Genomic DNA, 72089 nt, shown 5'->3' with positions numbered 1-72089 from the left:
AAATTCTGACTCCTAATGGACTAAACTCTACGTGTATATATGTAATGTTATGACCCTTTAAGCTGTGATCATAGCGTAGTATCTGTTAACTGTGGCAAGCGGGGTCAATGGTTAAAAACATTATTATTATTGTTATTGTATTCTTATTAACTGATTTGAGCAACGGATTGTCGCTGGATCAGTTATTATGATTAGAAGAATAAACAATTAAAAAGGGGAAGAAATGATTGACGTGTGAATCGCAAAAGGAATGTGAAAATAAAAAAATATATGTAAACATTATTTTGGGGTTTTGAATAAACAAATAGCTAGCTGTGGACATTAGGTTGGTCTGAGACACGTAATTAGGTGACGTAAGAGAACACGTGATGTAGTTAGTATTGGAGAGATTTAGAGTTGAGGGTTGACCACCAGAGCGGATAGACGTCTAGACAGGGGTGGACAGTTTTTTTTTTCTCTCCAGAACAGAAAGAGAACTAAACTTCTCCTCTTTCGCATGTGATATGATCGTCTTCCTGTACATCCTCGCCTAGAAATCCTGATGATGCTAAATAAAAACCTTTAAATTGACCAAAATGTTCCCAAAGGAAGAAATACCATTTTCCCCGAAGAACGTAGCAATACCGGACCATAAAAAGTACACAATGGACATGCTGCAGTCTGTTAAAAAATTCATAAAAAGGATTAGATGGAAGGTATACCATCACAACATGAGGTGCCAAAATGGGGAAAACAAAACAAACCAACAGGATCGCAACAGTAACACAAGAAATGAAGAAAACAATAGAGAACCAACAAAATTTGATAAAAAATATGGAATCAAAACGAGAAAAAGCCCACCAAACATCCCTGCTCTTGACAATTTCGAACTTGACATGCTAAACATGGTAAAAGGCTTAAAAAAGAAGAAAAAACAAAAATACATGAATCCCAGACTACAAAAAATAAATGAAACATTTAAAAAGATCAAAGTTGATGACATGCTGAAGGTACCTGCAGACAAAACTATGAATATTTACTCCATAGACTATAATAAATATAATGAATTGATCCTAACAGAACTGAGGAAAAAATATAGAATTGCAGAAAAAAGTGAGTTAGATAGCATAAACACATCCATTAAAGAAATATGTGAAGAAATAGGCATTAGCAATAAAATAGAGGTATTTACCCCATTAACCCCAAGATTTACTTTTAAAGACCACAAAGAAACCTTTAATATAAACCCTAGCATTAGGCTTATATCCCCATGTATATCTGACATAGGAAATATAAGTAAAAAAATTCTTGATAGCATTATACCTAACATTAAACAGAAAATAACAAACCACCTATGGATATCCTCAGATGAAGTAATAGATTGGTTCAAAAATATAAGTATTAGAAGTAACAGTATGTTAATTAGCTTCGATATAGACGCATATTATCCCTCCATAACACCACAACTTTTTAAAGATGCAATATCATTTGCAAAAACTCTCACTAGCATAACCAAAATAGAAACAGATATAGTTAACTTAGCGAGACGATCAATAATAAAATATGATAATAAACTTTGGACTAGGAATAACAGGGACCTAAACTTCGACATCACGATGGGATCGGCTGACTCAAGTCAGGCAACTGATGTAGTAGGCCTATACATATTGCAGAAACTAAGTGAAGAGATTCCAGAGCTAAAAGGTGGGCTATATCGTGATGATGCTCTGTTTTACATAAATGGTAGTATAAGAATAGTTAAGAACACCAAAACTAAGATAAAGAAAATATTTAATGATTTAGGGCTAACAATAACCTTCAATGAAAACTACAAAACCGTTAACTTTCTGGACCTTACCCTAGATATAATAAATAAAACATATGAACCTTACCACAAACCTAACCAGACATTGTACTACATTGATAATAGATCTAATCACCCACCATCCATGAAAGCTGCAATAATACCAAACATATCTAAAAGACTATCTAAAATATCAATTAATGAAGACAAATTTAACAAAAATAGGGAGTATTATAACGAAGCAATAAAAAAATCAGGTTACAATAAAAAAATACAGTACATAAAGAACCATAATGTTGAACACACTAACTTTAGGACAAATGTAAATATAATATCATATAATAGAGTAATGAATAGAAATAGAAATAAAATAGAAACAAATAACAGAACTGATAACAACATAAGTACCAGCACTCGTGAAAAAACAATAAGAATGGAGAACAACACTAACACAAATAGAAAGAATAGGAGGAAGCAACAAACATGGTTCAACATCCCATACTCTATACATATTAAAAATAATATTCCAAAAGAATTCTATGAAATAATAGATAATAACTTTCCACCAAGCAATAAATTAAGTAAAATCATAAACAAAAACACTGTAAAAATTTCTTACTCAACCTCACCAAATTTAATTAGAAATATAATAGGAACGAACAGAGCCAAAATAGAAAAAGCAAATAATAATAACTTAGAAAATAATAGGAATGAAAACCGTGGATGCAACTGCCGTGTAGCTATAGAATGCCCGTTAGAAGGAAATTGCCTCGTATCAGATGTTGTATATAAATGTGAAGTTAAAACTAATAGAGGTATAAAAGCATACATTGGTAGTACGAGCACTCAGTTTAAAACCCGGCTAAACAATCATATTTCATCATTTAACAAAAACAATAATAGTAGCAAAAATATAATAAATAACACAGCAAACACTAATAATACTAATAATAACCATAGTGGGAGGGAAACAAATAGAAAGAAAAATAATAATGACACTGCACTTGGGGAATGGATACGTGAGTTAAAAAGCAAAAACATAGAGTACACTTTGAAATGGTCCGTGATAGGTAGGGCAAAAAGTTATCATCCATCAAAATCAGGCAAATGTTCCTTATGTTTACTAGAATCCTACAAAATACTAACATCTGATAAAAGCTCATTGTTAAATCACCGTACAGACAACATACAAATATGTCTGCATAAAAATAAGTTCCTAATATCAAGATATAGATAATAAGTAAACAAATAGATAGACAAAAAACTGAACAAAAATATTTTCTTTTCACCAAAAAAACCGAGTTTTAAGATAAATGAATAAAAAATATTAGAATAGCAAATAAACTTATAAATAACAAACCTGAACACAACATAAATACACATGATCAATAAATAATAATATGATTAATAAAAAAATTAAAATTAGCAAAAATGACAAAGATTAATAACAAAAAATAAATAAGTTATTTCCCTTTGACTACTAAATTATAAGGTAAATGCACAAATTCTAAAAGATGTAAGTTAATGACTGAATAAATAAGAAACAAAGAATTGATAGAGTTAATTCCCTTTAATCGCAAAATCAGAAAAGACCGTAAACTTGACACTAAAAATTATAAATTGGAAACAACGAAAATAATTAACAAAAAACATAATATAAGAATAAGAAATAATAAATATGTACATAATGATAACCATTTTAGCCTAATAATAAAATAAATACGAAAAAAAAACAATAACAGGAAAAAATATGTATAGACGGCCAAAAAAATAAAATGAAACGTAAACACCCAAGAGATACGAAAAAAAAAAAAAAAAAAAAAAAAGAAAAATTACTAGCTTAAGAAGAAGTTAAAAAATTAATTAAATAATTTCGTAAATAATAAATCAAACGTAATTAAAAATAAGAAAAAATTACTAGCTTAAGAAGAAGTTAAAAAAATTAATTAAATAATTTCGTAAATAATAAATCAAACGTAATAAAAGAAGAAACAAAATAAGAATGCAGAATTAACATAATGGATATTAGATACATAAATTGGAAAGAAATTAAAAAACCAAAAAAATACGAAAATAAGGCTAACAAAAAGAAAATATAGATATATAAAAATCCCATGGAAAAATTTTTAAAGATGGCAACCTCGATAAAAAAATTCCATCCACATGTGAGTTTTTAAAAACAAATTTTGACTGTAATCAATTTGATTTTAATTGTCTCTGAAGAGAACGGTAAATAATGAAGATTCGGTATGCTATAATCAAAACAACCGTTTGTCTTTTTACCCTTCGAAACAGCTGTCAGACTAAGGAGGAAAAAAATATATAATAACATGTCTTAAAAAATAATAAAAACAAAAATTGTGTACTACTAAATAAAAGGTGTTGTTTTTCTGATTATATAAATTATATATATATATATATATATATATATATAGAACGCCACCTAAAACCACTAATCTAGTTCTAAAACAGATCCTTTGTTTGAGAAAGTACATGCCCATTGGCTGATAGGAAGGGGCGCGGTGAAGACTAGAAAGCTGATTGGCCAACTAGAAATCCTCAACATATATAAAAACAAGAAGCAACGACAGAATTCGCGCATAAGCCTGACGAATCCTATAGTTGGATGAAACGCAGAATATTCAGTGTAGCTTAATCGCCATATATATTTTATAAATTACTAACTAGCTCTACCTACGTATTGAGCACTTTTGAAGTAAATACTTAAAGTTTACGCATAAATCTATACTTTCGTACATTAAATTTATGTGAATAAATGAAGTAGTTATATATATATATATATATATATATATATATATATATAATATAAAGCTAAATGTGTGTGTGTGTGTGCGTGTGTATCTGGTCACGAATAGGCTCCTATATGGTTGACTATTTTAAAAAACTGATTACATATAATAATAGAAGATGTATCGAGACACAGAAATGGGTATGTTTGATCTGGCAGAAAGGTGGTTCATTAAAATTGTGGGGTCTGCGTTCGCACCTGGTCCACAAAGTATGGAAATAAAAAATTTAAAAATTAAAAAAGAAACGTTTACAAGTGTTTTTGATATAGATGTACATAAGAATACTTTGATAAGTATGTTTGAACTTAAATAGGGATGGTATAAGAAAATTGTAGGGTCTGCGTTTGCACCTGGCCTCCATAGAATGGAAATAGGCACAAACTTTAATAAAGACTTTTCATATCTATCTGCGTAAGTATACTTTGATAATTATGTTTCAGTTTGAAGAAATATGGTATGATAAAATTATGGGGTGTTCATTCGCACCTGACCTGCATAGAATGGAAATATGTCACAAAGTTTAACAAGGTTTTTTTTTTTATATAGATCCACAGAATATTGTGATAAGTGTTTCAGTGTGAACAGGTATGGTATAAAAAATTATGGGGTTTATCTATTTTATTTTTACTTTCATCATATTTTGCTTTGGTTTTGATACCCCCAAATTCGAAGCTATCTCATTACAACTCTGCCTTTTCATAACCTATCACCTACATATATAAAAGCGAAAATGTATGTATGTATGCATGTGTGTATGTTTGTGTGTCTGCTAAAAACTTTTGACAGACACGACGAAAATTCACAAACTCGGTATCATATCGAAGCCCCATCCTTCGCTCGAAAAATATCGAAAAATTGGCCAAAAACGTTCATTTTTTTCACCCCGAAATCGACAATTTTTGACAGGGGTGGTCTTCTCGTGACGACGAGCGGTTCTACGCATGCGCCAGATGACGTCATGACCTGATTTACTTTAAACAGTTGAAAAACTGAACAAATTTCATGTACGTCGCGTTAGGTCAGTTGATTAGCACGTTGGGTCATTATCTAAACGTTTGGGGTTCGAATCGTGGTGTGAGATGTCTTTTTTTTCGATTTTTTAAATTTAAATATTGAGCCAGTGTTATTTAAGCCATTTTTCACGTAACGTTCGTTTTTCTGTTTTTTTTTTACTTTGCTTATCCACCCCCGATCACACACCCCAAAACACCCGGGTACCACCGATTTTTTTAATTTTAATATCGAAACAGGCTTATTTAAGCCATTTTCACGTGTTCGTTTTTCTGTTTTCATCGTTTGTTTGTCTTACGTTAGTTTTTTTTGTGTTTTTTTTTCGATTTTTTGATTACCCCCCCCACTTCATTTTTTACGTCGCTTATACCAAAAAAAACCTACGTCGTCGTCGTCGTCGTAACGCTCGACGACTTCCGGGTGCGCACCTGTCAATTTGGTTCTTACTTAAATAAATTAAAACATCTTTGACTAACTCATTCTGGCTGGCCGATTTTATTTTCAAACTTCGCCTCAAGGCTTCGGGTTCGATCCTACCCTCCGGTTCTTTTTTTATTTAACACCACACACACCTCCAAACACCGGGCAACGCCGCGTACCCCCGCTAGTCCATTTTCTGTAGGCTGATTTTGAACCCAGTCAACGACGAGTACTTTTGCTACTATATATATATATATATATATATATATATATATATATATATATATATATATATAGCGAGTGTATATATATTCGTGTATCTATAATCATCTAGTGATATTCATTACGTTTATCTCGAGTTCGTTATAGGCGTATGCGGGAGGTTTTAGCTTCTCGATGTGTATATAACATGTACTTAACAAGGCATATAACAAACACGGACAATACAAAGAGACGGACAACGGTTCTGTGGGGTAATTTTACATCTGACCAATAGGGAAGCATACCTTATCCATCTTTGGGTCTTGTTTGGCGGATCCGCAAAAGCTACAATGAAGATTCATTCCAAGGAAACGACTAGAAGTATCGGGTTATATTTTCAGCAACTTTTATTCCCAAAATATTTTCCTACTTGGAGAGATGCACGCTTTTCTTTATTCTACATTTTTTTTACTATATCATACACCGAACACCTTTGCTGGCGTACAGAGTTCACAACCCCCAGGTCGCTAGCTGAATTCGCCTGTTCTTCTTTATCTCACCAATTCTGACTCCTAATCGACTAAACTCTACGTGTATATATGTAATGTTATGACCATTTAGGCTGTGATCATAGCGTAGTATCTGTTAACTGTGGCAAACGGGGTCAATGGTCAAAACATTATTATTATTGTTATTGTATTCTTATTAACTGATTTGAGCGACGGATGGTCGCTGGATCAGTTATTATGATTAGAAGAATAAACAATTAAATTGGGGAAGAAATGATTGACGTGTGAATCGCAAAAGGAATGTGAAAATAAAAAAAATATATGTAAACATTATTTTGGGGTTTTGAATAAACAAATAGCTAGCTGTGGACATTACAAGGTAAAGTCAGGGAAGAATGTTCGAAGTACCTGACAATAAACAGACATAAAGGACGTTTTAAACCTAATCGTCTTCCTATTGGATTGAAGGTAGCTCCAAGTCTATTCCAACAAATAATGGACACAATGTTGGCTGGTATGGAATATGTAATCGTATATTTGGACAATCTTTTGATTAAAAGTAAAAATAAAACTCAACACAAAGACCATATTAGAGCAGTATTTCAGAGATTTGAAGAATTCTGATTCAATCTGAATTCTGAAAAATACGAGTTCTTCTTAGAGAAGATAAAATATTTAGTGCGTATTCACTGACAATTAAGGAAGAAAACCAGTTCCAGAAAGGGCTGAAACTATGAAGAACATGCCCAGTTAAATAGTTTGGTAAAAAAAAGAGCACAAAATGGATATTGTCAGACGAATGTGAACTGGCTTTTAAAAAATAGCTGTTTATTAGCAGATGTATCATTAGCCCATTTCGACCCCGAGGAGAAAAAATCATTGTAGCAGCAGTTGCTAGCAATGAAGGGTTATTTCAAATGTTTTAAGATGCATCTAAAAAGCAAAAAGTTACTGCCTGCGAAACGAAATTACACTCAAATTGCAAAAGAGAGTTTATGAAAGTTTCACACCTTTTTTATACGGAAGAGAGTTTACTTTACAAATCGATCACACACCTCTGATAACAATTTTTTGTTCGAAAAATGTATACCAATTCACCTGGTAAATCGCCTACAACGTTTGGGTTGTACTTCTATTGAATTACAATAAAAAAAAACGAACATAAAATCCCATTTATGAGATAAAAAAGAAATAAAACATGCACTGGAGGGTTATACCAACAATTAAATTAAATTTCATTACAAAAATTTATAAAGTTTTTGAAGTTTGAATTCATGACTATAAAAACGTGAAATTCTAGCGGAACTCGCTACATCATGGACACATTTCTGCATATTCTGACTTTGAAATCGAGAATGTGTGGCTTATCGTCTTAACGTATAAAGAAACATACACAGCAAAAATCGCATTGAAACACCGGTTCTCGTGAAATCACTGAAGTTAAGCGATCTTGAATTTGGTCAGTACCAGATGGGTGACCATTTGGGAATACTAAGGCCGAATTTCATTTTTCTATGAGCGGGGACGCTTGTGAATTTCAAATCCCCTGTAAACTTCCTCCTTCGAGCTAATTCTGTATAAAAACATAAAGAAAAACGTATCTTTTTTTAAATGAACGACGCATGTTTATCTAACTTAAATTATTAAAACAAAACAATTCAATCTGTTAAACGACGAAATTACAGTATTTTTTTATGCCGGTCGCAGAGTATTTGTGAAGAGATGTTTGCCAATTAAGTGACTGACGTGGATCATTGTGTGAATAGATTATTTTGAAATTGTTCACGGGCTGAAACATTACGCGCATCTCTTGACTTTCGTTTTACGAGGTTTCACCAATTAACAAGGCCCAAAAGCCACTCGACGGGAAGGGGTGTGAAATAGTCGGTGAGATAACACTACGATCATTAATGTTGGAAATTTGTAGGATTTGGTTATTTAAGAAGGCAGCTCAATAAGAACTTATTTAAATTGAACTTGAAAGCGGCCATGTTATATTCAGATGCACGTAGTCCCGTGGTATTGCGTTCCACCGACGGACAGTTCTAAGAAAGGAACTTTGTCTATGAAACTCCGTTTAATTAAGGTACAGATAAAGGCAAAGCACAGTAAGGTAAATTAAAGTAAATATGAAGCAATTGAAATTATTGACGAGTGCTAGATAAAAGGTCTTACACCAAAGATTGAAGCTCAGTCGAGTACCTATGATGAAAGAAAAAATTGAGCAAAAAAGACTCGCAACTTTTCCTCTGTAAGGCGCATCAAGACATCGTCCACTAGATTTAGAAGCCAGTTTTCTACTCTGTTTAGACAGGCGATATGTACGGCATAATCACGTTTGACACACCGGTTCTCGCTGAATCACCGAAGTTAAGCAACGTTGAACCTGGTCAGTACTAAATGAGTGATCATTTGTGATTTCCAGGTGCTGTACGTGCTCTCCACTTATCTCGGCATTGTTTCCAGTCGTCCTGACCGAGGATGCAATCATCTACCTATATAAGAGTTTTAATCTATTATTGAACTGAGTTGGCCAGGCAGGATTCATACTGAGGTCAGACGATTACAAAAATAGCATCGATAAACATAGAGTTCAAAATCGATTAGTGAAAGGTTATTCCTGCTCTACAATCCTTTTATAACAGACATTTTCCATGGCAAAAGGGAAACCATTATCAGAGTTTGAGAGAGGAAGGATCTTTGAGCTTAATAGGGGTGGACTCTACCATAGATCCATTGCAAATGAAGTGAATCGTAGCAAAACGGTTATCAAAAATTTATTAAGAAATCCATATCAATATGGGCACAAAAAGAGTCCAGGTCGACCAAAAAAAAAAAAAAATAAATAAAAAAATAACCCCATCACTGGATCGCCGTATCAGAAGAAGTTAAAAAAAAACCCTCCAGTATCAGCTCAAGTCGATTGAAAAGCCAAACAGCAGCAGAATGTAGTCCTAAAACCATCAGAAGGCATCTGAAAATGAAGGGTTTCAATCATTTAAAGCGACTGCAGAAACCACGTATTCTTGAACAGCACAAACCTAACCGACTTAAATATGCCGCCAAATACCAGACTTGGGATGAAGAGAAGTGAGAAAATATAATTTTCTCCGATGAGAAAAAGTTTAATCTAGATGGTCCAGATGGATTTCAACACTATTGGCATGATAAAAATTTGCCCAAAGAGACTTTTTCAACTCGGCATAGTGGAGGAGGGTCTTTAATGATCTGGGGTGCTTTCTCGTCAGCTGAGACCCTGAAGTTGCAAGTTGTGAAAAGCCGGCAAACATCATTGAAGTACATTTCAATGCTTGAAAATGATTCTATCATGACTGAAGGTCCACGTCTCTGTGGAAGAAATTGGATTTTCCAGCAAGACAACGCTGCGATACACACTTCTCAACAAGCACGATAATACTTTTCTTCAAATAATATAGAATTGTTAGATCATCCAGGCTGTTCTCCGGGCCTCAATCCCATTGAAAATCTTTGGAGATGGATGGCAAAAGAAGTGTTCAAGGATGGAACCCAGTATGATTCGATAAAGGAACTTTCTGATTCAGTTTTCAGTACATGGGATAAAATTCCTTCGATACTGGTAAAAAAACTTAGTCGCAAGCATGCTGAAGAGAATTTTTGAAATAAGTCGCAATAATGGAGGCTATACTAAATACTGAGACCCTTTTTAGTAATTTATAATTGCCTTTTGTTAGATAAATTATCAGCGGTCTTATCATTTTGACCAGGTAAAAATGTTTGTTTTAAAAAAAAATAAGTATTAGATCAGGGTTAAGGTTTCGAATGAAGCAGATTTCATTTTTTTCCATCATATTTTCCCTTTTGACAATGGTTTCAGCCATTTGTTTGATTAAAAATTCGATAATATGCGTAAACGCTTACTTTCTCAAGTGATCTTATGACTTTGACCAGGACTGTATATGCATATGTATGTATGTATATATATATATATATATATATATATATATATATATATATACATATATATATATATATATGCATATATATGTATATGCATATATATATATGTATATGCATATATATATGTATATGCATATATATATATATGTATATGCATATATATATATGTATATGCATATATATATATGTATATGCACATATATATATATGTGCATATATATGCATATATATATGGATATATATATATATATATTTATATATATATATATATATATATATATATATATATATATATATATATATATATATATATATATGGATATACAGTCCTGGTCAAAGTCATAAGATCACTTAATATATATGTGCATGATTGATTTTTTTTTATTGTGCATTGTATAATAAATCCTCATCTAAAAAATCAGAAACCTTCCAGAGCTTTGTTCATCATTCAAGTGATGCTTTCAGATTAGGCTGTCTGAAGACAACCGCTTTCTGACCTAAAATGCATCCAATATTGATGTTATCGTTTTTCCTTTCTATGTACAAAAGCTCAATCATCTCCTGAAAAGTAAAAAAAAAAAACAAAACAAAACAATTTTCCTCTACAAAACTACCAAACCAAACGCCATGAATAAATATTTAAATATATAAAGAACTTAAAGCATAAAATCCCTTAACCAAAAAGAAAGAGTTCGATTATTAAAACCCGAAAAGGGTTGATATGCCTTAAAAACAACAACCAATCCACGAATATGTATATGTAGATATTAAACACTTGAACCGTATTTTTTTTTTTTTTACAAAAAATGATCAGATTCGGCATTAAATAATCCGGAAAACGTTTATATGCTGCAAAGCTAAACCAGCAAACCAAATCAAATCAAACTGACAATACCATTAATTTTTATTCACGATTGGCTTGTGTCCTTAGTATATGTTTTTTTTTGTTAGTATAAAAATATAGTAATTTTATTGTGATGATGCAGTCGAAAAGTAAATTCGTATATATCATGTTATTCACCTCACTATGACACCTCTAAATACTTTCCCTTACTCATCACATATTTGTATTAGGTTGGTGTAAAAATAATGTAACGTGAAAAAACGACATTATTTTTGCACCAACCTAATATAAATATAGTCTAAAATAATGCCACCTAATTACTGAAGCCATCTTTATTCGTTATCTGATTTACCCAACAGAAATGAGACAAACTTGATTTGTCTTTTCTGGTTAAGTAAGATTTGTTTACGTCATTCTGATGTCAATGTTTATGGCCAGATTTCCAATCATAGCTTTTCGGACAAAAAAATTCTCTTAGAACTACTGACGCCATAGACAAGAGAATGTTTGGTCATTTCTTTATAAACAATACTTTGTTTTCTTTTTCTTTTTATTCTAATCTTAAATCTCTTCCCTGATGACATTACAAAGCAATAAAACCTTTAACAATTGCAAAACAATAATAAGACAAACAAATATAATCCATTTTAAAAATATTTATTATACAAATGTACACAATTTGTTTGAAATAAAAGGCAGTAAATATTTATACAAATGTATATATATATAAGACATATGCACATGGAAAAATATACATATACATGTATACAAGTATATATATATATATATATACACATACAAACGTGTGTGTATGCACACAATATAAAGTATCTACATTTTCAATTAATTTTTTAATTGAATTTTTTTTTCACTTTTAGTTAAAATGACACAAGAAAATTGCTATATTTTTAGTTTTTTTTATGACGCAACAAAAATGACATTTTTGGGGGTTGATATTTGCAATGAAGCCTATAATGAAAACAATTGAACTTTTGAATCATGTGTGCTTAATATTAATAAGGTTAACTTAGTTTGGGGCACGATGCCTTTATAACCGAGTTGGTATTTAAGGGTTTGGAGTGTGTTTACAAAACCAACGGGGAACACGAAAAGATATATATAAAAAAGGAAAAAATTCTTATAAAATAAATTATAAATAAAAAATAATTGTTTTTTTTTTATGCAGGCAGTTGGCTTTTATTGTATCTACTTTCTATACTATATCTATATACGAGCTGAGATGCACATCCTGGGATGTGTTTGTAAGAGACAGTGGAACCCCTACAAAATCATGTCATTACGCATAGGTCAGACCTAAAATACTTTATGAAGTTTAAAATTTAACGGTTTAAAAGACCAAACAAGAACTAAATTTATTTTAATAAACATATCTATTTATTACAGGTTTTATTCATTTTTTAAAAAATTTCGAATAGTAAAATATAATTCGTCAGGAACTTCAGACACTTTCTTTTTCTTCTTTCGTGTCATGCTGCTGGTAAAACACGGCACATCCTCAGAGGTTTGAAATTGAGGTTAAATAAGGTTTAAATGTCCGATCACTGTGAATTATCGGTCGTACGCATGGGTCAAAGTAATTATAGGAAATCCACTGTTTAAGAAACATTTGATATTCAAAATTTAGCGGTTGAAAAATTTATTCTAATAAACATATCTATTCATTATTAATTTGAATAGACATGTTTCTATTTTGAAAATTAGTGAAATGTGTTAAGGTAAATTAAGATTTACATTATTTACTTTTATCTTAAATGAAAAATGTGAAAAAAAATCATTTTAAATTCTGATTATTTTAAGCAGTGGATTTCCTATTATACTTTTTGAAGTATTTTGAAATCTGACCTTAACGAAAGTTGCGCATGCGTATGTAATGAATTTGTGTAAATTTACTTTTTCCTTTTATTGAATAGAAATTCTTATAGAATTTATTTAAGTAAACAAAGTGATAAATAATTTATATATTATTTTGATATTGTTTGCATTTATTACGGAGATCTAATAATGGTTAATTGCAAAAAATGTCTATTACTAAATATGCTCCGTTTTTTCATTTTCTTAATGAGTAGGACACCGACTATGGGTGAATTAGCTCTTCTTGTTCACTCTACAATGTCACTTGTCAAAAAAGAAATGCCCACGAGGATTAAATATTAAAATGGATCGAGAAATACAAATGTTTGAGGACACAGACTGATATTTACCACAAATGACTGGCAAACACACTGTGTGTTAAAGTTATTAACCCTATATAAACAGTAAATAGACTGGCTCAACGTTATGTATAAGATTCGTAATAATCTATATCCAATAAATATTTATATGTTTTGTATAAATAAAGGAACAAAAAAAATTAAATGAATAAAACCGTCAGCAACTGGGTGTTCATTCATTACAAGTTTCATAAGAAATAAGTCATAAAAATAATGATAATAAAACCACATATATCGTTGGTTGCCTGCAAAGTTTATGTTAACTTAAAAAATACGTGAAATGTGTTTAGGTAAATTAAGCTTACATCATTTGCTTTTATCTTAAATGAAAGTAACGATATACCAGATCTCTTTTTAGATCCCTGTTATGGTGAGAACATTGTGAGTTCAATGGGTCATCAAGTTCGTTTAAAAATTGGAGTCGTTTTGTTGTGAAAAAAACAAACTATCACAGAAAAATCAATCAAGGGCGAATAACCTCGATTAAGGAAGTAAAGGGTCTTAAAAATTAAAGGTTATGAGTTTCTGTTTCTTTTTAAATTGTTTCCAGGCTTTAAATAAATGTACACACTTATCAAAACATAAAGTTTATATTTTAAATTTAAGGAAAAAGTGGGTCAGATTTTTTTTTATTGGAAGGAAATTAAAAAAAAAAAAAAATTGGAATGAATTAATGTGTCAGGAATTCACTGGTCAAAACAAATCCATGAACCAAATTACAAATAATTCCGTGATACAATGGACAAGCGAATAATTCCACGATATCAAAGAATGAACAGTTTTATAATGTCAATAGACAAGTAGTTCCATGTAACCAAAAAGTGAATGGTTCCACGATATGAATGAATGAATGATTCAACCATATATAAGAAAAAATGATTTCGTGATACCAAACACTGAATGGATCAACGATACCAAAGTACATATCAAGAAAGGAATGGTGTAACTTTCAATCATTTTTTTTTTTGTCAATTGAATATTTTCATAAATTGTAACATCAATATTTTGAAATTCTGCTGCCTATATCTAAAGCCACGAAATTTTGCTAATTGGATCTAAAGAAGCGGTTTGTTACTATCGCATCTTTTATTCTTGGTGAAACCTGAAATTTGATGATGAATCAACTTCAAATACGAATTCAAATAATGATGTCTATGAAATGCATAGGTATACATTTATCAAAAGATTATTTTTCTCGAGTATAAAAAGGAATTTAAAAAAAATTACCAAATTAAATTTCATTTAAGATGTAAAAAAAATTAACAAGCACCAATAAAAATTGGTAAAGAATAGTCAGAGAAGAAAAAAATATCGGATCATTTGTAGAAAAGCCTCGCCACTCTTTGAATAATGAACTTTTGCCAAAAAAAAAAAAAACGCTCGCCAATCATACACGATCCCACAATTTTGTAAAAAGTAATATCTCATGTTATGCAGGGTTACGGTTAGATTCCTGGTATATATCGATGAAACACTCATTTATTATTGTAAAAAAAAAAAAATGCAGATTAAACATCACCGTGAAACGTATCATGGAGTCTGTGAGTTTATGTGGAGGCAGAAATGTAACAGAAAAGATTTTTTACACTGATTCTCAATGAGATGAATTGATTCTATACCGTTGATTAAGTAATGAAACCTTTTTTTTTAAAACTATAACCCGCATAGATGGCAGGGATATTTTTTGTCGAGGGTATTTTACGTTGGGAGTATTTTTTAGCGGGGCTTCTCTGTGAAGGATCCAAAATAGTGTATGAATTTCGTAGTCTAACTAAAAGAAAGTGAGCAACTATAGTCAAAGACCTCATTTCTTTCCCATGAGTGAAAAAAATTTGGTCCTAGTAAATGAGCTGGTACTGATTTTTAAAAACTATTAAAGTATAAAATGCTAGATTGGCGAATACTTTATATCTAGTCTACATGAATCGGTGGGAATGCTCCTATAAAATGGCTGTAGAATATACAGATCTGCCGGCTGAAATCTTGCATATTTTATTTTTTATAAAAACTCTTTGGGAAACACTACATCAAATTAATGGATATAATAGTAGATAATAATTAGGTACATAAAAATATCTCGATGGATGACACATCCTGCTCTGCAGAAGTCTAAAAATCGTATAAAATCTGAAAAAATGGATTAACTTCGAGGTTTTCACAGTGTCCATTGCAATGGAATTCTTTTGAACCAACAACTACATAGTTGTTTTTGATTTTTGTTCGACATAAAAACTGTCCTTTTTCCAAAAAGGAAAAAAAAAAAAAAAAAAAAAAAGGTTGAATGCCGTTTTTTTTTTTTTTGAAAGGGTGTTTCGTTTTTTTTTTTTGTTTTTTTCGGAATGAATTTTTATAAAAAGTGGGGGCTGCGTGGGCAAGAGTAGTGGTTTACAAGAGATGGTGCATAATCTGCTCTTCCATTTGAGTTGAATAAACAAAACAAAGACAAAGGTGTTGAAAACGGTCAGATGAGCCATCTTAAAAGCGTAGAACCGGCAATAATGAACTTCGTTTCGTTCATAAAAAAATTCACTATTTCTTGATGAACTTCGTTTCATTCATAAAAAAATTCATTATTTCTTGTCTGGAATGAGAGAGAAAAAAATAAAGAAAATTTTTTAAATAAAATAAAAAATAAAAATTATTGTAAGATGTAAAAATTATGAACGTGAAAGAATGAGAGACAGCAAATTAATGAGAGAAAGAGGTAGTACATTTGCATAAATATATGATAGGAAAGTTAATGAGGGCAAATGACAGTGAAAGAGAAAGAGACAGAGAGAGAGAGAGAGAAAAGAGCGACAGAGAGAGAGAGAGATAGAGAGAGAGAGAGAGAGAGAGAGAGAGAGAGAAAGCGGGAAAGAAAGAGGCAGACAGACAAAACGTGTGAGAGATACAGAGTAAAAGAGACAGAAATAGAGATAGAGAAATACACAGACAGGGACGAATGCATGAGAGGGAGAGAAAGAGAGAGAGAGAGAGAGAGAGATAGACAGACATACAGACAGACAAACAGACAGAGGGGAGCATACATACGATAGAGGAGAAAATAAAGACAGGAGGAAAATGCAAGATAGATAAATAGATAGAGAAAAAGAAAGATCATGCGTGCGAAATTTGCAGGAGAGAGAGAGAGAGAGAGAGAGAGAGAGAGAGAGAGAGAGAGGGGGGGACATATATAAGCATACTTTTAGTAAAATCGAAAGACGACAATCTCCCTCACCTTAGAGCGACTTGTATCGTCTGGGTTGTATCTGAGCAAAACTGGGAATCTTTCGACGTTTTTCCAGACTATGAAAATTTATCGTTGGTTTCTGTTGTGACTGTTGTGGGTTGGAACCATTAAAAGCCATCATCTGACACACCACTTCTTTGACATTCTCTTCTGTTACGGCCTGAACACCAGCAGCTGAGAAATAAAACGAAAACGAAAAATTAAATATCTAACATGCTGATCCTAAGCATAAATACATCTGACAAATCGATACATAAACATAAATACATCTGATAAATCGATATTTGATTCTGATTAGCAATTTCTTTAAGTTTATCCACGTTCTTTACATTAAAAATTTAATTTGTTTCAGTTTCTTTCAGAAAATAATGATTCCGGATAAGAAGATTACAGTGAGCACAACTTTAAATAATAATCTACAATGCTCCAAATATAAGAAAGATAATATTAGACTTAGCTGAACACCTGAGTTGTCTACCTTTAATTTTGAATTTATTTCCGTATTTCCATACAATACAGAGTTATTTTTTTAATATTAAAAAATAAATAAATAAAATAAAATGACATTAATGAATCCCGGGCTACGTCAGGGATACAGTGCTAGTTATTCATCAAATTAATTGAAATAAGAGTTCCCATGAACATATATGGATTTAAAAAATGAAATATAGTTACAGTCTGAGGATAGGCAGAGGCTGAACTTTACTTTGTTTCCCAACTGAATTGTTTATCAATGTAAACTGCGTTCTTTTAACTGAATGTAATATCTATCTATCTATCTATCTATCTATCTATCTATCTATCTATCTATCTATCTATTATATAAAAAGGAATTTTGTCTGTGTGTGTCTGTGAGTTTGTTCCTCATGTACTCGAAAATGGCTGGACCGATTTTTATGAAATTTCACACGATGGTACTTTATGTGCCTGGCAGATAAAGAACAGGAGGGATAGAGAGCGATATATATATATATATATATATATATATATATATATATATATATATATACAGAGAGAGAGAGAGAGAGAGAGAGAGAGAGAGAGAGAGAGGGGGGGGGGAAAGAAAGATATAGAGATAGGTAGAGTTATATAGATAGAGATAGGTAAAAGGATAGAGAGAGATAAGTAGAGATAGATAGATAGATAGATAGATAGCGAGAGAGAGACCTCGATAGGTAGAGCAAACACATTTGTGTGTGTGAAGAGAGAGAGAGAGAGAGAGAGAGAGAGAGAGAGAGAGAGAGGGAGAAAGAAATAAAATGAGGGGAAGAGAGGGGGTAGTTGACATTCAGTGTACATGTTACACTAAACTACGAAACAATCGATTGGTCAAGAAAGAAAATATTTAATGAAAAGGGAAGTATTTTAACATGCCAGAGTTGTCGCGCACAATTGAATTTCCTTGTGATTTTTGACATTGGTGATATTGTGCACCCGGCCAATTCAACCAACGATAATCAGGTGGAAAAATCCGTGAGAGAATAAAAACATATAGACTTGCTTCTTTTCAAAAGGCAATGAAAAGAAAAGATTTCCCCACCTTTTTTCTCATGGATAAATTATACACACGATGAAGGTTGGATAATTGATTGGTCAAAAGGTTGTGGTTAACAAGAAAAAAAAAAAAAAAAAAAAAAGGTACAAGAAAAACATAAAATAAAAAAATAAAGGTATTCAATACTTGGGCAACATGTGGTCTTATATTCGGTTTTATCCAGATATAAAAATAATGTTCAAAAACAGCACCCCCCCCAAAAAAAAGCAAAAAAACAACAAAAAACAAAAAAACAATGAGTAAAGAATATACTAAGAAGAAAAGAAAAAAACTATTATATTTAAAAACTTTATTTGTGATAATGACAGAAAGACCACCTGAATCTCTTAAATAAAACACGTGTTAGGGAAGTTCTTAAAACAAACCCCCCACACACCTATCTATCTATCTATCTATCTATCTATCTATCTATCTATCTATCTATCTATTATAGAAAAGACACTATCTATCTATCTATCTATCTATCTATCTATCTATTATAGAAAAGACACTATCTATCTATCTATCTATCTATCTATTATAGAAAAGACACTTTGTGTGTGTGTGGGGAGAGGGGTCGTTCGCTATAGACTCGAAAACGGCTGGGCCGATTTTTACGAAATTTTACATGAAGGTACTTTATGTGCCTGGCAGCGTTCTTAGATAGGTTTCGTTTCGGAATGTTTTCGATAAGTATCGATAATCGAAACAATCTAATGAAAGAAGGAACAACCGATTTTGACCAAAGTTAACACCTTACACGGCCTAACATCACAAGTGCATTTGAGAAGTTTTATTATCACACAAGTCGAAAGGCCCGACATATAAGATCAACAGTAAGTTCTTTGATATGACAGAGGAATATTCGAATTGAGTGTTTCTGTTTAGATCACAATTGAAGCATGACACTTGATTTTTTTTTTCATTTTAAACTTAAATTCAAAGTATTATACATAAAAATAATTTTATAAACTCGACAGTAGGTTCTCTACAGTGCAATATAGACTACAATGCATTGTGAACTAAGTCACTGTGGTGAGATATGTGAAGCTTCAACCAATTTGATTCAAGAAAGGGCAATTTCTTTGATTTCAATGACAATAAAATATGAGTGTGAAACATTCGTTGATCCTCATTCAATCCCGGGTAACGTCGAGTTTCACTGCTAGTATATATATATATATATATATATATATATATGTATATATATATATATATATATATATATATATATATATATATATATATATATGTATAAGGAATGAAAAAATACCAGAGGTGGTTGACGTTATGTTTTAAGAAAAATAGAAAAACCGAATGAAATTAAATATATTATAGATGACAGAAGATATTTCTCAATGTAATCCGGGAAAATATGGTCTGATGTTTTAAAAGATTTAGGTATGCATGCAGGTATGACTTTTTCTTCAATACATTTTTCCAGAAAAATTCTCCTGTTGTGAGAATTTGCTGCGATTAAGATGCTCTTATATGTTCGCAGAGAAGATCGAGCACAGAAGAGATATAAGGAATGGTAACGCCCTAAATGCACTCTTTTGCCATTGATCATTTAATTTAGATCAAGCGAAAATTATGAAATACGTGATAGATAGAGCTAAAAGAAGACTTTTAGAATAATATTGAATACTAATACTATTACGCAAAGAAAAGGCTTCTACCATTTAACCCCTAGCATAGGGAAAATAATAATCAAAGAGCAAGGTATCAGGGTGGATCCTGGCTAGCCGTTTTTCCTTGAATGTTTCAGGAAAATGAGTAGTTTTGCAGAAGAAAAAAAAATGTACATATTTATTTTAATGCATTTTTAAAAGTGTATATATAGACATCGAACAACCCAACCTTCCCATACGTACACATATTTGTCCTTCCCGACATGGGTAGGATTCAAAAACTGTCTTTTTCGCACGATCTATGACTTTTTCTTTTCTTACATTTTTATTTCAATTATCCTGAAGATGTCCTCTGAAATAAGGAGGAAACGTTGATTTTTTAATAATTTCATTCGGTTTTTCTATTTTTCTTAATATATATATATATATATATATATATATATATATATATATATATATATATATATATATAAGAATATTCAGAATGTGAGAGAGGATATAATTATTTACATATTCAAGTCACATCGCAGTTCACACGAGCTATAAAAGCCGGAAATCCAAGACTCTAGTTTAGTCCTCATTTGGGTTTATCAGTTAAACACACCCGAACTCGGGATACGAAACCCGAATCTCTTGCTTTCGAGGCAAGTACTCTGCCAGTTGAGAAACTATGCTATACACAAGAAAGTCTATTAGCTAAAAAAAATAAAGCAAGCCGTTGCGAAATCCGACTATATATAATGTACCTAATTCGTCTACAATTACTCCCTAGTTTGACTCTCATATTGAGCATTGTTGAAATCAATACATTATATATCCTTCTAAAATTATATATATATATATATATATATATATATATATATATATATATATATATATATATATATATATATATATATATATATATATATATATATATATATATATATATATATATAGATTAATCACGTTTGACACACCGGTTCCCATCAGATCACCGAAGTTAAGCAACGATAAACTTGGCCAGAACCAGATGGGTGACAATTTGGGAGTTCCAGGTGCTTTCTGCTTATCTCGGCATTGTTTCCAGTCGTCTTAGACTTCTTGCCACTGGACTCAAGCAGTGCCGATTCAGTAGAGGTGTGGCTGGATATTGCATAATCTTTGCATCATAATTACACGCGCAGCTGCCCCTACAGGGGGTATCCTTTGTCTTTCAAAACTGAACGGAGGCATCGAGATTATATATATATATATATATATATATATATATATATATATATATATATATGTGTGTGTGTGTGTGTGTGTGTGTGTGTGTGTAATATAGCAAGTTACGAAAATATCGGTATTAAGCACGAAACACGTGGCATATGTCTATCTATCTTTGTATCTATCTCCATACCATTAAAGTTGATTTTTTTCGCTCGGACATGGAGATTAAAAGCCTTCCTTTCCTATTTAAAAATTATTCAAACAACTTTTATAATATACTCAGTCGTGGATATACAAGCGACTATATAAAGCTGAACTAATTTGCATATTCCTTTGAAAACACGAGCGTTTATTAATTTATTAATTTTTATGGTTTCTTATTAGACGATTTGCTTCATTTAACTATTACGTTTAATTTATTTTATGTATAGTTTCTACATCGTGCATTATTGCGTAAACTTTAGAATTAAAACGTTCTAACACGCTGATATCTTATATATATATATATATATATATATATATATATATATATATATATATATATATATATATATATATGAGCACGTCTGATTGAACACGACAGAGTTATACTTTTTTTCTGATTTTGTTTAGATATCTTTTCAATTCGCCGAGAGGCCTTTTTATTTTTTTTTACTTCAGCTGGCATGTTGTATATTATGGCACCAGCGCTTTCTATCTGATCGTTGTCAGAAGTGATTGTTGTTGTTGTCGTTTTCTTTTTCTTTTTCTTGGAGGCTTGGTGTATTTATAGCTTTTTTTTTGATATTGGTTATAAAGGTGGGTGCAGGATGGTTAGGGGCAAATTATTTATATTTTTAATTTCGATTTTCTTATTTTATATTTTATTTATTTAGTTTCTTGTTAGTTATTGAATACAGTTAGTATATTTGTCCCAGTATAAAATGAGATCTGGTTAAAAAAGGGACTGTATTTTTTATTTTTTTATTAGTATGGTTTCTTGTAATTTGAGTCGTCGTGTGCAATTGTTGAGGTATCGAATTTTAATATTGTTAGTTAAGATCTTTCTAATGTCGGACGACTGTAGGTTTTTATCATGGAATGTTAGGTGTTGTTTTATGGCGCTATTGTCAACTAAATGATAGGTTAGTCGTCGGGAGAGTGTTGTTGTAATGTGGCCTATGTAGATCATTCAACGCATATATATATATATATATATATATATAAAAAGGTATTCATTTATTATATATATCATATATAATCACTTCTAGCTAACAGCTTAATGAAGAGTGAATTCTGTACGTATAAAAATACAAACATATACACATGCTTCAATTTATATAAGTCAATATATTTAAATACAGAATAATCATGGGACCACGTGATTAGTGATGTAAATGAAACAGGACCAGTAAAGCAGCCCCATTGATTGGTGTAAATGGGGAGCGTGTAAAGGGCATTCATTTCTTTCTTTCGATCGTCCTTTTGTTACTAATGTAAAACGTTGACAGAAAGGATCAGTATAAACAGGGCAGGTGCTGACCCCTTTTTACTGCGCCAGTCACACAACAACCAGAGGGTCGCGGGGTTGGCGTGTATGCAGATGGTTCCGATAGTTATCTGGATGATGTAGACTAGGAAATCCACAAATCCAAGTTCAAATCTTGCTTTGTACACTTATACTCCGGGGATTTCTCACGGACCCCAAAGGTACTAGAGTCTAAACCATTATTGCGATGGCGTATTCTCAGTTGGCTAAATTATGAGTCTAGTCCTATCCCGTTCTGGGAAGTCAACCTTCCCAGGCTTTGCCTTCTGACCGTTTGAGAGAGGGATTAGTTTATAGCTAGTCGTCCGATGCGCCTTCACCGGGGGCTGCTCAGGCATTTTTGTGGGTCAGAGTGTCTTCTTCTAAAACGCTGGTTTCTCAAATCCTACTTTCCCGATCCTTGTGTCACATTATCCAGCAGTAGGAAGGAGATAAATAAACATGTATGCTATTGGGGGTTGAGGTATCATTTCCGCCCTCTCATATCTCCTGCGAAGGAAAAATATGATGCAATGTTGCTTTTAGTGGAGAGAGAGGAGACAGGCAGAAATAACCATTTATACCCCCCTCTTCACATGATTTGATCCAAGCGTTTAGTATTATTATTTTTTTTTACTATTAAGCTTACCACTTATCAACACCAAGATCCATTCGAGGATAAAGCTTAATAAAACAGAAATTAATGCCAATCGAATAATGATGAACACTATGGAGGTATTAACTTTAATCAGTTTTATGAACTGCATTTTATGACTTTTGAGTCCGTCTATGACAAAAGTTTGTTGTTATCGGATTTGAAGATGACCAAATTATAATCAGCAAGGAAGCAGTCCTGTGACAATGTCTTCCATACGTAGGGAGTTCTTACTGGGGTAATAGTGCTAGGACAACAGCATATTCTTTTCATTGTTTTGACTCTCGAGTGTGTATCCGTTGATATCTTATATGCTTTTACATAGAGTGATGTAGTTCTCGGTTTATTAACTGTGTCGGATATATACTCGAGAGTCAAAACAATGAAAAGAATACGCTGTTGTCATAGCCCTATTGATCACTCTAATGAGCTCTTAATGAGAAGTGACCAGTCCAAAAACGGTTCAGCATTTTTGGGGCTGGTGTGGAATAAAGTTGATGGTATGTCTACTGCCTAAAAATAAAAACAATCAGTTTTCAAAAATAGCCCAAACGTCATCCCTTCCAAATGAGAGCGCAGCATATATCCTGTGTGGAAGCGTACCTTATTATTTCTCCCTCCACCCAAATAAAATAGCGGTTTATCTGACATTAGAGAATAATTAAAACTTCAAAATTCGTCACATTTCTCCTTAAAACAAAGCAATAATTTATATAAAACGCATTAAAATTACATTTTCTACCGATTACACTTAAGTTTAACATGTGGAAACGATTTGTAAGAATTTTTACGGTAAATGTATAGAATAGACGATTCGAAATTGAAGTCTTTATTGTCAAGAAGACAAATTTTATTGAAAAATGCATGAAATAAAGAGGAAAGTTTTCGACTATAGTCGAGCGCGACCCGAAGGCTCCATTTTCATTAGTTGCTACACCAAGATGTAGGGAAGAGCGCCACTCCATTCCCAGGACTACTCCACCTGACCATGATCCTCTGCTGAGTGTTTAGCAAGAGACCATCAAGTACTATTTTTTAAGTTTTTTGTATGGTTCGAATTGAAACCCGGTTCACTGGCCCATTAGCAACCACTATTACCATTATGCCTAAGGGGATGGTATCAAATAAGACATGTTACAAATCGTTTCCACTTGTTAAAACTAGCCGTTGTTCCATAGAGAATTTCATTCTAATGCGTTTTATATAAATTACTTGCTGTTTTTTTTAGGAGGATGATTAAACTTCTTGAGTGTGAACAAGTGAACAATTCTGTACTTTTACCATCTCTTCTTCACTGTCAGAAGCCAAAAAGAAAAAAAAAAAATAGAAAAAGGAAGGAGCGGAACACGTCTAGTTTTAACGTTTGGAAACGATTTATAAGAATTTTTGAAACGGTAAAATATCTTACAAATCGTTTCCATATGCTAAAACTAGCCAGGTTCGGTAGAGAATTTCAAAGTTACATTAATTTGACAAACACATGCACACACGTTAAAGCTGTCTAATATATATATATATATATATATATATATATATATATATATATATATATATATATATATATTATTTCGTAACATGGCAACGTCTCAAAATGAGGGCATGGCCTCATCTCAGGAACTGCTAAGGGTACGTGCACTTTATGGTAGCGAATGGGTCGTCAACTTCCTTCCCGGCATACACTGCAACTCTAACCATAGTAACCTACGCATAATATTGCCCTGTCTGCTGGAGCTGTAGAATACACTGACTGCATCTTCGAAAGATCCCACCCCTCATCCTGTGGAGCCACCTGTTGGCTGCGGGTTGCAGTCCGTGATAGCTGTGGGCAGGAGCTTAGTGGCCAAACGGCTAATAATTGTAAAACTACAAAGCCGTTAGCTTTAACGCTACGCTTTTCCTTTACTTGGACTAGATGGGATGCTGGAAAGACAATATTCAATTAATTGGCCGGTTAGCTAAACCTCACGGACAAGTTCGCATGTAATGACTAGCAACGTGTTCGCCGGTGTACATGGGAGAATAAAGCTCTTTCGAGTTGGTAGAAATAAATGTTTTAATATCCACAGACATACGTTTCATCTTCACAAACCATCATCAGCGTGGATAATGTAATTGTACAATAGATATAGATAGATATTGTGACAAATATCGATACTTTTTTAAAATAAATATATTAGCTGTATCTACCCGACGTTATTTATCCAGAATGTGTAAAATACACACATACACACAATATCAAATAAATAAAACAATAGATGTATGTGTGTGTGTCCGTCTGTCTGTGTGTAAATATTTAACCGCTAAATTCTTAAACTACTGATCACATAACGCTAAAATAAACAGGAAATGGTAATCAGACCACAAAGAGTAAAATCTTTGTTTGGATGGATAGATTACGTATACAGAAATATATCGGCAAGTTGAAATGCAAACTGTTCATTTCAATTTGCCGATATAGTTTTACTACTTCTTTCTGCGCATGCCCAAATTCAATTCACTTCTTCTTTAAGTCGTTTAATATTAAATCTTTCTTATCTCTCGATAGCTACATCGATAAGAGACGCAGCTGGAGCGGTTTTAGTTTCGATTCTAGCTAATGGCACCCAAGTCATTTTTTTTTTTTTTAAACTTTTGAAATCACTACTATATATTGGTTACAATATAATATTTGATAGAAAATTGTCTTTGAAAAAATAAATATGAAATCTGCATGAATTAAAATATAAATGCATTTTACGACCTGACAAGGCTGAGCGACCCCGCTAACACACACACACACACACACACACACACACACACACACACACACACACACACACACACACACACACACACACACACAGACACCCCTAACGGGGATGAAACACGAAAAAAATCTGCGTATTTTAATTGTCATATACATATATATAAAGATTAATTGCCATATTTATACAGATAAACTTACGTTGAACACTTTGTAATCGCTCCACGAGAGCTTTGTGTAATGAATCAATGTATTTGATGGCTTCTTCTATCACGGTCACCTGAAAGAGGACGAAAGGAAGAATATTAATTTCTCATTACGGTTTCTAAAAAACAAAAAACAACAAAACAAAACAAAATAAACAAACAAACAAACAAAATATAAAAAAAAAAACGAAAATGAAACAAAAAATATGGCCCTTATTTAGAATTCAACCGAATAAAAAAACAAACTACAGAAACAACTTTTATGATGTGAGTACTAGTCACGGAAAAGAATTGTTATAATTCCAAAAATCACGTAAATTGGTCAGGTAGTTATACTTTTTTTTATAAATAAAGCCATTTTGAAACGCTATAAAGTGATCAATGTGAAATCGGTAGCACTACAAGGCTTATATCGCAAATTTGAATTATTGTAAACTCATCTACCCTTGTGTTTTTATAAAGAAAGCGATTTATTTACTCATAAAAATTTGATTTTATAAGTTAAAATTAAAACTACTTGCGTAATTTACGTGATTTATTTTTGAATATGCCTTTTCGTTTCGTACCTCTTACGTACATTAAAAAAATGTCTGCATTAAAAAAAAAAAAAATCAGATTGAATTCTAACTATAAAACAAAAATACATAAGCATTTTTATTGTCGTTGCATGTCCAAAAAATATCGGCACTTATTTATATTGCATGAAGGCAAATAAAATAAATAAACAATTCAAAATAAAACAGCCAAAACACATGTAAATAAACAATATAAATTAAAAACATGTCCCATCTTACCAAAAGAAAAAACATTTTAAATAAATAAATAATTCAGACCATTTATTCGATTTATAAAACAGACTCCAAACTACTGAAAAAAATAGTTAACCTCAAACTCAAACTTTGAAATAGGAAGTCAGTGAAGAAAATTGAGTCAAGTTAAAATAAATAAATAAATAAACAACGTCCCAATTCCGACTAAATTTATTACCCATCCCTATTTTAAAACATAAAAATAAGAAACAAACAAATAAATAAACAAACCAAGCCCTTTAAGTCAAATAAAACAGAGCCGAATTAAGACTGCAAAATAAAGGGCTTGATATCTTACTAGGTGGGCTCTATTACTGGACGCCCGAGGTGCCCTTAGAGAGTAATGCTGACGGATCCGTTGTCTTAGTTTTGTAACTTTTCAGAGTACCCCCTCCTATGTTAAACTGATTTAATGTCTAACCTTTCTATTCCAATATCAGCTAAAGGGAGTCAACTTTAAACAGTAGTTATTCCCCTTGATTTTTCTTTTCAAAATCTTTTTAAATTTTCATACTTGTGTTTAATTTTTTATATATATTTATTTAAAATGAAAAAAAAACAAACAAAAAAACAAAAAAAGAACAAAAAAAAAAAACTGATTATCCAATCATTATAGATTTTGGAACATAGTTTGTAGGCATAATGGGTCGTAATGTAGGCTATATTTAATTTAATATAATTTTATTCAAATGGAATAATGGAACAATGACGAGGTGAAAGACTTGTGGATTTCTGTGAAATTTTAACAATAGGTATTAAATTAATTAATCAATTAATACATATTCGCCAATTTTCAGATTCTTTTTAATTTTATTAGACACAAATTTAAGTAAGATATTGTGAATTTCATTTTCTTCTTAAGATCTCTTAAATTTCAAACATTTTCTAGAATCAAAAGTATGCAATTGATTATGATCAAAATTAGAATAAGGATTCTTGATGTAAGGTTAAGTATCTTTTATATCTGGATTTTAATATTTGTGAGAGGAGAAAAATTGTGTAAAACTGTTCTGTTTGGCGAATTAATTAACTTGTCCTCATACAAGTATCTCTCTTTTTCTCTCTCTCTCACACACACACTCTCTCTCTCACGCCTCATACTCTCTCTTTCTTTCTCTTTCTCTCTCTCTCTCTCTCTCTCTCTCACACACACACACACACACACACACACACACACACACACGATAAATATTAAATTCGTATCCACGTACGTATGTGTTTCATTCTTTTCCGGGAATCATCAGCATGGTGACCTATTACACGATTCGAAATTATCAGAGCAAAGTGAACATTTTAACTTTCGTCTGAACGCTTAGGGCCATGCGGCAAACCAACCAACCATTGCGAAAGGAAGTGGCTTAATATAAGTAGGCATATATTGAAAGTAATTAAAAAGTATTTAATATTAGCAGTCGTTTGGCCGGGACTAAGTAAATTGTGAAATAATGCGTAGCCAAGTCCCTTATAACACGATACAACAATGTCATGTAAATTGGCTTAAATACTATCTGGGCCTGACTTTGAAAAACAAAATAACTTTATATGTTAGAACTATACATGACATGCGTTAGTGGAACTAACACATTATAATGGTTCTCGATGTGTAATCTCTATCACCTACGTTCTGTTCCCACCCTGGTCCCAATTGAAATGCATGGCTATCTTTTTGGGGAAGCACAATGTTTTGCCAACCTTATGCGACTGATCTTCACTCCAGATCTGAAACTGAACACGTACATCAAAGCTGTTGCCCAACTCGTCGGAAAAAATGGTTGGATCGTACAACCGCTCCAGTATATATCTCACTCCACCTGTATAAAAGCCAAATACATCCCAATAAAGAGTAGTGTTGCCACATACGGGGAAGGTCTACCCACATCACCTTTTCCTGTCTTGACAGGGCACAAAAACGACTTCAAAATTTGGTGGGCGATGTCCCTTTCTTCTCTGCTGCCTCTTTCTTACAGAAAAGACGTTGCAAGTCTATTTTTGCTCTGTCGTTATTTTCATGGCAGGTACTCGACTGAGCTTCACTCCCCTGTAAAGAATTTGTGGTAAAGGCCAGATTAGCTACAGCAATTTCTTTGTTTACGTACATATATATAAGCGAAAGACCGACGAGAAGAGTTCCTTTCCTAGAACTGCTCGTCTACGTAATCTCAGCTGCCTATGGTCGTTTTCAAGTCTAACGTGAACACATTCTTTGAGTCGTCCTTCTCTATAGTAAATTAACTTATCTAATTTCCATCGCGACATCCATTAACCTTCATCCTTGAGTGACCACCGGGCCTAGATGAGCGACGACTATAAGTTGTAAAAAAAAAAAAAAAAAAAAAAAATTGATAACTCACTTTGGATACTTTGTTGTTATGAGCTACTGACGGGACCAGAGTTCGTAGTTTTGAATACTCCTTGTGTCGGAGCCTACGGAGGTGAAGGCGTACTCGTTTTCGGGCCAATCTCTGTGAGCTGGAGCACTGGTTTTGTGACGCTGTGACCATCATCATTCTGCAAAGAAAGAAGATCAGGTTAAATTTTTTGGACGGAGAAAAGGAAATTATATTAAAGGAATGTAAAATTAACTAAGAAAGAAAAAAAACTGCATATAGTCAATCTCTCTCTTTCTCATATTATAAATATATATATATATACTATCGGGAGGGGGGTCACCCAGCTTTCATGAGCGTAAAATACGCTTAAATATGATATTTTAATTTGTCCAGTCTTAGTATATATTATTATAAAGTCATGATTTCAAAAGTAAAAAAAAATCAGAGAACCCACTATTCTAGGATTTTTATACTGCCATTTTAGTTCAATTTCTTTTATTTTTTATTATTCAAAATGTTTTTTAATGTGTGTGTGTGTTATTTGTTTTTGTGATACGTCTTGAATGAATTCAATTATTTACGAAACTGCATTTCTACCTAAATGCGAGTTGAGAATAATTATCCCTTTAACCAATTTGGTACCCCAACATGGGGAGCGACAAATATATTATTTTTAAAATATAATTATCCACTGACACGTGTTCCGTCGTCTATGACTCATCACAGTGACTGAATCTAGCGAGATTTGAAATCGGGACCCCATAATAAGAAACCTAAACCCTTACCCCTTGTCCACCTCACCTCGCTGACCGTTCGGATATATCGCGATTTACGCACATGTTATTTGTTTTTATTTTTGCGATACGTCTTGAATGAATTCAATTATTTACGAAAGTGCATTTTTACCTAAATGCGAGTTAGGAATAATTTTCCCTTTAACCAATTTGGTACTCCCACATGGGGAGCGGCATATATTATTTTAAAAATATAATTATAAAAAAGAAAAAAAAAAAGATATCGGCCATATGTTACATACACACGCACCGTGCATGCACGCACTGACCAGGCTCAGCGTCCATGTATCAACGTGATTATGCCATATATTTTTCATATACGTTATATTTACTTTTATCTTCTCACTTTACAGGTACAATATGTTTGTAATCATTATAAACCCCTCACCCCAGAGCATATAGCCTCAAATTAGGCCTGAAATTTGCCATGTGAAATAGTTCTTATGATGCGTGCGTATGGAGGGGCGTCTCGGTATGCTTATATTGTTAAAACCCTTATATCCCCTCCCTCCCAAATATCCTTCCATGCCTGACAGTCTTCCTAACAACCCCCACCCCAGGCAGACCTCTTTTCACCACCGATGTATATTAACCAGATGTACCTAATAAGGAAAGAAAAAGGAAGTGACATTAGGTGTAAACATGTGTTTTTTTATAGTCAGCTTTCTATGTCAGAGTTCACTCGGCGACTAATGTGAGAAATTAGTTAAAACAAAAGAAGTGGCCAAGAACGAAGTGTAGTATCTGTTCTAATGATACCACACTGCAACTTTTTTTTTTGTTCGCGGTCAATGAATGAGAGATCTTTGTAAAATAAGAACTTTTTTTTCGTCCTAATTTACTTGTTCCGACCTCCCTATTGGCCAGGGTTGATTTTTTTTTTAACGTGGGGGAAAACCCAACACAAAAATTATTGTCTCAATCGCTAAGGATTTATCCTCTAACCTTTTTTTTTCAAAACGCTGGGGATTCATTAATTAGGTTTAACTCCACAGAGTGAATGAGGTATTATGGTAAATGTTGCCAGTCAAGGGTAATACTACATAGTTTTCAATTACTTTAGTAAAAAAGACCCTGCACCTTCCACAATTTCCTATAGAGCATTGTGCCTAAAAATTTTTATTTTTACTTTTTAATTTTTTGATTTTCTATTAAAATTTTGAACAGTAAATTCTTTTAACGAAATAAATTATATAAAAGGATTTATCCTCTAACCAAGGACAAACCATAACTACACTTTGAATTACTTATTTGTGAATAAACCTATTTTCACTTAGAGATCAAATACAAGGCCATTAAAAAATATAGTGAGTTTTAGTGTTTGCGATTTTTCTTTTTTTCTTTTTTTTCTTTTGTATCAATCTTTTGTATCAATCTTACTTTTAACGAGTCGCATTGTGATCAAATCCTACAATAACTGTTTCTTTTATTATTTCCCCTCCGGTTTCTATTTATTTGCCTCTCCATGACGGCAGAGTTAAACACAAGCTCACTTTTTAAATTTAGTTAGAAAGAAAACAGTGATCAGGAAGAGAGTTCCACAACCTCGCTGTCTTTGAAAAGAAGCTACTGGATTAGGAAGCTGTATTACAATGAGATAGTAAAAAAAAAAAAAAATCGATGAAGACCACTAGACCAATGAGTCAAACGAGCTGGAACAAAGGAAGCAGGGAATAGACCAGACAATTCTGAAAAATAAATACCATTATAGTATTTGTAGAAAAGAAATAGTGTTAGACCTAGAATAGAACCATGAGGAACACCAGCACTGGAAAAGGAAATGAAGCTGCTCCATTATTACGCGAATAATTTAAATGAATATAAACGGTACAATAAAAAAAAAAAAACATCTTCTTTAATTGACTGCGCAATTTCAACGGAGCCGCATATATTTTTACCGTTGCAACTGCTTGACTGCGTTAATGACGATTATTAGGATTATCCGAACGCAGAAGAATGCCCGACAACGGGATAAAGGAATGTTATTTTTATGATTATTGTAACCTTGTTCACCTGCTTAAATAATTAAGGAACACAAAATCACTAGGAAGTCACATGACCTCAAATCCACCAGGACTCTTAAATTATGAAAGTATCCCATTCACAACCATCACAAATTAATACCAACCCTCTTCCACGGATGTTGTCTAAGAAAAGGAGCTTCTTGAACTTAATTGGATATTTAGTTACTTTAAGCCTGATTCATGAAAATGTTTTTTTTTTCTGGTAAGAGTTGTTAATGATGGTAGATAGTAAATATGGGACGTTTTAGGTTAATATTTCATCCCACTCATCAAGCAAGAAAAAGAAAGGAGAAAATATAAAAAAAAGCTATGTACGAAATACGAACGTATTCAACCAGTTTTTCACGTCTTATATAGTCTATCGATTTTATTAGCCAATATGGCGGCTGTACGTGTTTTTTTTTTTTTTTTTTTTTTTTTAATTTGGAGTAGAAGGTTTTCATACGTCTAGGGATCTCTTCTGTGTAGGGGTGTGACTTTGCTGATTGTCAGGTTTGTCGGGGGTATTTACACCGAGAGTGTACAAAGGCTTGCAGTTCGTCAAAGCATCCAACATTACAATACTTGTAAAACAGGCTGAGGGATGCAACATTTTGTCGATGGGACAGAGGTTAAAACTAAGATGACAGTTCAGGACCTATCAGGTTGGCGACTTTCTTTTGAACCCTGTCTAGGAGTAAGAGACTAGTAGCAGATGCACCAGTCCAAATGTGACAACAATACTCCATACATGGGCGAATGGTGTCCTTTTAGAGGTACTGGATACTTTCAAGCGTAAGTAACTTTCTAGCACAGTAGAGAGAGTCCACTTTCTTCGCAGCAGCCTTGGCAATGCTCTTGATGCATCTGTTCAACTCATGTTCCCTGTGAGCGTGAAGCCTAAGAGTTTGAACGAAGTACTTTCAGGTAATGCATCTTTAGCCCTAGCTATTGGTGGTTTAGAAAGTTTATTGTAATTATTAAAAGAAACGATCTTAGTTTTAGAGCAACGAACGTTACCATCCATTTTTGACCCCATTCCACTACAGACTGGAGGGTTTCCGCCATTGCCTTGGATATGTGTTCATTCATTTTCCCCTCGTACCTGTTATAGAGCGTGGCGTCGTCAGCAAATAAACCCATCTCAGAGACTATTTTATCAGGGAGGCCATTTATGAATATTAGAAATAATAAAGATCCAATGATCGATCCCTGAAGTACATCGCATTTACATGATATTGTTTTGACGTACGGCCGTCGAAGACAACCTTACTTAAGAAAGATTTAATTATGTTAAGTATTTGTCCAATAATAACATAGGATCTGAGTTTCATGAGAAGACTATCGTGCCATACCGTATCAAAAGCCTTAGGTATATCAAGGGCTACTGTCCTCCCCTCCTTTGCTTTATATCATCTTTGGTTTTTTAATATAATATACATTTTGATGTAGAATTGAGTTAAATAATTGGTTGTAGTTAATGAGTAGACAATTTCTTGTGATTTGGTTTTGTCATTAGTGGAATTTAAACACTTTTGGATATGTATTATGTGTTAATGGAATTTAAAAAAACTGCTTAATTTTTTTTTATTTTATTCTAATTCATTGTATGATGATTTTAAATAAACACTGCCTCGAAACAGATGTAAACAGCTATAATAACTTAATTCATGCCCTTTATTTGTAACTCGATTTGAAAAATGTATTGAATCACCGAGATCTCTCTCGTCCATATATATATATATATATATATATATATATATATATATATATATATATAAATTTATTATATATATATACTAGCAAAAGTACCCGTCGTTGACTGGATTCAAAAACAGCCTACAGAAAATGGACTCTTGATTTATGAAAGTATGATAGGTTATGAAAAGGAAGGTTTGTAAAGAGATAGCTTAGAATTTGGGGGTATCAAAACCAAAGCAAAATAGTAAAAATAAAATAGATAAACACCATAATTTATTATACCACACCTGTTCACACTTAAACACTTATCACAATATTCTGTGGATCTATATTAAAAATCCTTGTTAAACTTTGTGACATATTTCCATTCTATGGAGGTCAGGTGCGAACGAACACCCCATAATTTTATTATACCATATTTTTTCAAACTGAAACATCATTATCAAAGTATACTTACGCAGATAGATATGAAAAGTCTTTATTAAAGTTTGTGCCTATTTCTATTCCATGGAGGCCAGGCGCGAACGCAGACCCCACAATTTTATTATACCATTCCTATTTAAGTTAAAACATACTTATGAAAGTATTCTTATGTACATCTATATCAAAAACACTTGTAAACGTTTTTTTTTTTTAATTTTTAAATTTTTTATTTCCATACTTTGTTGACCAGGCGCGAACGCAGACCCCACAATTTTAATGAATCACCGTTCTGCCAGATCAAACATACCCATTCCTGTGTCCCGATACATCTTCTATCATTATATGTAATCAGTTTTTTTTAAATAATCAACTATATAGGAGCCTATTCGTGACAGACACACACACAGCTTTATATATATATATAGATTTTTTTTTACACAGTGATCACACTTATCAAGGCCCGGAAGCCACTCAGGGATAAGGGTTATTGCAAGTACATTACGTTAGTGTGGAGATTTGATGAAGTGAAAATAACGATAAAACAAGGATAGGCTCGCAACGTCTCTTCTGTGGGAGAGAGGTTGCAGGGTAGAGAAAAGGGCATCCCCCACTAAACCACGAAGTCTATTTTGTACTCTGTCAAGGAATGATAGGCTGTTTTTGGCAGCTCTTGCCCAGATATGGCAACAGTATTCCATCCTTGGACGTACTTGGCTTTTATATAGAGAATTGCATCAGTAGTGAGATATCTTCTGGAGCGGTAGAAGGATCCCACCATCTTTCCAGCGACCTTGGCAACAGACTTCATGTACTTGTTTCATTTCAGATCAGGAGTAAAGGTCAAACCCAGAAGCTTGTCAAAACACGGGGCCTCACCCAGACGAGAGCCATCCATCACAATTGATGCCAGCTGGGGATCAGAGCGTTGATGATGTAAGGATAGGAGTTTGGTTTTGGATGCATTAAAGGTAACCAGCCACATCTTCCCCCACTGAACCACGCGCTCGAGATCAGATGAGAGAGAATCCGAGAGAACTTTGTCATTTACAGCCTTTGATGTGTTGCCGTAGATGGTCGTGTCATCAGCATAGATGTCAACGAATGATTTAAGTATGTGTTTAGGGAGGTCATTGATGTAGATCAGGAAGAGAGTTGGGCCCAGAATTGACCCCTGAGGGACTCCAGCATTTATATTGCAGGCCTCCGATTTTTGTCCATCTACCACTACTCTTATGAACCTATCGGAGAGAAATGATTTAATGATTGCATATTGCTCGAGTGTATCGGGCACACGGGTGGGTTCGCAAACAATCTGAGTGAGGTCATAAGCACGGGTGGGTTCGCAAACAATCTGAGTGAGGTCATAAGCAATGGCAAAATCATGACAAAAACTCCCCTCATCATCTGTCTTATTTGAATGGGTCAGCCATTCCACGTTATGGACGTTGAAGTCACCACAGATGTGGATGTTAGCCGAGGGATGTGAAGACAGTATGTGGTCTATTTTCTCAGATATGCTCTTAAAGATAGTAACTCCGCTGTTGTGGGGCCGATATAGGGCAAATATAAATGCAGTGGTGTTAGCAAGTGCAACCCTGAAGCACATATAGGGTAAATTAGGATCTTCTCTAGAGATATCCCTGCCACACGGGAAGCCATCCTTAATGTAGGCACATATTCCATGCTCATGGCGATCTTGGGGGTCAGATTTAGCTGTTAAATTGGAGTATCCATTAATTATGAACTCATCTAGGGAAGTGGTCGGCCCTATTCCAGTTTCACTTAGAAATAATATATATATATATATATATATATATATATATATATATATATGTATGTGTGTGTGTGTGTGTGTGGAAATATTCTTTATTCGCTTATATTTCCTTTTTATATATACCAATCCTTATTAAAGAAGCTCAATGTAATTACAGAGCATCTAATGAATGACAAAAGTCTATATTCCAAATTTCATGATGTTGACCATCTTGCAATTTATTCCTTTAATTCAGTTGACACTTACAATTCTTGACAGTATCTGCTTTGTAGCACAAAATCAATCACTTAATTATTATATCAATCAGTGAATCTATTTTGCCCTTAACTATTATATGAATCATACATTGATGCTCTGCAATTACGAAACACACACACACACACACACACACACACACACACACACACACACACGAGATAAAATTTTCCAATTCTTTATCCTAATATAAATATCTATAGCACAAAGTTCATTTAGATAGCTCAATAGATCAATACTAGAGCTATAAATACTTATCTAATATACTGCCTTACTAGAAACAGACATTAATTTTAGGTTCATCTCAAAATAGATTCAGTTCAACCGTATAACAGTTTCGATCCTGTACCGATATTTTGATACATAACTCCCTATATCCTTTTTTATTCTTATTCTTAAATCAATGGAGAATTCATTAGCGCTAAGAATATACATAAAAACCAAGTAACAAAAATCACATCGACCTAAAGATAATCTTACTTACCGACTGTCCGATACATTCAAAATTTGGAAGATTTTTTACGGCTTATCATCAGATGCTACGTGCCAGCTACATAGTCTAGAATCATCGGTATAAATGGTTTATAATTTTAACAGTACAATTATTTTAATAAATACATTAACCTTAGATTAATATATATATAATAAAATTTCAAAGATAAATATTATCTTTATATTAGAACATATCGAGACAATAGAAAGCTCAATATTAAAGATAGAGCTATTAAAAAAAAAGAATTGATGATGAAAATAAAACTGGAATAAATTCCAATAGTTTTTAATTCATCTGAAATTCAAACAAGTAATTATAATTAAGAAAAACTCGACACTCATTATTTTTCAAAGAGACACTTTGCATCAGCGGCGAAGCTTTAGTAAAAAGTTATGCTAATCAGTGATACATTTTTTGACTAATGTCTATTCTCTGCTGAGAAGTCAATCCAATGTGTGTGTGTGAGAGAGGAAGAAGCAACTACTACCCATTTGTACTCAAGAAGGGTACAGAAATAGCAGAGGATAAACCTGTCGTTATATTAGGTTGGTGCAAAAATAATGTTTTTTGGACGTTAAACTTCAAGTAAAATAACGATACTATTTTTGCACCAACCTAATAATACGGCAGTAAACCAACTCGTCTCGAAGTAAGAGGTAATGCCTAGGAGTGTACTTTCAAGCATCTAACGCAACCATACAAAAAAAAAAAAAAAAAAAAAGGATCTGACCGTTCAGGACAGTACCTAGGTTGACCTAATGATATCATGTCGAACTTCGGCGAGTATGACACTAGGCCGTAAACCAGTTTGTCTCTATGCTAGAAAATACGATTGAATGCCGTAAAAATGGTTTAAGAAATCAATATTTATGCACACATACGTTTGATTATGACATTCCGTCGTATACATTTTTTTTTCAGATAAAAATTGTCATGTAAATGCAAATTAAGTGCTAAGAAAGTCAATTTTTTAAACGCCCCACCCAGGGTAGAGGATAGGTTAAGGAATTTCATTTTTTATTTACAATGTATAGAACGAAAAAAAAAAAAAATACAAAAAGAAGATTCGGCATTTTTGGGGCTTGGTGCGTAAAATGCAAATAAATCATTTGTTTTCATTTTTACGCTACCGTATTGAAAAATAAAATATGGGCGTTATCTATTCGCATAAAAAAGAAAAAATCTTACGTATGTAAAAGAGAAAAAAAATATGTCTATGTGCTTTTTCCGTTTTCTCCATCGTATGATAGCTCGGTATATATATACACAGAGAGAGAGAGAGAGAGAGAGAGAGAGAGAGAGAGAGAGAGAGAGAGAGAGAGAGATCTAATTTATGCTTAGGAGAAATATACTTTAGAAGTGTATTTTGGTCTTCTTTTCGAAAGTTTCTTTTTAATGGTTTATGTTTAAACTATAGAAAAAAACAAAAACAAAAAAACAAAAACTACACACTCAGTAATTAATTATGGCACTACGTTCGGTGTTCTTCAAAAGTGATATATATATATATATATATATATATATATATATATATATATATATATATATATATATATATATATATATATATATATATATATATATATATATATATATATATATATATATATATATATATATATATATATATATATATATATATATATATATATATATATATATATATATATATATATATATATATATATATATATATATATATATATATATATATATATATATATATATATATATATATATATATATATATATATATATATATATATATATATATATATATATATATATATATATATATATATATATATATATATATATATATATATATGTGTGTGTGTGTGTGTGTGTGTGTGTGTGTGTGTGTGCGTGCGTGTTAGCAGGTCGGCCGGGATTTTCCGACCGTAAAATATGCTTAAATATGATATTATGATTAATGCATATTTCGTATTATAATTATATTATACTAGCATTTCAGCCTGGCGTTGCCCGGGTCTTTGGATGTGTATGTTGAGCAAGAAAAAAAAAGTGGTAGAAGGAAGGCAGGCTCGAACCCGTACCGCGAAGGAGGAAAAGAACAGGGTAAAACCTAACATTTATGCTGTTACGACCACCGCCAAACCGGAAGCGACATTTTTTAAAATTAAGACTAGACAATCTAAAGGAGAGGATAACTTTAAAAAATATCGGCGAAAAAAGTGACCCCTCCTGTAGAAAAGTGCCTAGTTGAATGTTTTTAGCCAATTTTTCGATATTTGTCGTATGAACGGTCGAACTTTAAAACGATACTGATCTTGGTAAAATCCGTCGCCTCTATTGAAAGTTTAAGGCAGACATGCAAACAGACATACATACATACATTTATATATTGGTAACTAAAAATTTTCGACCCAAACTGATGAAAAAGCTTGCCCTATCTCTGAATACCCTTTATGTAAAATTTCAAATATTTAGACCAGAAATTGTCTGAGTAATTTGAAAAAGACCGAAAAGGTCAATTTTTTAAAAGACTTTGACCCCTATTATGACCCCTTAAATTTATTGTGTTGGGCTCAACTCAAGTTATTAAGTTAGATCCATGTCCAAACAACCTATATCTAAAATTTCAAGTGCATAGACCCAAAATTGTCGCAGGAGTTTGGTAGAGTTCTCAAAGGTCAAATCGTTGAACTTTGACCCCTTAATCGCCAAATTTCTGGCCAAAAACCGATCACATCGATTTTCCCAAATCTCAGTACCCTGTATATCAAATTTCGAGTCTGTAGACTAGAAATTGACAGAGTTATTGCGTAGGGAAATGTACACAGACACACGCAGATACGTTCACTTTTATATATATATAGATTGGGCCCAATATATAGTAATAGTTTAAAAGGTTTAAACACAAAAATTACTCGTGCGCCACCACTGAGAATCGAAACCAAAACGTTTAGCTTACGATTTACTTTTTATTTGACGTCAACGCCTAGGCTATAAAGAAGTGTTTGCTGCAAAGCTAAACATTAAAACATAAACCAAATAGCTATTACGTTACACATGCATATTTGTAATGCCATGCCCGATCTTCACCCGTCAAATTCAATTTTTTTTATTTTTCACACTTTTGCACCGATTTTCCCCGGTTTAAACCCGTATAGAAAGTTTTGCATGAGTTCGAATATCCTATAAGTTTCATATCTGTAGTCCAAACTGACATTATCCCATAAGAAAACGAAAAAAAAAAAAAAAAAAAAAAAAAGGAATTAATTAAAATGAATGTCTAAAAAGAATATTCAAATTAGCTAGATCTTTTGCAGATGAATGCAATATCACAGCTCATGTATAACCAAGTTGTATTTTTAAATTAATAGAAGAAAAAGATTTTAATATGAATACACATTTATAGGAGTGTGTATATATATATATATATATATATATATATATATATATATATATATATATATATATCTGCGCAGAAAGAGAAAGAGTGGAAACATACCACTCTGAAAGTTGTTTATAATGCAAACTTTGAGATTGTGGAGTGATTCTTGGCCTCGGTAGAGACCATCTTGGATAATGATAGTGTCTTTAGGTATAGACAAGAACCACACCGACATGTAATGTAAATTGAGAGAGTATATATATATATATATATATATATATATATATATATATATATATATATATATATATATATATATATATATAGAGAGAGAGAGAGAGAGAGAATTATTTTGAAAACTACAGAAAGTAAAAAAGAACAACCATAGTCGAAAGCGACCCAAAGGTTGTTTTCATTAGCTACTACAAAGTGTAAGAGTCGGAGCCTTTTCTTTTTACAGAATTTGTTTTCACTTAGTCAAATCAGAATGCCGAGTCTAAGAGGATATCAACTATCATTTTTTAAGTCTTTGATATTACTCCACCGAGGATCGAACCCAAGTCTCCCAGACAAGTAACAAACACTTTTACAGACAAAAATAAGACTTTATTTATTTACTAACAGGACCCGTTTTCCGGCATTGCTCGGTGGAAAGATAACAAGAAGCCAGAACGTATTTCACTGATAGAACCTCACCCCTTACGAAAAGTAATCTGATTTTCTAGCGCATTATCGCAGTTAATAATTGAGGTCGGAAGCATTAAAAAGCAATGTTAAAATGCATACTAATTATCGGCAAATAAATACATTTCCGCCCCTATAATTTTTAAAAGTCTTTGGTATTTCTCCGCAGATGATTGAACTAAAGTCTTCCAAGCTATTAGCAAACATTCTTGCCGGCAAAATGAGCCTTTATTTACTACCAGGCTTCCCGGCGTTTCCCGGTCGTAAATACGTATAAATATTATATTTTAATTCACACAGAAACTGAATCATGTGCATGCGAGTATTATGTTCGTTTTTCTGAACAGTTCACTTTTGTAAGTAAAATAAATAAATAAATAATACTCGCACAGAGATCGAAACCAAAACCTAAAGACAGTGAATCAAGTACGATAACCATTAGGCAAGCTTTACACTAACTTGAAAAACTACTTATTCATAACATAATGAATTTTTCATGTGAACGATTCACGCATGCGCATTTGTTAAATATTTTCAAGCAGGTAAATATCCGATGACCCCTGCGTACCAATGTTTTAATTTTGACCCCGTCGCAGCTCTTTTTTTTTCCGGATGAAAACCGATTAAAAAGTTTTCAACGTGTTTGAATACCATATATATATATATATATATATTAAATTTCAAGCTTGTAGATAAAAAAATTCGTTGAGTATATAGGTCGAGAATTGTCCTCACACACATTTTCACTCTTACAGATATATAGATTTATATAGTATATACCTGATTTTCTTTAACCAAGCCTTGCGAGGTAATTCATAATTGTGTTACTACAATTTAAACAAACAAGATGAGAGAAACCCTCGGTTGGTATATTAGGGTTCAAATAAGATTAAAAAAAAAAAAAAAAGAAAAGTAGAGAAGAAAAATGAAGCAATTTCTGTGTTATTAAACGGTTCAAAACATGTTAGCGAGAGACACCTAATTTAACGCATACAAAGCAATCCCACCGTCCAGTAACCATATGGTGTATCAACTGACAACCTACTTCACCTTTTTTTTTTTTTAATCACGATACTCACATTCATGAGCGGTTTTGTCGGTGAAAAAAAAGAAGAAAAAACACAGGAAATACATTTAGCGAAGCAGATGGTTTCATCAATACAATAGAGGCGCGGCCGAAAAAAAAATGTTTTTCGTTGATTTTATTTATGCCATAATAAAATACTTATATACTCTAGATATTTACCTTATGGACTTTAATTTTAACCTGAAATTATTTTGATTTTAGATTCGTCGATTTAAAGGCTCTAAAATCACTTTCGAGCGATGAAGGATTACCGTGACCGATATTTTTTCTTTTAATTGTAAAGCCTACTTTAGTTTATTTGAAACTTTATTTCACATAAATATATTTACATACGCAATTTCACTGGAATGAAATAGGGAGTAGGAAAAAATGGTTAGTAAGACCTCCACAATTAAAAAAAAAAAAAAAGTAAAAATGATACTACAATTTTATCCCAAAGGATTTTTGGTCTGTTATATTCTGTTGACGGATATTAGAACAACCAACATTCACAAGATAACGACCGACCGGGTCTTCCAGGTTGCATATCTCCTTCGCTTACCGATGACAGATAAGACAAAGTGTAATATCAGAACAGATACTACACGTTGTTTGTAGTCTGTAGGCTATTCTGCAGTCTTCGAGAGCCGAAAGCGGGGTTTGAATCCTTTAAACTGCAAATTCAAAGTAATTTCTGGCGAGAATTAGGGTTTATAGGTTAGAGTGAAGTATTACATTTTGGTTGACATATAAATTGAGGACACAGAATCTTTTGAAGGAGACACCTACTATTGTATAGCAATGAATCGGCGGAGGAGCGTAAGTAATTAGAAAACACACACACACACACACACACACACACACACACACACACACACAACAACAACAACAACAACACATAAACAATTCACGATTGTAGTAAGTAACAAGGAATCCATTGATATTTTAGAAGGAAAAAAATCAACAAAGATTAATCACAGCACGAACCTACTACAGTTGTGTGAGTATGTATATACGAGAGAGAGAGAGAGAGAGAGAGAGAGAGAGAGAGAGAGAGAGAGAGAGAGAGAGAGAGAGAAAGAGACAGAGACAGAGGCAGACAGACATACACACAGACAGACAGAAACATAGAGTGTGTGTGTGTGTGTTTGAGTGAATGTATGTGTGAGAGAGTATGTGTGTGTGTGTGAGAGAGTGTGTGAGTAGAGTGTGTGTGTGTGAAGGAGAGAGAGAATGTGTGTATATGTGAGAGAGAGTGTGTTTGTGTGCGAGGGAGTGTGTGCGAGAGAAAGAGAGTGTGCTTGTGTGTGTGAGAGAGAGAGAGAGTGTGTGTGCGAGGGAGAGAGTGTGTATGTGTGTGCGAAGGAGTGTGTGCGAGAAAGAGAGTGTGAGAGAGAGTGTGTGAAAGAGAAAGATTGTATGTATGTATTAGAAAGTGTGAGATAGTGTGTGTCTGCATATGTGAGAAAGAAAGAGTGTGTGTATATATGAGAAACAGTGTGTGTAAGAGAGAGGGTGTGTGTATGAGTAAGAAAGGTGTATGTGAGAGAGAGAAAGTTTGTGTGTGTGTGTAAGAGAGTGAGAAGGAGAGAAGAGTGTGTGTGTGAGAGAGAGAGAAAGAGTGTGTGTGTATGTGTGAGTGAGAGAGAGTGAGTGAGAGAGAATATTATGTATGAGAGAGAGAGAGAATATTATGTATGAGAGAGAGAGAGAGAGAGCAAGAGAGAGATGGTGTGTGTGAGAGAAAGAGAGAGAGAGTGCGAGAGACAGATATAGAGAAAGCGAGAGACAGTAAAAACAGAGAGATGGAGACAGACAGACAGACAGACAGACAGACACACACACACACACACACACACACACACACACACACACACACACACACACACACACACACACACAAGGAGGTTAAGCATATGGAAACTGTTAACCACCCTGGTACATAATGTCGCACTTGAAAACAGAAAAAAAGGAGGAAAAACTATAAAAAAAGAGAGAAAGGAAAAATAAAGGAACTACTACTACTACTACTACTACTACTACTACTACTATAACAACAACAACAACACAAAAAGAAACAGAAGAAAGAAAAATTGAATAAAAAGCGAAAAGGTAAGAAAATATAAAGAAAAATAAATGACAAAAAACTAATAGAAAAAAAAGAAAAAATGAAATAGAAAAGGAAATAAAAACAAACAAAAAAATGGACACTAATTTGAGTTTTTTGTTTTCTGTTTTTAGGGGCGAGGTTGGGATGAGGGCAAACATAGACAACTCATTCATCATGAAAAGGAAATTCCCCCTTTTTTATTTATCGACTTTCATTAAAAAACAAAAACAAAACAAGCAAAAAAAAAAAAAAAAAAAACGACCCTCAAAAAGAAAACAAATAAAAACTCCAAATGCCCATGTTTTTTTTCTTTCTTTTTTTTTGGGGGGGGGGGGACAAATGTAACTTTTGCAACAATCGCGTTACACAAACATCATAAAACAAACCATAATACTTGACTTTTTTACGTTTTAAACTTTAAATTAAACTTAAGCCCAGAAATTACATTCTAATAATTGTCAGTTTAAAGGTTCCAAAATCACTTACGAATTTCATACATACAAAATAAACAAAAGTCTGCCATACAAAATAAACAAAAGTCTGCCATAGTTTTCTTTTTCAATTTATTAACTCGAAGTTGCCTTTCATAGGACGAGTACAATTAAGTTAGTTTCCACCACTTCTATGTCCCGTTTCAACGATGAAAATCAAGATGTAATGATAAACTAAACCTTTTGGGTCTTTTAGTTGGTGATCAAAATCCATTACATGATTTGGGATTCTAGAAAATATCCAAAATTTAAGGTTTAAACTTGAAGGTGTCTTAAGAAGTTCTTGAAATCGAGGGATTCCTGCTTACTTAAACAACCCCCAACAAACCAGACAAGCAGCAAAATCCCACCTCTACACTGTAGAGATCCCTAGTAAAAATTTCTACTCAAATAGCTTCTTCATCCGAACTCATAGATTTAAAATTCACTCCCAGACTCCTGTTCCCCTGACTCTACTGACAGTCAGAAGTTCAAGTGTAATGTGAACAGACATCTCGCTGCCCAACTCCCTACATAGTATTCCGGAAAATCTGGTCCAAATTGGTAGCCACTTACGACTTCGTAGCGCTGTACCTTGTTTGGGTTAAAAAAACAAAAAAAATAAAAAAACAGTTTAAAAAAAATGTGAGTCCAATGATTCCGGATCAAGTTAATACAAACCTGAAATATTGGAATTACCACCTCCTAAAACCCTTTTAAAATATTGTATAAAATAAATTAAAAAAAAAATAGCAGCAATGTTCCAAAATTCATAATAACCAGTTTATTAATTTAGGAGTGAATCTTATGCATTGAAACACTTACCTAGCTTTATATATAAATAAAAGTATTTGATTATAATGTGTTTCGCGGTGTTACTCTAATGGTCGATGCGAAAAATGTTTTTTGAAAATTAAAAAAAAAACTTGCATTTAGAAAGAGTTGGATTGAATCAAAGTTTAAGAACTAAAGGCCCAGTATTATGGCTCATTTGTGTTTGCTCGTTATGCGAAAGGAAATCGTGGATTATTGACCGTGTCGCCGTTTCGTATAAGAGAACCAAAGCTTCCTTAAACCGTCAAGAAAAGAAGAAACATTAGTTCAAACGAAAAAGAAGAAGAAGAAGAAGAAGAAGAAGAAGAAGAAAGTATATGTTATACACTCCCCCACCCCGACTCCTATTTTGACAAATGACTTCCAGATGGAGGCAAAGTTGCCCACCCACTGTGATCCCAGGAAGATTCAGTTGATCATTTGTATTTATATGTTAAGTGGTTAGTGTTCGTGAGTCTATGCTTTGTTGTTGATTGCAACCGGTAGAATATATATATATATATATATATATATATATATATATATATATATATATATATATATATATATATATATACACGACCACACATATATATTATTGCTAAATTGCATTTAACCTATTTTAGCCTATAAACTTAATAATTCGCTGTACAAAAGTTGTCGATCTTCACTTTGATCCTGCGTTTCAATATATATATCCGTACTGATGAATTAATTTTATTTTAATACAAATTTGTAAACAGAATAGTTGCTTGGAGCTACGTAGATGATTATTTTTAGACCATATATATATATATATATATATATATATATATATATATATATATATATATATATATATATATATGTGTGTGTGTGTGTGTGTGTGTGTGTGTGTGTGTGGTCTAAAAATCATCATATTGATTTTGTTGTTGTTCCTTCTTGTGAAACGGGTTTTTAATTTAATTTTAATTTTAATTTTAAATTATCAATCACATTACTGAATATTAAATTAGCTCTAGGATATTTACCTATCGAGCTTATTATATATCTAAATTACAACGAGCACTTTTTCTTTCCCTGTATTTTAATTAAATTAGTAATTTTACTATTACATTAAAATACACTCTGCTCTTTAGACTATTGTTCTAATCTCCTTTATATATATATATATATATATATATATATATATATATATATATATATATATATATATATATATATGATTTGCATCATTTTCGAATTATGTTCCAAATTTTATCATATTACTTCAAATAAACACTGCCTTGAAACAGTTGTAAAGAAAACCCTTAATTCTTTTGTATGTACTATTTATTTGGACCCCGTTTTTAACATGATTTAAATCGCCAATGCTCATCTGACCCATTGACACAGTTAACACGGAGACACGAACATGACAATTGACAGTTTTACGCACATATGATCACCGAAAACCTGTAACCATGCAAAAACTTTTTTTGCGTGTCTACATTGAAAAAAAAAAAAAAAACAAGAAAAGAAGAAAAAGTGAAACGCAGATCAATTTTATTACTTAACAACAACAGGATCCGCTTGATAAAAATCACAAAACTTGCTTAAGAAACACGTGCCATGGTCAACTTTGGTCGCATATTAGACTTGATTCTTTACGTCAAGCATAGTTTTTTAATGGGTATTAAAAAAAAAAAGAACACAACAATCTTGCAACTCATGTTTCAGAAATTTTTTAGATGAGGATTGATAATTGATAGTATTTGCATTATTCGGACTATTGTTTTATGTTATTCTCAATGTTTCCACACATACAACCCCCAACCTTCTTAAGGCGCGTCTAGTTCGTACTCGGGAATCTTTATGTAGAACCGTACGGAATTTAGAACTAGACTCTTTATTTAATCCAAAAAGATAGATTAATCTCATTCCGTCAGCCATGCTCAGGTAGAAGTCTTAATTATATCCTTAGTATCGCCGGTGCCGATGATTGAACCTTCAACCTCTAGAAGAAAGTCATTTTTGTTTACCTATATTCATTCCAAACAAGGCATATTGCCTCTTAGATGTAAGATTTATAGGAGCATCTTGTGTAGCGAAATGTTTGTTCACATTACATTTAATATTTTGGATGTTAGTAAAGTTGGAAAGACAGCAAGCATTGTAGGAATTGCAAAGGAAAACAGGTTGAGGAAAGAAACTATGGACTGCCACAGTGAAAAGGTGGGATTTTGCTAATTGATCGGATTGGTCGGGTTATTTTTGAAAGATTTTACAACATCGTATCGATTTTGAAAAATATTTAGCCTGAAAAGAGTCTATTTGAAGTCTGCGTTATTATTCAATGTCGAGCGTTATGAACAGATGATTTTTAAAACTCTTGATCACGGTGAGGCAAGTCAGGAAAATAAAACACGAAAAGTAAAAAGAAAGAAAAAAGAGAAAGAAAAGAAAAAAGTAAAAAAAAAAGGAGAATATTGATAAAAAGAATTATGTCGATAAAAGGAAAGAAACTTTTCGTCGCGGTGAAGCAAGTGTATTCTTATTATAGAATAAATCAAAAGGAAAAAGAAAAGGGGGAAAAGGGAAAAGAAAAAGAAAAAACAAAAACAAATAAAGACAAAAAAGAAAAGAAAATAATAAAAAAAGAAAAGAAAAAAAAACAGAAAAAGAAAACAAAAAGAAAAGAAAAACAGGAGAAAATTGAAGAAAAACGAAGAAAAGCGAAGAAAAAGACATGTTCGAATGATTTAGTTTTGAGTCGAGTTCAACATATTTGATCCGAGTTTATTAGCGGACACAAAAAGTCGGATCAACACGAAACGCGATAATAATTGGTGGAATCGGGAGGCAGCAGTCACCAGACGACGAGCATAGCAATAATCAAAGTTGCTCTGATAAACGCGTCAATTCCGATACATACACATTTTCTCTCTCTCTTGTTCTGACCCCCCCCACCCCCACACTTAATGGCTAATACAGGGGAAGTAAAAACTAATAGACGGCGAATTGACAATGTTTAGACAGGGAATGGATGCGAATAGCGAAAAGAAACAAAAGCTTCATACGCGTCAAACAGCTGTAGTTGAAGGCAGAAGGTGAAGATAAAGACGAGGCCGCCGGCGTTAGCATATGTTCATGTGTAGTGTGGGCAACTTTATTCGCGCACGGACTATGTCGCTTACGTTCTTGTTAATGATTATTGATATTCATTAAGGTAAAAACAAGACAAATATACTCAACTTCGAGTCGTATTCCTGTCTATTTGTGTGTTCACAATTAGGTTAATATATGTAAAAGGTACACCGTTTCACAAATAGAGTTTAATACTGAAAATGATTAGTATAACTGCATGATTTCTATATATATACTATTTATTCATAGGGAATCAAAATTCAAGAGTTAATCTCATTTGCATATTACATTAAATAAAACCCATTTAAATAATTATCTCTAAATTTTTCATGGAAATTTGTAATAAGATTGTTTTAAGTATTTTATTTAGAAATATTTAATACACTTGATTTATTTAATCTATTTTTAATTTAATTTACATTTAATGTAATTTATTTTTAATTTTCTGTTTAACCAACATCAGCTGCGTGTAAAAGAATTAACCTATGAGTTAATTTCATTTTAGCTGTACGACTTTATTTCACTCTTTGAATTTCATAGATGAAGATATCTAAGTTTTCTGCTTCCCCAAATCCTAAATATGGCCAATTTTCTGGAAAATGGTAATAACTTTGAAAATTTGGTGAATCTTAAATAGTATATGACTAAACCCTCCTCCAGGGAATGTGTTCTTTTACCTTGCAACGCCAGCTAGTGATATTATATATTAGATGAGCTATACGAATGTTTAATTTTACGCATGCGTAAAAGTAACAGCAGGATTAGTATTTTATCTGACTTACCCTACGAAAGTCAACTGTTTTGTTTTCAATTTTGACCCATTAGCAGCAACTTTTACCGGCTAAAACCCAAATCGAAAGTGTGCTACATGTTCAAATGCATAACATATCAAATTTCAACTCTGTAGGTCAAATATTTAGAGAAAAATTTGGTAGAGACTATTCGAAGACACACCGACAAGGTAATTTATATATAAATATTTTCGTGTGCTGGAACGTTGTCATCTTAAATTCTACGCAATATGCAGAATGTAAAAACTATTCATAAATAGAATTTAAGGTAATAGTGACATGAAACCAATGATCTAATAAGAAACCATAACAGATGAATAAGTAATTAATTAACGCTCGTTTTTTGAAGGCATATGCAAATTAGTAAATCTTCATTTAGTAGCTTGCATATCCATGACAGTTCGGTTTAATAATTTTTAAATAGAAAAAGTAGGCTTCTGTTCAATTTTTTTTTTTTTTTTTTAAAGTAAGACAGCCCAGAAGTGAATGTAGTATTGTGGTGACTGAGTTGATTCTAGTTATTCTGATTCTTAGTAATTCTGAGTTGATTCTAATAGAGTAGGATAGGCAATTTTAAATATTTGTGACCAAGGATTGCAAACAATATCCATTATCCCCATACATTTGATTGGCCTTGTGCCTAATTTAAGGAAACCCCTTGAATGAGCTACAAGCACAAGCCGGACATACAGGAACTGCTACAGATGTATCGTATGGAATCATAAAAACTTAAATTGCATAATTGTAACTTAACCACCTACTGCGACCCACCTCTGGTAAGCGGTTGTTGCGATAACGCAAATTCATCAGCAAAGACTACCAAAATAAGTGGAGGGTACTGAAAATCTGGGGAGATTTGTTGTCACTAGGACTCCGGAGAACACCAAAAGTTGTTCTCTAAGAGAAAAATCTTTGATGATGGCCTGAGTGACTACTCGTAGTGAGTAAATAATACAAATGAAGTTTAAAAGTGTAGACTTGAATAGAGTCTAAATAAACAATAGAAAGAGAAAACAACTTCAAATGAATCTGAAATGAAATTATGATTTGCAATACTCAAATATTGCTGGTATTAAAATTAGCTCAATGATTGAACCTTCAGACCAAGTACTCTCTCTTTCTACTCTCTCTCATATATATATATATATATATATATATATATATATATATATATATATATATATATATATACATACATACATACATATATACACATATATATACACATATACATATATATACATATACACACATATATATACATATATACACATATGTAAACATATATATCTATACATATATACACATATATATACATATATATACATATATACATACATATATATACATATATATACATATATATACATATACATATATATACATATATATACATATACATATATATACATATATATACATATACATATATATACATATATATACATATACATATATATACATATATATACACATATACAAATATATATATATATACATATACATACATACACATATACATAATACACATATACACACACATATATATATAATGCACATACACATATATATATACATATATATACATATATATACATATATATATACATATACACACAAATATATATACATGTGCATATACATATATACAATTACACACAAATATATATACATATACACACACAAGTATGTATATACATATATATGTTTATATATACATATACACACAAATATATATATGTGTATGTGTGTGTGTGTATATATATATACATATATATATATGTATGTATATATATATATACACACACACAGAGTCGGATCATGCCTTTTAGAGGCCTTAAGCACTTAAGACTTTGGTGCCTCGTGTCATTCAAAATACAAACACAATAAACCACAAAAGATATATTATCCATCGAAATGAATAAAAACTAGCAGTCAGAATGAAAACAACTTTTACTTACATTTGAAAGTTTCTCCTGATTGTTTAAAACTTCAAAGGCATTGCCCAAATCCTCTACACTAGTGTTAGATATCCATCGAAATGAAGCAAAATTGACCTGCTCAAATTATTTAAGTAGGCACCAATGAAAATTTTGGCTGTGCGCCCCTTCCTTTGGTGCCCTAAGCGCATGCTTATTTTACCTAATGGCTAATCCAGCCCTATATATATATATATATATATATATATATATATATATATATATATATATATATATATATATATATATATATATATATATATCGAGACAGACTGAAGGATCGGTCGAAAATATTTACTTGTAAAAAACGTTTTTTAATTTTTTTTCATAATATAATTTTGTATTCCTGCACATCACCAATTGAAAACGAATAAAGAAAAGTTATAAGCTTGTATACTTTTCGTATTTATTTTATACATTTCCATTCATATATGGCCCTGTCGGTGGGGCATTAGAACACACCGACTGCCCCCCTGCAGAGGGTAAAAGTCCCTCAATGGGGGTCTTGACTATGACCTTAAACTATATCCAATGGTGAGGCCCCAGCTTGCGGGCTTTCGGGAGTGTGGAGCCACCCTTTAATTACCATTGCTCCCAGGTCCACTCTGACCCGGAGTGGTAGTACCTGTTAGGGTTCCAACTATGGGTTAAATAGAAACAGACTTGAAAACAACAAATATATTCTATCAAAATTTTTTTCTTAAATCTTTGGATTCGGCATTAAATAACCCGAAAAGGGTTGATATGCCGTAAAACAAAAACAACCAACCAACCAACCATTCATATATATATATATATATATATATATATATATATATATATATATATATATATATATATATATATATATATACACTCACACACACACACAAGGTTTATGTTTTCCAATGAAGTTTAACGAGGTTAATACAAGAGTGCTCAATACCGAAGTAGGGCAAGATATACTTTTATTTGTTTTTACATAAGCAATAATATGTCGCCACACATTCATGAGCATGTTTCGGCCTTCTAATCACCAGCAGCTAGAGACCTCTTCTGGCAATACAGATTACAGCTTATACGAAAGCTAAAAAGAGGTCTCTAGTTGCTGGTGACTAGAAGACTGAAACATGCTCATGAATGTGTAGCGACACACTATTTCTTATAAAAAAAACAAATAGAAAATATATAGAGAGAGAGGGGGGAGAGAGAGAGAGAGAGAGAGAGAGAGAGAGGGGGGGTGAGAGTGAAAGAGATTTTTTGATCCGATGAACAAACTTTGTTGCTACCACTGTTAAAGTTTTGGATAATTATTAACTTTTTTTAGTAAAAGTTAATACATTTATTGTATTAATTCATTATCTTAAGACTTTACTTTAATATTTCGCTTGGAAATAATGCCAGAAAACTTATATTTCTCTTGCCAGAAAAATGTAAACACGATTTTTGTTTGTTTTATTTCACACGCTATTTTTTTTTGGAGAAATTAACTTTAAGCTGTAATCCTTCAAACATAATCAAAAAGTAAGCGAAACTTAAAAAAAAAGTATTATTATTAACCGGCGTTCAAAACAATGTCCACCATCCAGTCAGTCATTCATTTTGCACGTACCTATTAAATATAGTCGGAGTAAGATAGAGACGGGAACTAGATAGAGATGATGTAGATGAACACAGATGAGAATCTGACAGATGAATGAATGCATTGTTTTTATTTTACATAATTAACTTTTGTTTAAATAAATTGCTTAAATAAAAAAAAATATTTCTGCTCGGTTCGATTCAACTTAACGTATTCCTTTCGTTATTATGACATACGAATTATGTCGATAAATCCACACTTTTAGCCATCAAAGAATACGTTAAGTAAACGGTCTATTATTTTTTTACGTGACAAACTACATGGAAGTACCCTCTCAATAAATTAGAGAAATAGTTATAAAAATGCTTAAAAATAAAAGCTTAGAAATTAAGCACGATTGTTTACAAAGAATAGCGTTTCATGTTTTAGCAAAAAGTTTTTTTAATCTATCACGCGTTTCTTTGATTTTTTTTTTTTTTTTGGTAAATTTCTTTCCACTCACGTTTAAAATGACGACTTTTAAAGATTTTCAGGTATGCTGAAAACGAATATCACATTCAAATCTGGGACAGACAAGTAGTTTTCTAGATATTAAGACATTTTTTTTCCAAGGTATTACTACATAAATGGCAGTGGCGTTCGCCATTCTTAATATGGGAGGAGGAGGGGGATTCGTAACGCGCATGCCTATTAATACTTTTCAGTTGGGGAAAAACACGGCCCCCGGTAAAAACTTAATGGATTCCATTAGATAATAAGGATCTAAATATTAAGAAAACTACTTGTTTGCGTCAAATTTAAATACGATATTCATTTTCAGCATACCGGAAGTCCTATAAAAAGTCGTCATATTTAAGGTGAGAACTGAGATGGAAAGAAAGTAAAAAAAAAAAAAAAAGAAAGCAATATTGATTTTTTTTTTTCCACAGGAAAGAAAAGCAAAACAAATCTAAATAAATAAATAAATGAGGTGTTCGTTCAACGTTCAGGTTTTACACCAAGAGAAATGTCAACATTGTCATTCCACATGCGTTTCATTCGTCGCAATTTCTTCAGTCTGACAAGTCTGTTTACCAATATAGCACGTTTTTCTTCTCTTTTGTGACGGTTCATAATCATAGAACCTTCCCGAGTGTGCGAGTTCGGAAAGGCATTTTTTTTTTCTGGATGTATTTTTTATTTTTTAGAAATCAACTCTTCCTTATGTGTTCTTTCTATTTAGTTGCCCCCCCCCCACCTACCACACACATATAAGGACAGAGTTAGACACAAGTCTTTTTTTATTTTTTATTTTTTATTTTTTCATTAAAGTACAGAAAATCCATGATCACGAAGCAGAAGGAAACAAATTTTGTTCATGGAAGTTTCGTTTTAAGTAGACAATTATAACTTAATACACAAAGACTGAAAAAAAAGGGCAAAAGAGGTATATACTAATGTTGGGCGGCATATGAGAAATTCAAAAGAATGCATTATATATATATATATATATATATATATATATATATATATATATATATATATATATATATATTTTACTTACTAAAATCTTTAATGTACGAAAATTAAGATATGAATAAATTTCATACACATAAAAAAAATTAATCTTAAAAAAAATTATTAAAAAAAAACCAAAACAATTACGATATTTCTTGTGTTTTTACTACAGAAACCTGTTTTAGCTATTGCTTAAATTTAAAGAGAACACGTTGTGAATTCATTAGCAAGATGCAAGTAAAAAACAAAAACACATGATATGTGTTCCTGTTTGCTTGCATCCCCACAAGGGCAGGTTAATCACAATACACACTCTGTTTTTAATGGGCGGAAAATCCAGCTCCATACTCTGGATTAGAACAAAATAAAAATTGCCTTAGGCTAGAAGGATTTTTCACAGAGGATAGAAAAGATAAAGCGCTGAAAATAGTACACATTGCTTCGAGCTCAAAACAATAACATTTGTTTAAGATTTATGCAACTGTATATTATTTTACAGCAATAGAATTATATATATATATATATATATATATATATATATATATATATATATATATAGTCATCCACATACAGTACTGTTTCGCTGTATCACAACTCATCAGTGCGGCTAGACAGGCGACTACCCCAAGTCAGAATCGAAACCCGACCGCCCGTTAGACAGTCAAGTCAACCATTATGCTAATCGGCGGCTGCTGTGCGAGTAGTGCTTTAACGATGTTTTGACATCGTCCGAAATACCTAAGCTCGATTTGTTTACACAAAGAGCATCGCTTAATACGCTAATGTGAGTATACACTCGTCAAAAATGACAAAAAAGTCTCATTATAGAACTTTTTGTACTCGTGATGACGGTTTATATATATATATATATATATATATATATATATATATATATATATATATATATATTAGTGTTGGGACGATTATCGGAATCGAGAATCGGTAAAATCGGAAATTTGCGGGTATCGGAATCGAGAAAAGTTGTGCCAAGAACAATTCGTTCAATTATCTTTTTTTTATAATTAGATTTTATTCTAAACAAAATCTCCCACTGCTGATAGAAATAATAAAATAATAAATATTTATTGATTTTAAAAATCACCCGCAAAACTAAAATTTATAGACCACTCTCTCATGAGTGTGTTTTTATGCGTGAGAAAAACATGCACACTTAAGATGAGTTTTTACGGTAATCTGGTGAAAATATCCATTTTATAGTAAAATATTTAAAGATTTATAAAGAATCGGACTCGGTAATTGTACCGGAATCGGGGAAAATATTGGAATCGTCCCATCACTATATATATATATATATATATATATATATATATATATATATATCACTGATGAGTTGTGATACAACAAAACAGTACTGTATGTGGATGACTATATATATATATATATATATATATCATTGGTTTTTATCGGTTCTGGCATATGGAAGCTTTGTGAAAATTCATGTTTCTTTAGAAGCACGATTGAACAGCAATACTTCGCGTTTTTCTTTGCAGAAATTGAACGCACGCCAGGCATTTCGTTCAAATATTCAGAATCACTTTCGAATTTTAAAAGGGTCCCGAATAGTATCAGCATAGCCCTTGAGCCCCTGGAGGGACATAGGCCATCTACAACTTTGTAGATGCTTTCGTAGCAAGGTGTTTTTTTTTTACAGGGTGAGGGTGCTGGCCCCACGCCCAACCTTCCCAGAAAGTACACACAGGGCCTAGCCTTCCCAAATGGTCACCCATCTGGTACTGGCCAGGCCCAACGTTGCTTAACTTCGGTGATATGGCGGGAACCGGTGTGTCAACGTGACTGTGGCGTACCTTCCCGAATAGTATACTCGAATATAAATGATATTTAGAAAAAAGGTTGCCTTTTTTTCTTACTTGGCCTTCGGGCGAAAATCAAACAGTGACAAGGATGACCATAGACCCCCCCCCCTCAATTTTTGAGTGGACTTGTACCTAATTTTTTGTTCATCACTGTTTTGTTGCCAACTTTTCAGAGTAATTAAAAAATATATAACTCAAAGTGTAGTATCTGTTCTGGTGCTGCAGTTCAGTTTTTTGGTCTCGGTTAATGAAGGAGAAATGCTTCATGACTGATACATTTTTTATTTTTGTTACTAACCAGAGTGCCCCTTTTTGGGGAGCTGTTTTCCCTCCACATTTAAAACCGACCTTGCGTTTAACTCTGCCTTCGTGGGGAGGCAAGTAAACAAACAAACAAACAAAAAAAATATATATATATAAATGATATTTAAAAATAGAACAAAATGACTGTCATATGTTTTATTTCGCGACCCTTTCGAAAATTGAAGGTAATTCCGAAGACTTTAAAATGACAAATCGAAGGTTACGTACAATGAATGAATCAACGAAACCAATTGGAGGTTGTTGCTCATGCATTCTCCCAATTTTGGTAAAATTTCACGGTACATTTTTACTTGCTTTACACCTTAACATTTTCTTTTAAAATGACGACTTTCATAGATTTTCAGGTATGCTGAAAACGAATATCGCATTCAAAATTTCCGCAAATAAGTAGTTTTCAGGATATTAAACAATGTAATTCCGTATATTAAAAACGGTGGCCATTGTTGTACGTTAAACGCGATATTCGTTTTCAACATACCCGAAAACCCATAAAAGTCGTCATTTTAAATGAACATGTTAAGGTGGATACCAAATTAAAACTGAACAATTTCACAAACATAGTTGGTGTCTAAATTTTCACAAAAGATTACCCCTCCCTTTTTTACCCCCCCTTTTGCATAGCACTGAAATGAACTAAATATAACCGATAACAGAGCTGTGTTCTATAATTCGTAATGATCGGCTAAGTAGTTTAGGGGTGAATCCTACACATACAAATATATGAACACATTCACACGCACGAGTTTATTTTCACACAAAACCGCAAGCACATGCAATCAACCAGCAGGCATACTTCGTCCAAAAAACAAAAAAAAAAAAACAACAACAAAAACAAACAAAAAAACAAAACAAAAAACAAACAACAACAACAACAACAACAAAAAAAAACGTTAACGAATTGTCATAACTACACGCACAGAAAACACAAAGCCAAGCCATAAGGAAAAGAACACCGATTGCGCTTTGGCGAGCACATGACAATTAACAGGACGTTTCCTTTTATTTATTTATTTTTAAACCTATGTGTACACTTCTCTATTCTCTTGGAAAACGATAAACAAGATACTTTTTCTGAATCAGTCATGATAATATCAATTATAACATCAGTTAAACACACACACACACACACACACACACACACACACACACACACACACACACACACACACACACACACACACACACACACACACACACACACACACAACAAAGAGCTTGAACACTACAAAATCTATGGAATTAGAACAGACTGTAAACATTTAGCGACATATGCCACATAATTTCATGGGTAACAAAAACAATAGTATTGGTTCTATTCAATTAATTTTATTATTTTTAGATTCACTTATTAAACTAAATTGCATATGCAATTAAAATTATGGCGCATATATATATATATATATATATATATATATATATATATATATATATATATATATATATATATATATATATATATATATATATATAAAGTTAAATATGTTTATGTTTATGTACTTGTACGTGCAGAATTCTCTCCTAAATTAGTAAACCGATCTTTTTGAATTTCGGATACACCCGCTAAGCGTAAGGATGCAAAATGTGAGCTATATTTAGTTAAATTAAATATTTTACAAACGTGGTAAAAGGGAGAACTTCGTGAAAATTCGGATACCTCCGATGTTTTTTGAAATTATAACATGCTACATGTTAATATAGAATGAATACAAATTCCCCGATTCATTTGGATTATTTTGAAGGTTGTTTTTAAAGGAAATAATATGAACACAAATCCTCGATTTGGAAAAATTCAAATACATCAGATTTGTATTAAACTTATTGAACATAAATTAAGCAAGATTCTCTGAATTACAATTTCTTTTTAAGACCCCCCTAGGCTTTAAATTTCTTAAGAATCAAAATCCTATAATATTTTTTAAAACAAGATTAGAATAAGGATTCTAAGTATAAGGTTTAGTATTATGAAACCATAATTTTTATTTTCGTATGTAAGGGCGGAGAAAAGTGGTGCAAAACTAGTCTGTTGGGGAATTCATTTTACTCGATTTTGTACGGGTATTCTTCCTATCTATCTATCTATCTATCTATCTATATATATATATATATATATATATATATATATATATATATATATATATATAGTATTACTATTATTATTATAACTATTTTTATTGTATTTGAATGCATCCCTATATATATATATATATATATATATATATATATATATATATATATATATATATATATATATATATATATATCGTGTGAGCTGTATCTCCGTTTATCCACCATCTGGTTTCAATATTGTATCGGAACATTTCCGCCATCTGGAACTGTTCGAAATTGTAAACAGTCTGGTTACTTCAGTTTGATAAACGAATTCGCACAAGCATACAAATACATTTATAAATATACAGAAATATAACAAGAGTAAATAAAAATTCTTACTTGTATATGTTAATAATCTCGTGATCGGTGGGATTATGTCTCTCTCTCTCTCTTTTTTTTTTGCAAAGACTTTTTTTTATATAAATTTTTATACAGTGTGCAACTAGCAGCTATTCGAGAGTATACGCGTTTCTTCTCAGCCACTGTCTACTTTATATACCAGCAGTGGACGCATCACGCAGCCCTTCCTCACCAGCGGAGGGGTGGAGGGAGTGGAAGAGAAAATAGTTCGATAACTTAAAACGAACTTACGCAAACAGTTTATTAATACTTAATGATTTAACATACGGAAATTTTAAAGTAATGATCACTAATCAGAATATTTACATTTTTGTGTCGATTGAAAAGATTTTTTAATACCAATTTAAGGTTTACTTTCAATGAAATATTTGTCGCTGACTACGCGGAATGAGCAAGCAAACAGGGCCAGGAAGCTGCACTTGGCCAATCAGAAAGCTCAATGATGAGGGTCGAGTGACGTCATTGTAATCAACGCTTTCGTGCTATAGCAGATTCGCCTTTTTCCTTTTTTCTTTTATTAGTATTACTATTATTATTAATATTAGTTGGTTGTGGCGGGGGGGGGGGGGGGGTGGACAGAAACACGTGTTATGCATTTATGTCCGTGAGACCGTCTCAAATTCAAGGCAAAACATGTGTTCAGCTTTTATTTGTGCTTCTTACAGCACATATGTGTATCTTGTATCTATATAATAACTCTTTAGATCGTAAGTTAAGTGAGTATTAGTGGGAGAAAACCGGCGTCTGTCTTCACTTAAACGTTTTTTTTTCCTTTAATTTATTAAAGGGTAAAAAAAAAAAAAAAAAATGTGCTTGGAGTTGTAACTTAAGCTAAAAAACTAACTTGCGTACGCACCGATAGCAGTGTCAGAAATTTCGTGAAAATAGTGAATAATTCCACCCCATCTTTCCAAGCTTATAACTCCTCGAAAAATGTAATTCAAGCCCTAATTTTTTTTTTCAATTAAAGGAGTAAGGACCAAGGTTTTATTTAAAAAAAAAAACAAAACAAAACAATGTGTTTTTTTTTTTTAAAAAAGGTTTTAAACTTCGGACTTTACAGGTAAATTTCTAAAAAACTGATTTTTTTTTTGTTTTAAATTTGAATATATTATTTATTGACCTTTTCTCTTCAATTTGTGATATATAAACCTATTAAACATAAATTAATTATTTACTTTTTAATAGACATTTCAAAATGAGAGGCGTAAATTATTCGACCCCCTATCTTTCTAAGCTTATAACTCCTCGAAAAATGTAATTCAAGCCCTAATTTTTTTTTCAATTAAAGGAGCAAGGACCAAGGTTTCATTAAAAAAAAAAAAAAAGACAAAAAGAAAAAATGTGTTCTTATAAAATAAGGTTTTAAACTTCGGACTTTACAGGTAAATTTCTAAAAAACTGATTTTTTTTTTTGTTTTAAATTTGAATATATTATTTATTGACCTTTTCTCTTCAATTTGTGATATATAAACCTATTAAACATAAATTAATTATTTACTTTTTAATAGACATTTCAAAATGGGGGGGGGGACGTGAAAATGGGGGGGCGTGAAAATGGGGGGCGTGAATTAAAAAAAAACGTTTGTCTAAAATATTATATTCGGTTTATTGGAAAGAACATAAAATTTCACATTGACCCTGAAAATATCGTAAAAATAGAATCAATAGAAAAATTTTGATAGATTTTTAAAATTGAAAAATATTGAGTTTAAAAATTGAAAAATATTGAGTTCGGAAAATTCATTACTGTTTTAAAAAAAAATAAAAATATTTTTATTACTTTTAAAACAACTGTAATAGTTTATTTTGGAAGTATAATCCATAAAGAAAATAAATAACCCACTTTTAACAGAGAAATTACGAGATTTTTATATTGTATTCGCAGTTTCGTGTTAGGGGTGTCAAAAATTCCTACAAAAATTCTGATACTGCTAACGCACCGATAAGAGTCAGAGACGCACGAGCACACACGCACATATGCACACACGCACACACGCACATATGCCGGACTTTGAATTAATCGGAAGTAAACATTCGAAACCGAAGATGTACTCATACATAAATATAAACGCACCTTTGGTTTGGTGTATTTACTTCCGATGTGCCCTGTAAGTGTACATTAATTTTTATTGAGCTTAATCATGGCAATTTCGAAAAAAAAAAACAAAAAAAAAAACAAAAACATTATCAACATATGCATTAAAAGTATATATGTCTTTATAATCATACGTATGGATATCCACACACACACACACACACACACACACACACACACACACACACACACACACACACACACACACACACACATGTACACGCATACAGATGTAATATATAAAAAATATACATATATCTGCAATATATATATATATATATATATATATATATATATATATATCATACACACACATACCTACATATATATATATATATTATATTATAAACCTATGCAATATATATATATACATATATATATATATACGTATATATACGTATATATTTATTATACACGTATATTACACACACACACACACACGCACGCACGCACACACACACGCTCACCTATATATATATATATATATGCATACATATGTAATATATCAAAAATATATCCACAATATATATAATAGTTATACATATATATATATATATATATATATATATATATATATATATATATATATATTATACACCTATAATATATATATATCATACACCTATATATATATATATATATATAATATAATGTATATATGCATACATATGTAATATATATACATATATAATACATATACCTATAGATTGTATAATGCATATGCATATGCAATATATATATATACAGTGATGATCATATTTATTGGCACGGTAAAATAAAAGTTAAATTTTGTCTAATAAATTCTAAAAAAGGGATTAAATTAAAGAAAATAACAAAGTATATTATGTATTTTTAACTGGCCTTTCCGATGCAGCAATCGGATTTTAGAAAAAATAAATAACAAAGGAACAACAAACATAATTGCAAAAAACCCTTGTTCAAAATTATTGGCACGATTTATTTAATAATCAATTGTATAGCTTTTGGCCTTGATTACCTTCCTCAGTCGCTTTTCATAGTTTACAACCAAGTTGTTGCACTCTTCAGTAGTAATTTTAGCCCACTCTTCCTGACAATAATCCTCCAATTGAATAAGATTCTTAGGCTTCCTTTGCATTACCCTCAATTTTAATGTTCTCCATAAATTTTCAATTGGATTAAGGTCTGGGCTTTGTGATGGCCACTCCAAAACATTAATATGATTGTCCTCAAGCCATTTCTTAGTCAGTTTAGCCGAATGCTTTGGGTCATTATCTTGCATGAACCACCAACGACGACCAAGTGAGAGCTCTTTAGCAGAGTCTTTCAGGTTTTCATCCAATATTTTAACATAATCTTCCTTTTTTATGCTACCTGTGACCTTAACAAGTCGCCCTGGTCCAGAGGCAGCAAAGGATCCCCAAAACATCAAACTGCCTCCACCGTGCTTCACTGTGGTTATGGTGTTCTTAGGCAGGAAAGCTTCGCCAGATTTTCTGTAAATATAAGACACTTTATTATGACCAAATAACTATTTTCGTTTCGTCAGTCCATAGAACACGTTTCAAGAATGCAACATCTTTATCAATATGACGTTTTGCAAAGGCTAGCCTTGCTTTCAGGTGCATAGGCTTCAATAAGGGAGTCTTTCTCGGACGACATGCTTTTAAACCAGCTCTCTTCAAAACTCTACCAACTGTATGTCGAGATACATTCACTCCAGAGGTGCTCTGTTCATCAACAATCTCCCCAACAGAGATCCTTGGGTTTTGTTTTACTTGTCGAACAATTTTCCGTTCATCTCTTGGGGAAAGAATCCTTTTTCTCCCTCTACCCTCTAAACTCATAACGTGGCCTTGCGATTTGAACTTGTTTATTATGGCTCTAACAGTGGATTTGGGAAGGTTTAGCTTCTTTGAAATCTTATCATAGCCCTCCCCATTGGTATGGCATGCTACAACAAGCTTCCCGACGTCTTCGCTGTGTTCCTTAGTTTTAACCATGGCGATTGAAAATTATAATTTAGTCACTTATAATAGTTTAAATAAATCGCTATCTAAAAATTATCTGAAAAAAATTATTCACTGAATTAGCGTTAAACAAGCATAATATGGCTATAAAAAAGTTCAGAAAGCACGTAAACCGGAAATTGATTGATATTATACTGATACTAAAAGAAAAACAAAGCCGTGCCAATAATTTTGAACAAGGGTTTTTTGCAATTATGTTTGTTGTTCCTTTGTTATTTATTTTTTCTAAAATCCGATTGCTGCATCGGAAAGGCGAGTTAAAAATACATAATATACTTTGTTATTTTCTTTAATTTAATCCCTTTTTTAGAATTTATTAGACAAAATTTAACTTTTATTTTACCGTGCCAATAAATATGATCATCACTGTATATATATATATATATATATATATATATATATATATATATATATATATATATATATATATATATATATATGTGCAGTGTATATATAAGTATGTATGTATAATAAATACAAATGAGAAAAGTTGCATAAAAATTTATTATGTCATCAGATCAATAAGGACATAAGAGGAGTAAAAGAAAATAATTAAAACAGAAAAAAAATCGCCTTTAGGCTATATCTCCCCCTCTCTCTCTCTCTCTCTCTCTCTCTCTCTCTCTCTCTCTCTCTCTATATATATATATATATATATATATATATATATATATATATATAATATAAACACACTGGGAAATATATTTATTCGATTATATTTCACCTTTTATTTATCCCAAATCCTTTAATTTATGAAGCTCAATGTAACTACCGAGCATATAACAAATAAAAGACAAAACTATTACGTTTCTGATGAGTCAAGGGCGGAATGAATGCTCAGTGAACATATTATTGTACTTGGTCGAATTAATTCGACCTTGCAAGCGAAATATAAGCCCTGAACCATTGACACTAATAACGCCCCTCAACAAAACTGACCTCCTTCGTTTTGCAGCGCTGAAACTGTGCAACCAGGATCTTTGTCTTTCCTTTGACGGACTACTGCCTACCACCACTACCTAATTTTGTCGCTAAAAATCACTTTCGACGAATATGAAGAGTCATGATCTTTATTACATCTGACAAAGTTCAGACAGCGCTTTCTATTCATTATAGAAATCATTGGCTTGTGTCTTGCAACATAACCCCAGAAATTAAATTACTTCAATCTGTTTTTAACTGCAGAAAGAGTACTTTTTAACAAGTTTACACTGTTGTTGGATTTGGGGAGCTGTTTCAAATCTGTTTCTGAGACTGCGGATCTTGATAGCATAGTTTTCCCTGTTAGAAGTAACTCTAGGACGACCAGATTTAGGGACATCACGAACACTGCCGGTGTTTTGATGCTTTTGCACAGTCATTCGTATCGTTTTCTTATCACATTTACATCTGCGGCCAAGTTCTCGATTGGATAAACCAGAAAGGTGTAGATTAATTAGCTCCTGACGATCACTGAGAAAGTCGAGTCATACGAACTAAATGTTACGTTTTATAACCTGGGACAACAATTACGATTAGAAATGCTTTGTTGCCTAAAAGGTTGATATTTTAAACTGGTTTTAAACTCATTTGTTGCAGCGGAATTTCTTTTTTTATTCCCGATTTGAAGTTAAATTTTTAAATTGTCGTGAACGCTAGGATACTTCAATAAAAAGTCAAATATGAACAGGTAAAATTATCTATATATCTATAAAAGTGAACGTGTGTGTGTGTGTGTGTGTGTGTGTGTGTGTCTGTGTGTCTGTGTATATTTCCCTACGCAATAACTCTGTAAATTTTCAGTTTTCAGACTCGAAATTTGATATACAGGGTACTGAGACGTGGGAAAATATTTATAATCCGTGTTCGGCCAGAAATTTTGCTGTTAAGGGGTCACAATTCAACGATTCGACCTTTGAGAACTCTACCAAACTCATCCGCCAATTTTAGGGATAAACAATTGAAATTTTGGACATGGATCTAACTTAATAACTTGATTTGAGCCCAAAACAATAAATGTTAAGGGGTCATAATAGGAGTAAGATTAAAAAAAAAATTTGACCGCTTCGGTCTCTACCAAATTACTCAGACAATTTCTGGTCTAAACATTTGAAGTTTTTCATAAAGGATATTCAAAGATAGGGCAAGCTTTTTAATCAGTTTTGGTCTAAAATTTGAGTTACCAATATATAAATGAATGTATGTGTGTTTGCATGTCTGCCTAAAACTTTCGACTGAGGCGACGGATTTTACCAGATCAGCAACGTTTTGTAAGTTCGACCTTTCAGACGACACATATCGAAAAATTGGCTAAAAACATTAATATCTTCATCTTCAACCGGGCACTTTTCTACAGGGGGCACTTTTTTCGCCGATACTTTCGAAAGTCATCCCCGCTGTTCGATTTTCTAGCTTTAATTAAAATTTACGCCACTTTCGGCTTGGCGGTGGTCGTAACAGCAAAGACGTAAGGTTTTTTCTCCGTTCTTTTCCTCCTTTGTGGTACGGGTTCAAGTTTGCCTTCCTACTACCACTTTTTTTTTTGCTCAGCACACACCTCCAAACACCCGGGCAACGCCGGGCTGAAATGCTAGTATATATATATATATATATATATATATATATATATATATATATATATATATATATATATATATATATATATATATACTGTGTCAATCGCTTTATTGCAGATTAGTAAAATATCAATATTTCACTAAATATACGTCACAACAAAATGAAAATTATATCATCAAACGACTCCATTAAGGTTAGTTATTTCCAAAAGAATTCATCAAAATTCATGCGATATTCACGAAGTGATGACATTTTATTCCTTATCAAAGAATTTCCACTGTCCATCGCTTTATTCTAGGTCTCTTAAAATTTTGTTTTCGTGCAAAAATACAATGTCTTATTTTGCGAACGTTTACTTTTTATATTTTTCTGATAAAGAATAATAAACAAAAACGTATTCTTGGTATAACTCTCATAGAAATGAATTATTTAGCGACATATCCACCATTTTTGTAAAATAACTTAAAACAACATTTTGTTCCTCCGAGGAAGTCAATTGCTTGATCTTAAAAGGAGTTATGGCTCTAGCAACATCAACTATGTTCCTCCACAAGGCACCCTTTGAAGTAAATAAACCCCTCTTTTTAATATTGACCAGAGATATTCAATGAGGTTAAGGTCTGGAGAACACGGTAGTTAGGTCATGAGAGTTTCCGCAACGAATTCCATAGATTCAAGGAAGGATGCAGTCGCCTCAGGCAGAATGGGATGGTATATTGTCATGTATAAAAATCATCTGAAAGCGACGTGACAGTGGTAGGTCATCTAGCTATGGTGACAAATGATTATCCAAAAAGGCCGTGTACGCATTGCTGGTAAGCTTTACAACCTCTGACGCTCGGAACGGTCCAGTCAACTTATCCCCAATGATTCCCGGCCAAAACATGATGCCTCCACCCCCTTGTTGGCGATTAACTCTGTAACGGGTCGGAGCTCCGTTCGGGTTTCAAACTTTGGTCCATCTATCCGGACCGTCAAGCGTAGCATGGGCCTTATCCCTGAATAGGACCTGTTTGAAATCCATTTTCATGTAATTCTGTGTCCAAACCATTCGTTTTTCCTATGTTGTTTTCTCAATAGAGTCATTGGAAGAGTTTTGATGTTCCTTGCAATCTTATTCACTGTATCGGGTATGCCTCGATCTTGGAACGATTCCAGCTTTTGTAAAAACGAAAGCACTGGTGCTGCTTGCGTTTCGGTTGACTTCCATACAAATTTTCCGAACATCACGATCTGAAAAGGTTTTCCTGATGCCCTTATTTTTCTGGGTTTGGTGTTCGGGTTGTTCAAGAATGCAGTCAAGTTTTTGGGATCCCATTCCAGCTTCATGGCTAAATTTTTGATGGATAATCCTTCTGCGAGTCCAGCAACTAACCTTTCCTTTTCGATAACCTTTATTCACCTGAGGTTTTGGCATTGTAAGAGATCTGCAATAAAGCGATGGACTGCAAAAATTTCTTTGATAACAAATAAAATGCCATAACTTCGTAAATATAGTATAAAATTAGAATAAAATTTTGGGAAATAACTAAACTTAAAGCAACCTTTCGATGGTAAAATGTTCATTTTTTTGTGACGTATATTAAGGGAAATATTGATATTTTACTAATCTGCAATAAAGCGATTGACACAGTTTATATGAATATATTAGGTTGGTACAAAAACAATATAGTTTTCTCACATACGTTACATTTATATATGATTTCTGAATTAATTCATTGAATTTTATAGCCATATTATATATCATTTAAAAACGCGTTTTTCGCTCTATTGAATCGTGTTATTCGTTACCATTCTAAATCTCTTCATTCATTTATTTCCAGGCTTTTCGACAGCATGGACAAAATTCAAATCGGCACGATTTTCTTGTTCTAGTTCAAATTAGGCCGAAAAGCTGCCGAGACAGATCGTGATATCAATGATGCCTTTGGCTCAGAGAGCACTAACGGACGTCTGGCACAACGGTGGTTCAAGAAATATGTATATATTAAAAAGTGTGAATATGCACGATAATGACTTCCTATATAATAGGCTTCCTTAACTACCATAGAGAATAGTTGGTAGAGATTGCAGATGTCAATGTTTTTTAACTTTCACCCCAATTCTGACTCCTTAACATTTATTGTTTTGGGCTCAAATTAAGTTAAAATGTTTGACCCATGTCCAACTAACCTACATCTAAAATTTCAATTGTTTGGACCCAAAATTGGTGGAGGAGGTTGGTAGATTCTGAAAAGGTCAACTCTGTAAACTTTGACCTCTTACCAGCCAAATTTTCGCTCAAAAATTGATTAAAATGTTTGCTGCATGTCTGAATATTTTATGTAAAATTTCAAATGGTTTTAGAGGCAGCAAACGTATTATGAAAATAAATCACAGAAAAATATTCTTATTATACAAAATACTTTTATAATACAAATATGCCGTTTATTCCAAAGATTATGTTTTGGCATTTACAACCGATAGTTGCCAAAGCTGCAATTAAAAAAGGACGAACGACATATATATATATATATATATATATATATATATATATATATATATATGTCGTTTTTAAGCGAAACACACACACACGTGTGTGTGTGTGTGTGCGTGTGTGTGTTTCGCTTAAAAATAAGGTACACCCAGATTCATACGGTACTATACATAGATACCTATATATGGCGCTTGGTACTGTATGCTTTTCTCATAAGACGCAACAATATTTGAATGTCGAATTTGGGTTAGCTGCATCGAGAGAGTGGTTCAAATTTGATAGTTGAACGTTGATTTGGACCAAGGGTTCGAATCGTGCGACTGCCAAGTAGTTATTCTTAAACGCAAAGGAGATGGAGAGTACTAAAAATCATAGGAGGCTTGCTGTCACGCAGACTCCAGAGAACACCACGAATTGTTCTCAAAGAGAAATCTTTGATGATGGCCTGTGTAAGTAACTATATAAGTAGATGTTGCGAGTTTGTCTCTGCTTTCTCGTTATTTTCATGGCATGTGCTCGACTAAGTTTCAATCTATGGTTTCCCCTCGCCAAACTTTCACAAGAAACATTCGTCTAGCTGAAAACACTATCAATAATTCCTCCAACTCTTTATCTGTACCTAAACCTAAACGTAGATTCCATGAACAAGGCTTCTTTCTTAGAAGTGCACGCCTGCGGAACTGTTTTCCGTGTTCCTGCTTTCCAGCTGACTACAATCTGATTGTCTTAAAGTCCAACGTGAACAAGTTCTTGATGAGCCGTTCCACTTAAGTTAACAAATTCACCGAATTTCCATTACTAACGATTACTATATTGTCCAATTGACTGCTGTGTACTCTTAACCCTTATCCTCGAGTGGTCTCTGGGCCTTGATAAGTGGTGATGCCTATGTAAAAATGAATAAATATTTAGAAATTCTAAAAGAATCGAGATTGCAATCGCAATTTTATAGAAATTGTCCCATCATTAGTCAAGCCCAGCCCGAAGGGCACAGATTGATGAAAACTAAGTAACCGGCCATTTTTGTTGAAAGATACTTAGTCATTTGATATTAAAAGAAACAACTTACATCTGGCATGAATAAGTCAAGTAATCAACATATGACTTGAGATAGAATCATCATCATCATCATCATACTTGTTGTCGTCGTCAAGATCATCATCATCATCATGGTCGTCACCATAATCGTCAAACTTACCAGATAATGCCCACCACGAAAGACTAGACATACTGTGTGTGTAAGTGTGTGTTTGATAGATAGATAGATAGAGAGAGAGAGAGAGAGAGAGAGAGAGAGAGGCAGAGACAGAGACAGAGAGAGAGATGGCGAACAGTCATTCACCTCAACAAAGCAATCTACTTAGTGACAATCAACATGGATTTTACTTTGTAATGTTAAATGCTGATGTGCTGACTGTGATATCGACCAGGATCAACAAATCTCTCGATGGGGACTTTGGTTCTAGTTCAATAGCCTTCCACATATGATAAACACCTAGGACTTACTTAAACTACACATGTAAAATGCAAGTTTTATATCTAAACTGTTTTTTTTCCCAAGGCGTCACCACATATCAAGGCCCGGAAGACACTCGAGAATAAGGGTTAATGTGTGTTAAGGATGTGCAAATATGGTTGGACTATACTTGGCACTTGCTGCAATCCCTTATTCATACAAATGTAAGATAAAATGTAGTACTGTTGCCAAAATTCAGTGCTGTTGAGCATGTACTGCTAAAAGCAATCTTTATAATGGTTTCCATATATTATATATTTATTGTCAAGATTTTAGAATCTGCATTTTTTTGTATTAAGAAAGAACTGTGATCGCAATCGCATTCAGGCTATTAGTTCGTCCATTTTTTTTATTGCTTTTATTATAATCTATGTTTGCTAAGTGTTAGGATATTTCACGAATTCAATGCAAATTAGCTATTTCCTACGATAATGAAACGCGGATGTCTCTGTGTAGCTTAATTGTCATAAATATATTTTGATAACTTACTACCTAGCTCTACACGCGTATTGAGCACTGCTGAAGTAAATAATCTCCTTATATTATTATATGCAGATACATACACAAAATTATATATATATATATATATATATATATATATATATATATATATATATATATATATATATATATATATATAAGCACGTCTGATTGAACAAGACTGAGATCTTCTTTTTTTCCAATTTTGTTGGATAACTTTTCAATTCGCCGAGCGGTCTTTTTTTTTAATTCCGGCTAGCATGTTGTATATTATGGCGCCCAATAGTTGTTGTTCGGTCAAATTTTTTAATGCATCCGATGGTCGAATAACAACTATTGGGCGCAATAATATACAACATGCCAGCCGAAATGAAAAAGACCGCTCGACGAATTGAAAAGTTATCCAATAAAATCGTAAAAAGAAATCAATCGCGTTCAATCAGATCTGCTTGAACAATGACTTACTGCTAATATATATATATATATATATATATATATATATATATATATATATATATATATATATAAACATACATATATATAAACATAGATATATGTATACACATACATTTGGGAGAGGTGCTAGTCTAGCGGCACTGATGAGTTGTGACACAACGAAACAGGACTGTATGTCGATCTCTCTCTCTCTCTCTATATATATATATATATATATACATACATATATACATACATACATACATACACACATACAGACAGACAGACATATATATATATATATATATATATATATATATATATATGATATATATGATAGTCACCGCCACATTGAGTTATCCCAATCTCGTCGTCCATGCCATCTTAAAAGACTCTGCACTCACCCCCGCAGATTTGCACATCTTTAAGTAGATGTAACATACAAATTGAGCAATTTCCACCGAGTTGACTTCCGCTGGAGGCTGAAGGGTATTCCTATGAACAATCACATGTCTTCTCAAACCAGCAGTAGACTTGCAAACTTTGATGCATATTAAACCGATCGGTTGGTTCGGACCAATAGGTGCAAAGTTGACTTGAATAGGAGTTTTATGCGACTTAAGGTGGTTAACCGCTTTTGATAAAAGCACTCGTTCACAAGTATCGCATTTCCAGCTCTGTGTCATAGTTAATACCATCAATTAAACCTTTGCGAAACTCTCGCTTCAGATTGCTGTGGCCTACTCTCTTTCTCTAGAGCATCACAACTTTCACGTACAAGCTTTCGCCACTTCGGCCTTTGCAGAGTAAGTTCTTCCCACGTGTCGATGTTGATTTGTAGGACTTTTAAATTGTTCTTTGTAGAGTCTCTAAACCTCTTCCTAGGCTCGTGTTGAGGGAGCTTGCCATTTTCCGGCTCCCCATAAAAAATTTGTTTTGGCAGCCTACAATCTTTCATTTGAACCGGGTCGCTCACCCAACGCACGTGAGATCTGATTACAAGGGTCTCAACACTAGAGCAACATGCTTTCTCAAGAACCCCAGTATCGGGTACTTGTGCTTGCCACTTGATGTTTAAGATACCTACACACACACACACACACACACACACACACACACACACACACATATATATATATATATATATATATATATATATACACACATGATGATTGCAACGTCTTGTCAGACGAGTGCCACTCTCCCAGACACTTAAAGTCCATGCGCCCAAAAATGACTTCCACCGCCACAGGACCATTTTAATAGACAAATGCTTAAGGGAGTATCTGTACAAAGATGATGTTACAGAGTCTTAGCTTTGTACGACAGCTAAGTCTCTCTCTCGTTTCAAAATGTTGAGATCCAGCAACAAGCAAGAGCAAGATAGCCAGCAACAAGTTAAACTGCAAACCAGCTTAATGCGGA

At 32.6% G+C, this 72089-nt stretch overlaps 1 protein-coding gene across 1 annotated transcript; it reads right to left on the bottom strand.

Annotated features, from left to right (window-relative positions):
• Window positions 1–15239: 15239 nt before the first annotated feature.
• LOC145249587 (uncharacterized) lies at window positions 15240–59231 on the bottom strand. Its single transcript, XM_080111285.1, has 5 exons — window positions 59074–59231; window positions 29611–29767; window positions 26446–26524; window positions 16969–17154; window positions 15240–16329 (listed from the first exon to the last, which is right to left on the bottom strand). The coding sequence occupies exons 2-4, from the start codon at window positions 29764–29766 to the stop codon at window positions 16970–16972; spliced, it is 420 nt and encodes a 139-aa protein (XP_079967411.1). The 5' UTR covers window position 29767; window positions 59074–59231; the 3' UTR covers window positions 15240–16329; window position 16969.
• Between the last annotated feature and the right edge of the window lie 12858 nt (window positions 59232–72089).

The sequence above is a fragment of the Euprymna scolopes genome, chromosome 28 (assembly GCF_053919585.1).
Source record: "Euprymna scolopes isolate OS-2025 chromosome 28, ASM5391958v1, whole genome shotgun sequence".
Taxonomy (NCBI): Eukaryota; Metazoa; Mollusca; class Cephalopoda; order Sepiida; family Sepiolidae; genus Euprymna; species Euprymna scolopes.
This window is presented reverse-complemented; position numbering and strand designations above follow the sequence as displayed.

Bases quoted from the DNA above. Each gene is read 5' to 3' on its own strand.
- LOC145249587 (XM_080111285.1), bottom strand. From the start codon at position 29,766: ATGATGATGGTCACAGCGTCACAAAACCAGTGCTCCAGCTCACAGAGA. The intron at 26,525-29,610 runs GTGAGTTATCAA...GTCCTCTTTCAG, and splicing joins ATAACAACAAAGTATCCAAA to GTGACCGTGATAGAAGAAGC. The intron at 17,155-26,445 runs GTAAGTTTATCT...TTTATTTCTCAG, and splicing joins GCGATTACAAAGTGTTCAAC to CTGCTGGTGTTCAGGCCGTA.